The sequence below is a fragment of the Canis lupus genome, chromosome 10 (genome assembly GCF_011100685.1).
Source record: "Canis lupus familiaris isolate Mischka breed German Shepherd chromosome 10, alternate assembly UU_Cfam_GSD_1.0, whole genome shotgun sequence".
In the NCBI taxonomy this organism is placed as follows: Eukaryota; Metazoa; Chordata; class Mammalia; order Carnivora; family Canidae; genus Canis; species Canis lupus.
Window position 1 is genome coordinate 65,755,265 of NC_049231.1, and position 67,767 is coordinate 65,823,031.

The 67,767-nt window shown below is 46.7% G+C and overlaps 1 protein-coding gene and 1 pseudogene across 1 annotated transcript; one reads left to right on the top strand and one right to left on the bottom strand.

Annotated features, from left to right (window-relative positions):
- Positions 1-18,748: 18,748 nt before the first annotated feature.
- On the top strand, positions 18,749-43,910 carry SLC1A4 (solute carrier family 1 member 4). The gene is made up of 8 exons (XM_038551449.1): positions 18,749-19,281; positions 28,460-28,502; positions 30,504-30,566; positions 31,866-32,032; positions 36,357-36,590; positions 38,381-38,575; positions 39,059-39,193; positions 41,056-43,910. The coding sequence occupies exons 1-8, from the start codon at positions 18,764-18,766 to the stop codon at positions 41,288-41,290; spliced, it is 1,590 nt and encodes a 529-aa protein (XP_038407377.1). The 5' UTR covers positions 18,749-18,763; the 3' UTR covers positions 41,291-43,910.
- A 21,507-nt stretch (positions 43,911-65,417) lies between these two features.
- Positions 65,418-65,852, bottom strand: LOC100682874 (annotated as a pseudogene).
- Between the last annotated feature and the right edge of the window lie 1,915 nt (positions 65,853-67,767).

Here is a 67,767-nt window from a genome sequence, read left to right on the forward strand (position 1 = left end):
ATAAAATCTTTTTAAAAATTCAGGCAGCCCCAATGGCTCAGTGGTTTGACACCACCTTCGGCACAGGGCATGATCCTGGAGACCTGGGATCAAGTCCCACGTCGGGCTCCCTGCATGGAGCCTGCTTCTCCCTCTGCCTGTGTCTCTGCCTCTCTCTCTCTCTATCTCTCTCTGTGTGTCTTTCATGAATAAATGAATAAAATCTTTAAAATATAAAAATAAATAAAATTTTTTTAAAAATCAAGGGGCACCTGGCTGGCTCAGTCAGAAGAATGTGAGACTCTTGATCTCAGGGTCTTGGGTTCAAACCCCACAGCGGGTGTAGAGATTCTGAGAAAAAAAAAAAAATAAACTTTAAAAAAATTGTCCAAAAGTAAGAGTCGGTGTGGCCTAGGAAATCCAGGTTAACATTCATAAGGAGAACCTGCTAGTTATCACTTTTATTCAGCTTCGTATTGTGTTTCTTTATTCATAAAAAAATCAGATTATGAAAGTTGGTCATATTCATTGAGAGAAATTCCAGCAATGCCAAAGTATACACAGCCCTTCCCCGCAGGCCAAGCCTGTTCTTGCCTGTTTTGTCTACTTCAATCTCTCTAATCCCTAACCCTGCACATAAGAGGGCTTCAACATGGCAATATCCCCTTTGCAGGGCTAATTAGCTAAGATGTTCCATTGCAGACGTCTCCTATTGAGGATTTTAAAAATAAACCTTTAATTTTAGAGTAGTCTTAGATTCACAGAAAAGACTGTGAAGGTAATACAGAGTTCCCATAGACATACATCCGCTTTGCCCTATTTTTAACACCTTTCTTTAGAATGTACGTTTGTCACAATTAAGGAAATGATATTGGCACTATATTCAGATTTCCTTAGTTTTTACCCGAGGTCCTTTTCTGCTCAGGATCCCATCCAGGATGCCACTTTGCATTTAGTCCTTCTGTCTCCTTAATCTCCTCTTGGCTGGGACAATTTCTCAGGGTATCATTGGTTTTGATGACCCTGGCAGTTTTGAGGACTGGCCATGTGTTTTGTAGGATGCCCTTCTTTGGGGACTTGTCTGGTCTTCTTCACATGATTAGACAGGGGCTGTGGAGTTCAGGAAGGAGAACCCTAGAAGCAAAGTGCATTAAAGGTACATGTTGTCCATATGACTTACCACTGTTGGTGTTGACCCTGACTCCTGTACAAATCGAACCATTCCTCATACTACTAATTGGAACCTTCTGTCTTCCACATCAAAATGAACATCTGGTTCCAGTTTATAACAGTCAGTGCCCACAGTTCCTTGGACTTGGGCAACCTAAACACAGAGATGATTTAAAAGAGAGATGTGTGACTGTCACACTGTGGGAGGAGGTACAGGGTGGAGAGGAGTCAGGATGACCTGCTCACTTCTACAGCATGCCCAAGCCATGGGGGAGGCTTGCCAAGGGCCAAGGTCAGCTGCCAAGTGGGGCCAAATGCCCAGTCTACTTCCTGTTCACTGGTGATGACCTTTCATGGTATGGCTTAGCTTTTCAACCCCCTCTCTTTGGCCAGTGCCTTCCTTAGGGTAGTGACTCACCACCACCACCACCCCCGCCCGCCCCGGCCCCAGCACTGTCACAGGCAGTAAGAGTCCAGGGAAGCTAGGCCAGAATACAAGGGAAAGAGAAAAGAAAATAAGGGATTAGCTTTGACAAGCTCACCAGAAGATGTCTACTCTGCCCTTCGGTCGCAGTGCAAGGTTTTGTGGGATTCTTTCTTATAATAATCGGACAAGAATTCAGAATCATTTTCCTTGGAAGGAATTAGGGTTTGGAGTGTTGTTTTTCCCTTCCCTTTATTCTGATACATTAACTAGTTCAAGTAATAACTGAACGAGACCACACATAGTAATAAAAATATACTGTATAATTATTATTTTAGGCAACATTGATTAAGCATTTCACAACGTACCAGGAGCTGTGCTGAGTATTTTACGTATATACAGTTCATGCAATTCTCAGTAGCACATTGTGGTTGTTAGTTTCATTTTCTAGATGATTATACATGGTACAGGAAGGTTAAATAACTTGCCCAAGATCACATAGCTCATAAATAGCCAGGAAGGATAGAAACAGTCTGACTCCTCACTCCACATGCTATCCCATTTAACAAACCTAACCCCAAACTTCTATACAGTTTAACAAGCCACCACACCATACAGCTACTCACCGACAAGCCACTCCTCCATGCTGCTACACAACTCACCAAGTCTCCATACTGTATAGTAGTGTCTACAACACTCTCAGCAACTTGCAAGGTGCTGGGAAGAGGTGGATAGAGTCCGGGCCCAAAAGATCTCACTGTTGGTTCACTTTTTTTCCAGAAGTGCAGGGGATCCAGAAGTCCCCCACGCCCATGAGCAGATTCAGGAGTGCTGGGAGAGTTGGCCGTCTAGAGAAGACCTCAGGTCAGGATATAGAATTTTAGCCTGTGGTGACTTTGAGACGAAAGTAAATGGCATGGATTTGGACCATGACCCAAAATAACTAACAGTATTCAAAATGTTGACTAGTCAGACTCAACCCATTAGAAAAGACATACACCCATCAAGATAGAGGATAGACCAATCAGAACAGTGGCAGCTATGAACAAGTAGGGGGGACTGGACATTAGCCCTGAGACAGCCCTCAGAGATAGAGCAGTACGTGCCCAAGACGCCCCTGTACCACCGCAGGATCACTAGGTGCACTCCATGCCATCGCAAGGAGCATCGGAAGGAGGAGGAGGGCTGGTTGGGTTTTCAGCATCTGTGAGTGGTGGTGTGAGTCAAAAAGAACACTATTGGGCACCTGGGTGGCTCAGTCAGTTAAGTGTCTGCCTTTGGCTCTAGTCATGTCCCAGAGTCCCAGGATTGAGCCTAAGCTGGGCTCCCTGCTCAGTGAGGGGTCTGCTTCACTCTCTCCTTCTGCCCCTCTCCCCACTCGTGCTCTCTCTTTCTCAAATAAATAAAAATAAAATCTTTTTAAAAAGAACACTAGATGTTACTTGTGTTTTCATTAATATTGTATTAACTTATGAACCTATAAACCTATTATTTCCTAAAGCCTCTAAGTCTAACATACAGATTTTTTTATTTTATAAACTAGTAATTTTTGTGTTGAAACGAAAAACATCCTCTTTCACTTTCTCTTTGTTTCGTTCTCAGTGAGTTCATATATTTGAAAGATTAATTTTTCCCCAAGCGTTGAACACATTTACAAACTTGATTCCTTAAATTCCTTTAGAGATCTCAAACCACAGTCACAAATACAACGTACCTGATTCTCCCAAGAACTTCAAACGCCAAACAGCAGACTTATAAATCTAAAAAGTAAAATCTTGGGCAGCCTGGGCGGCTCAGCGGTTTAGGGCCGCCTTCAGCCTAGGGCATGATCCTGGAGTCCTGGGATCGAGTCCCACATCAGGCTCCCTGTGTGAAGCCTGCTTCTCCCTCTGCCTATGTCTCTGGCTCTCTTTCTCTCTGTCTCTAATGAATAAATAAAATCTTTTTTAAAAAAGTAAAATCTTCCTTAATTACTCAAGGGACTCATAAATTGAAGCAGATTTACAAATTTCATAAATCAATCAGATGAACTTTGACCACTTTGAAGCACCAAAACAAACCAACCATAGATAAGCAGCACCACAATTTAAAAACTTGGCGTTGTGCCTACTTAAGCACAATTTACACTAAGGTATCAAAGTTGTTGATTCATCACACCATCCTATGGTAACAAATTACCCCTGCAACCAAGGGAAACTGCCATCTAAGGCTTGGATGAAGTCAACGGGCTCTGGACATGGGTGGCCATCGGGGCTTAGCCCTGAGACTTCTCATTTGCTCTGTCTGCGCTCACTTCCCGGCTGTCTCATCCAGTCCTTTGGCTTCAAATGCCATGTGTGTGCCAATGACTATTGTGTACCTTCAGCTCTCGGAGGCATTCATGCTGCTCGGCCATACTTCAAGTGCTTCTTTTTCCAGGAACACAAGAGAATTGTACTTCCTCACCCCTTTCAGGTGAACTGCAGCTACAGGACTTAACGTTGGCCAAGGAAATGTGAGTGGGAGGTATGGGCCACGTCAAGGTGGAAGCATTTCATTGCTGGTGTGAGACTCTCCAGCTCTTTCTTTCCCTCTGGCCACAGCAACAGTCCAGGGAGTGAAGCCTCGATTAGTCTGGATTCCGGAGTGAAAAAGCCATGAAGCGGAGCCCTTCGTAAGAAATCCACTTCAGTTGTGTTACCCTAGTGAGAGTTCGCAGCTGTTTGTTACTGCTGCCAGGCCTTGCCCATCCTGACTGGTGTTTAGTATTTATCTGCCCACCCCACACCTCTCTCCTGAGCTTTAGATACTGACTCAGCAGCTCCACTGCAATGTCCAGAGAGGTACTTCAAACCTACCAGGTCCACAACTGAATTTCTTATCTTACACCCTACAAACCCTGCTGCTCTCAACCTTCCCCACCTGGTAGATGTCGATTCCACTTTTCCAATTGCTTAGGACAGAGTCGTCCCTGTGTCTTCCCTTTCTCTCACATCCTACATCGGATCCACTAGCAAATACCTTTGGCGCTACCTTCAAAACACATTCAGATTTCTACTTCTCACCCTGTGCCCGCCCCCCGCCCCGCCTGACACTGCCCTGCCCTAAGCTACCATCACCCCGCACTTGGACCATTACAACAGCCTGCCAGCAAGGCTCGCTGCTTCTATTCTAGATCCCCTGACAGTCTTATTCTTAACACAGCAGATAATTTTAAACCAGCTGAATCATGCCCCCACAGCCCGGCAGCAGCTCTCCATCTCACTCACAATAAAATCAAAGTCATGGCAGTGCCCTATGAGGCCCTGCCCGGGTGGCTCTCTGGACACCTCTCTGACCACAGCCTCTGTCACTTCTTCCCTTATTCATTTTACTCCAACCACACCTGCCTCCTTGCCATTCCTTGAACACACCAGGTACAATCCCACGTTAGGGAATGTGGTGGCTATTCTCCACACCTGGAATGTTCTTTCCAGATGCCCACTTGGTTAACGTCCTCATCTCCTCCAGTTTTTGCTCAGATCTCATGTTCACAATGAGGACGTCCAATTTCATACTGCAAACTGCTCACCTCTGGATCTCCTGATCCTTTTCACCTCACTCCACAGCGTTTACCACCCTCTATCTGACCTATTGTGAGTCTAATTTTTTAGGCTCATTGCACACCGACCTCTCTTAGCTAACATGTAAACTCCATGAAGACAGATGTTTTTGTGGGTTTTTTCTTCACTGTTGCATCCCAGATGCCTAGAATAATAGTACCCAATAAATATTCAATGAAATAATTGGCTGGATTGTCAAATACCTGGATTACGAACAAAACACAGGATCAAAGTTCTCTTTCCAGGGTGATTTGGTCCCAAGCAAGTATTTTTGGGGCTAAGCTTTATTGCTACTTCCTGGATTTTCCTAGCGGTGCTTAGCTGCTAACTAAATCTGATGTTGATGTGTGTGTGGTTTGCTTTAGCATAAAGAGCATTTTCTGCAAACACTATTTGAAACTCATAATTGCCTTTTCCTTGAATGTACTATATTTTAGTTGTTTGAGTATCATTACATACTCTTGTTTTGCACAGAATTTTTTTTTTTTCTTTTCAATGCTCAAGTTGTTACAGTCTGGCCAATAGGACTCTCTGAAATCTCTGCAAGCATTTTTTTGCTTTTTCACAATGAGATTTTCTAACCCATTTCTACTTTCTGCTCCAAGCAGAAAGTTATAGTCAGCCACTCTCCAAGAAGTTCTGATTCCTTTTAGTAGAAAATAATACTAGAGAGGTGTCTAGGTGGCTCAGTCAATTAAGCCTCCGACTCCTGGTTTTTGCTCAGGTCATGGTCTCGGGGTTGTGAGATTAAGCCCCATGTCAGGTTCTACCCTGAGTATGGAGCCTGCTTGGGATTGTCTCTCATTCTCCTTCTGCCCTTCCCCACTCGCTCTCTCTCTCTCAAAAACCCAACCTAACAAAAAGAATTTGAAAATAGTATTAGGAACCAAAATGTTGCTGCTATAGGGACCCAGAGGCAACTGTTCCCTAGGAACATGGGTGGAGGCAGCATCACTAATATCACTTTGATGACAGACAGATGTGGTCCATCTTCAAAGATTCCATCAGTGAGGATCCAGGTAGGAAAACAAGAATCACACTAGGGAATTTCCACTGGATGAAAGATAATACAGGCAGTTGACGACAAAGGTGCTTAGATAGCAGGCCTGAGGGGGTCCGGGTAGTGAAAGCAAAAAGGGATGCTGAGGTGAACCAGAGATTGATAACCTAGCAGCTACCGCTGGGCTGGGGGGCAAATGGCAAGAGGTTATAGATGGTTCTAGAAACCAAGGCTTTCTGGGAGAGCTCGGCAGGGCTGATGCCCAGACCCCTCTCTGCAGGGTCAGGCTGGTCCTCCAGGGGCAGGGGGGTGCAGGTCTGCAGGAGCCCAGGGGCTGAGGAGATGCAGGCGGTGGGTGCTGCCCCCTCCGAGGGCCTGGGCTAGGCTGGGGACCGCGGTGGGGACTGGGGACAGGAGCTAGAAGCTGGAGCTCCAGCTGTCTGCTGCTGCCCGTCATCCCCCAGTGGGAGGGAGGAGCAGGAAAGCAGCTGTCCTCCCCATTCCTTGGCCTTCCCAGCTCCCCCCACTGCCTCCCAGAACCCCAGGAAGCGAGCTGGCAAGGGAATGTGGGAAATGTGGGAGATGTGGGAGATGTAGCTTGGCCCTCACAACCCCGTGCAGGAGACGGGTGGGTCCTGGATGGGCGACGAGAGCAGGACACACAGCACAAAGTCATGAGGTCTCTGGGACTTTCCAACTAAACTCCAACTTCTTTCAGTCTTTTTTTTTTTTTTAATCTTATGCTGGTATAAAATATTTCCTGAGTTACCAGCTGTCCATGTGTCATATTTCTTATCAATTTTAATATGACACACTTTTACATGAAACTATGCATTTAGATATCAGCATAACATTAATGAACACTATTACATGTTAGCATCCATTTATATTTAACTGAGAGTCTGATCTGGGGACTGGAATTACACTCCCTTTCTCTTTCTTTTATTGTGATTAAATATGCACAAAATAAAATTTACTATCTTGTTAAGTGCAGTAGAGGTGAGTCTATTCATATTGTGCAACTGATCTCCAGCTCTCTTTTCATGTTGCAAAACTGAAATTCTGTACCCATCACAACCTCCCTCTCCCCAGTCAATGGCAGCCACCATTCTACTTCCGGTCTCTATGAATCTGCCCCCCCTAGGTAACTGGTTTTAATGGAATCATATAATATATGTCCTGTGACTGGCTTATTTCACTTAGCATATCTTCAAGGTTCATCTATGCTGTAGCAGGTGTCAGAATTTCCTTCTCTCTCTCTCTCTCTCTCTCTCTTTTTTTTCTAAAGATTTTCCTTTTAAGTAATCTCTACACCCAACATGGAGCTGGAATTCACAATCCAAAGATCGAGAGTTGCATGTTGTTCTGACTGAGCCACACAGGCGCCTCTCAAGGCCTTTTTTTTTTTTTAATTTTTTTTAAAATTTATTCATGATAGACATAGAGAGAGAGAGAGAGGCAGAGACACAGGAGGAGGGAGAAGCAGACTCCATGCAGGGAGCCCGACGTGGGACTCAATCCTGGGACTCCAGGATCGTGCCCTGGGCCAAAGGCAGGCACTAAACCGCTGAGCCACCCAGGGATCCCAGCCACCCAGGGATCCCTCAAGGCCTTTTAATATTCTGTTATGTATACACATATATACACCACATTTTATTTATCCATTCATCTGTCGATAGATATTTGGGTTGCTTCTACCTTTTCTGGCTATTGTGAATAATGCTGCTATGAACATGGGTACATTTCCCTTCACTTTGATAATGCTTATATAGCTTTTGGGTTGTTGTTTTTTTTTTAAGATTTTATTTATTTGTTCATGAGAGACACACAGAGAGAGAGAGAGACACAGGCAGAGGGAGAAGCAGGCTCCCCACAAGGAGCCAGATGCAGGACCCAATCCCAGGATGTCGGGATCCACACCGAGCCGAAGGTAGATGCTCACCCACCGAGCCACCCAGGCGTCCCCCTTGTATAGCTTTTTGATCCTATTCTACTGGAGTGGTTCTTAACCACGTCAGATCTAGCACTTTATTTCATCCAAAAATGAAATTTGAAAATAGGGGTGGCTCAGTTGGCCAAGCATCTGACTCTTGATTCCAGCTCAGGTCATGACCTCAGGATCTGCCCTGGACATGGAAGATTACTGGATGTGCTTGAGTTTTTCTCTCCTTCTCCCTCTTCCCCTCCCCCCGTTTCTTTCTCTCTCTCTCTAAAAATAAAGTTTACCTACCACATAGTTTTAGGAAAATCAATATAATGAAATGATATATATTTTCCTGTGAGTCCATACCTGGGAATGATCACACAGGGGATATAATGAAATAATCAAATGTTTGCATGTCGCACATGGTGGCTACAGCCATAAGTGTAGCTGGTCCAGGAGCATTGTACTGGTGATTCAAATACCACAAGTAATGTTGCTTGGTGGCATGATTTCCTAATACGGGTCACCGACACTTAGTAAAGTTTGAAACAGCAATCTTTCTTCAATATCCACAATAACTGTGATTATAGAAACACAGTTTCTATGCTGTATACAAATACAGTGCTTATTTGTATGGAACAAAAGATATTTGATGTTTCTGTCTAAAACAGAATCGGGTTCTTGGCTCAGATAATTTTAAACAGATTGTCCTCCCCTTGTGGATATCATAAAGGACACTGAAACTTCGTGAAGGACACGGGATGATTTGTTATACAGGATGCTCCAGGGAGGGCAGCCCCCGTGGTGCAGCAGTTTAGCGCCGCCTGCAACCTGGGGTGTGATCCTGGAGGCCCGGGATCAAGTCCCATGTCCCTGCATGGAGCCTGCTTCTCCCTCTGCCTGTCTCTGCCTCTCTCTCTCTCCCTCTGTGTCTCTATCAAAAAATAAATAAAATCTTTTTTTTAAAAAAAAAAAAAGGTATGGTCCAGGGATTTATAGGATATCAAACATCTTTGGCCCATGCCCACTAACTGCCAGTAGCATCCCCTCAACCATGATGACAGCCAAGAAATGACCCCCTTCATTTCCAAAACTCCCCCTAGCAGGCAGTACCACCCATGTTAAGAACTCCTCTTTTAGGAGTAAGTAGAGTCACCAGGCTTCTGTCTGTTAAGTCTTACCACAATAATGCTGTGAGATTTTGGCAGCCATGAGAAGAAAACATTACAAACTTGTTGGTCGGACTGGCCAGTTAGTGTGCCCTGAAACCCACTGCCAATTTTGTGCCAAGGCCATGCTTCCCACAGGTTTCTCCCAGCCAATGGATGGGTGTAGTGGGGATAGCAAGCCAGACCTGTGCCTCGGAGGCTTGAGACTCCTCTGACAGCTGACTTTGGCTGAGGTTCCCCAGAACCTCGTTGAACTTGCCTTAGACTGCAGGGCAGACATGTCTACCCAACTTTCTTTCCCTCCTTCCTTCATTTGGGTGAGACTTGCATTGCCTTTGGACCCTGTCCCAGCACACTGTTCCTTCTCTTTTGTTTCTCACGTTGATATTCCCTGAATAAAATCCTTGTACATTTTATTCCATCTCGGCATCTGCTTCTTAGCAGATCTGGACTAATGCTGTAACAAAGAACCACAAAACCTCCAGGGCACACAACAATAGTGTTTACTGCTCACGTTTCTTGGGAGTGGTGGGGGGTGGGTGACTAGACAGGTCAGCTGATTGGCTGGGCACACTTCCAGATCTGGAGTAGTCTGCTGGTAGTGCATCCAGGATGACCTCTGCTAGGACGACGGAGGCCTCAGCTGGGCTCCACATGTCTCGAATCCCCCAGCAGGCACGCTCTGGTGGCCATGGCTTGGGCACAGGAGAAAAGCCTAACGTGTAAGCCTATTTCAAACCTCTGCTTGCCTTGGGTCAGCTATACCCATTGACTAAAGGAAATCCTATGGTTGAACCCAGATTGAGTTGGAGGACCTTGAGAAGTAACATAGCAAAAAGTCAGGAGACAGGGAGAGATGCAGAACGGGGCTTTTTTCATAACCCATCACAATGTCCTTGCATTTTCCCTATTGGTGAAGCATCATTCTTTCCCAGTTTATATATATATATATATATATATATATATATATATATATATATATATATATATATATATATATAAAAACCCATAACATCTCTTAAAATTTTTTATAACCACATCATTGTAGAGTAACTTGGTAGAGAGGAAGTCTGAAATGCTGAGTATTTACTTAGAGACTCTGAGTTATCCACATGAAGCTATTTAACCTGGAGAAAAACTTCCATGACATTCACTGTCACATAAAGGCCATTTGCTACACCCTCCACCCTCACCCCCCCATGACCCAGTTCTGTGACTGCCCAGGACAAAGATTAGATCAACTACAGATAGCAAGTAATCTACATTTTCTTTGGGCATTTTAGTGATTGGTTGAATTTTCAAACCCCTCCCACACAAAAATAGAGAAGTTTGGGCATGGTTATTCTTTAAAAAATTTTGAATGAATTCAAAGTTATCCATATGATAACATCACTTCCTTGCAGCCCAACATTCTTTCTTAGTAGGAAGAAAATCTGCTGTGTTACAGGTCAGTAGCCAGGAATTACGTCTAAGCCTAGGTTCACCAGTCGCTGTGGGCACTGAGTAAAAGCATCATTTGTCACCTGTGCCCTAGAAGAAAATGAGTGGAGAACCTCAGTTGGAGCCCACAGTGACCTCTCTCTCACTGCCTCAAGCTTCTGTAACCCTCACTTTCTGGTAATGTTACTCAAATCTCTTGTGCAACAAAAACCGAGAATGGAGCCTTCCTATTCCCACACACCCCACCCCATTCCATCATTTATTCTCCCTTGTAAAAATAATTAATGTTTATAATTTTTGAAAATTGTTTAGCCTGAAGAAAAGTCTTAAGAACAAAAGAGTTAACATCCTCACCTAGTTTTATCAACCATTAACATCTTGCTTCCCCCAGTGCACTGGTCTCACATTTCCCCTTTGCCAAGCCATCCAAGAGTAGTGTGCATACACCATGACACTATCCCTAAATACTTCTCAGCACTCTCCCAAGAATGAGACCATTGTCCTATTCTCCAGAACACGGTTGCCACATCTAAGGAACTTGACATTGGGTTTAACATACATGGAATTTCCCTAATTGTCTCAAGATTATGTTTTGCTTTTCTTCTAATTCAGATTTCACTGGATTTGGTTGTTATGTCTGGTTAATCTGTTAACTGGAAGAATAAGAAAAAAAAATATGTAAGTGACTGGGCCCTACTCCAGAGCTACAAAAACCCAATTTCCAGGGTGGGAGCCTTGAAATCTATTCTTTCTAAACCCGTCTTCTGAAAAGATAACTAACCTTACAAGTAGAACTCAGTCGTCCCCAACTTGACTGAGTTCTACTTGTAAGGTTAGTTATCTTTTCAGAAGTTCACTACTGTTTTCCAAACAGACCTCAGAGAATTCTGGGCCAGGCTTAAATTAAATTAAATAATTAAATTAAATTAAATTAAATTCTTGGGAGAACCATAAGCCATTCTAATTGATGTCCATTTCTTTTTTACACTAACCAACCTCCTCCTCCTCTGATCCTACCTGCTTCTTTTTTTTTTAATATTTTATTTATTTATTCATGAGAGACACAGAGGGAGAGAGAGGCAGAGACACAGGCAGAGGGAGAAGCAGGCTCCATGCAGGGAGCCCGACGTGGGACTCGATCCTGGGTCTCCAGGATCAGGCCCTGGGCTGAAAGGCGGCACCAAACCGCTAAGCCACCCGGGCTGTCCCTACCTGCTTCTTTTCTTAGCATCATATGGGTGGTAGGGCTTATGATTTTTTGACTTTACCATGGTGTGACATTGATATGTACTTTGAATTTTTAAAATCTGGATGTTTTCCTGGCCTAGTGATATGCAGTAAGATCCTCTCTCACGATGCTGGGCAGTGGCAGCTGCTGCTCCCAGTCAACCACCCAATTAAGAGGGTCATCAACCAATACACTTACAACCAGTCTGTACCCATAAAATCATTCCCTTTTTTTTTTTTAACCTTCAGTACGGTATTCAATAAATGACATGGATACTCAATACTTTGTTACAAAATAGGCTTTGTGTTAGGGGATTTTGCCCAACTGTAGGTTAATGCAAATGTTCTGTATGCTTAAGGTAGGCTAAGCTATGCTATGATGCGCCACAGTTCACGTATATCTAATGCATCTTCAACTTATGATATTTTCAATTTTCTGTAGTTGAGGAAGATCCATCCATACTCGGGAAGAAGGATTTGATGGATAGGCTCTTCGAAGGCCTAGCCCTAGACCTTTTCTTGGATTTCTCTTTAATTCTAAACTCTGTTAACTCAGTGCCCTTGTAAATACTTTTTGATTGAATCTTTGGGTGGGGTAATGCAGGAGAGGAGGATTGGCTTGTCAAAATGCAGGTTCCTAGGCCATCCGCCAGGTTCAGGAACAGATGCACTTTGATCAGCTCCCCGGATAATCCATACTCCTTCCTTCTGTATTTCACTCAATGGACCTTGCAGAGTCATTCACATTCAGTAAGCAACTCAGTAAACATCTGGTTGTATCGATGAATTAAATCCCTACCCATAGGACCCTTGCCCACAAAACATAGACACCAAACTAACTTGTATTCCCACTCTGTACCTCATTTCCTCTGGTACTCCCATTTCACTGTTCTCTCTAAGAAGAACGTGTCAGCTAACATAGCTTTAGCTACTTCTACAACCATAGAAACAGACATCTTATTTCTATTTCATCCTGCCTTTTACTCCCACTCTGACCAAATTCCCTTTTTGGTGTTGACTCACAGTGTTTATCTGAGCCTGCACCTGACCTTTTAGTTCTAGGGGCATCTTTACGGCCCCCCTTTTTTTCTTTTTGGTGGGTAGAGATATACTGAGGGGAGACTTGAGGAAGGATTACAGATTACAAAGCCTCTGGTACTTTGATGCCACAATACCCCCATACCCTAAGTTGTCCACAATGGAAGAAAAATAGCGTATTTATTATTTTGGATTTTCACCTTGCTTGCTTTGTTTGCTAGGTAATCTGATCTATTTGAAAGGCAAATATTCTTTTTTAAGAAATCACATTACATTTTCTACAAAGCTGTTTTGCTGACATGGAAAGAATGAGACCAATGTTTAGCTTTTTAGTGTAACTGTTATTTATAATTGTGAAACTATCTGGTATCTCTCAGGAAAGGTGGAGAAGTACTCTGGAATCCAGACTGGCCTGCGTGGGACACCATTTTCTTTTTTCAGTCCATTCATGGCAGAAAATAATTCCTGCTATGTGGTTCTAGTGATGCCATTATCATTCTAGTGAAATAATGCAGAAAATACTGAACTGGCATCAGATGTGAAATCAGAACTGAGAACATCTCTTTACTAGCAGAAGCCTGCAAGTGCATACAATACAAAGTATTGGCCAATACGTACGTATGTCAGGAGTGATAAACGGTGACTTTTGACAATGTAGGAAAAGCACCATTGACACGAATTCTTAAATAAAAATTCCATAGTATTGCTTTAGTAAAGGAAACTAATTCTTCTTCATGATAGATGATGCAGTCATGGTTTTAAGAACATGATTAAATGATCCCAAAGGAACTTTCTGACAATTTGTCCAAAGAGACCCCAGAGCAAAGGCGCTTCTGGGAGTAGCGACATGTGTGCGCATGTCTAAGCTCTAAGGATGTTATTGTGGATCAAAGATGGCCGCAAACTTTTTGCTACTCACTTTTTTTAGAGGTGGAATCTAATTCTCCTCCCTCGAATCAGGGCTAGCCTTAGTGACTCTCTTGATCATCAGCATGTGAAAGAAGTGACACTCTGGAACTTCTTTTTTTTTTTTTTTTTAAGATTTTATTTATTTATTTATTTATTTATTTATTTATTTATTCATGAGAGACACAGAGAGAGAGGCAAAGACACAGGCAGAGGGAGAAGCAGGCTCCCTGTGGGGAGCCCGACGTGGGAGTCAGCCCCAGGACCCCGGGATCACGCCCTGAGCCAAAGGCAGACGCTCAACCACTGAACCACCCAGGTGCCCCAACACTCTGGAATGTCTGAGGCAAGGTCAGAAGTCTTGCAGCGTCTACCTAGATTTCTTAGAACACTCCCTCTGAGGGAGGTCAACCACCATAAGAAGTTTGACTATACTGAGATCACTATGCTGTGAGGAAGCCCACGCTAGTCACACTGAGAGACAGACAGACAAACAGAAGAGAGAGAGATACCCAGCCAGCCCCAGCTGTTCCGGCCACACTAGCCCAGGGACCAGTGGTGTGAATCTTGGACATTCCAACCTCAGTAGATGTATCATGGAAAAGAACCAAGGATCCCAGCAGATAGCCAGAACTGAGACCACAGGCATGTGGCTTTGGTTGAGCTGGCGCAGCCATGTCCAGTCCTGAAGCCACCCCAGCTAAGGCTCCAGTCTGAATTTCTGGCCTACAGAATCACGAGCATAAGAAAATGGTTGCAACTTTATGCCTCTATGTTTTGCAGTGGTTTGTTATGTAAAAATAGATAACTGGAACAGATGTTGAGAGGATTTAAATTACTCAGCTACTGCCACAAGGCAGCTGGGTTTGCAGCTGCAGGCTGGATTCAGACACGTTTCTCATCTTTGTCCTGATGCCAGGCTGAAGAGGCAACATCTACCTGGAGCGTGCTGAGTCACACGTAAGCAGGAGCCCAAGTGCAACTCGGCAAAACACTCAGATGCCTCTGCTTGCTTCATATCCACTTATTTCATTGGCCAAGTAGGTCATATGGTCAAGCTCAAAATGAAAAAGGAGAGTAAATATACTCCCATCCAAGTGGGAGAAAGAAGAAAGGAAATACTTGCTCAACAATACTCCAACCTATTGAGAGTTTTGAGCATCAGATGATGGTGGTGGTGGTGATGGCGAGTGGCTTCGGGTATTTTGTAATTTGCAATCTAAAATCCAGAGAAAACACATGTAAGTGTTGTAAGGGGAGGTGCCTAAATACAGGAATCAATGATTTTTCGTACTAAATCCTGACAAGGAGGAGGCATGTAAAATTATGAAAAGATACATAATGGAAGAACAGAAGGAGAGGAATTAAGGTGGGGGGAAGAAAGGAGAGAAAAAGAGAGCAGAAAGTTAAACCTTTCCTCAACTGTTGGGAGGCCAGGAGCCGCTAACCTATTTCTTGGTTTGCCTCACATGTAGGCAGAGCAGCTACAGGCAGCCAGTCCCTGAAAGAAGCCCCAAGACACCAGCTCCTACTTAAAGAGAGCTTTTGCTAGTTCAAACATCAGGCGCAGCATAAGGCCCCCTCAACACTGCTCTCCCACTCAGCATCACACTTATGTCCAACGAAAGTGCCAGCAGGGCAGGGAGCTCCTCACTCTCAACTGAAGGTTAACTATTAACACAGCTCCGTGGGCAGCAGGCACAGTTGGAGCAAGGGAGACTAGGAAAGGCTTTGGGAGAGAAGTGAACTGGGACTGCGTGGAGAGGCGAGAAAATGTGAAAGCAGCACACAGCCCCGGGTTCACAGCAGGCGTAGAGGGTCCAAGCCTGGAGAGGGAGCCGACGCCAGATCCTGGTGGGTCTTGAATGCCAGGATGAAGAGCGTATTCTTAATTCGGCGGGAGCCACTGAAAGCTTTGGAACAAGGAGTGGTATGAAGGAGTTATCCTCGAACACCATTCTTTCCTGCTTCTTTAGTAACAGAAGCACCGACCTTGTTTTAAAAAGTAATTTAATTAATTAATTAATTTATGTATTGAAGTATAGTGGACACCAAGAGTCACATTAGTTTTAAGTGTACAACATAGTGATTTGGCAAGTCTATATCTCACGCTGTCCTCACCACAGGTGTAGCTGCCATCTGTCACCATACGACGCTATTACAGGATCACTGACTATATTCCCTATGTCGTACCGTTCATACGCATGACTTATTCGTCAGAAGCACCAATTTTTAACTGGGAATATGCCTGTGCAAAATAAAGATGACATTTCCTAACCTCTCTTATAGCTAAGTAAGGTCATGTACTAAATTCTGGTTATTGAAATATATATTGAAATATAAAGCGCATAGTGTGATCAACTTTTAGGAAATGTTCTTAAGGAGAGAGGACATTGTTCCTTCTTTTTTTTCCTGCTGGGTGGAAGCTGAACCTAATCCTAACATGTATATTATTCATTAGGAAGATTGGCCTGGGGCAAGGCAAAATATAGGATGGCTGGAACAAGAAGAGCATTGGAGACGGGATGACTAATTAGGAGAACATTTTGATAGCCAAGATAAGAAGTGAGGAAATAAGACCTGAGCCAGGACGGTAGCAGTGGGAATGGATAGGAGGGGTAGATGTGATAAATATTGTGAAAGGAGTGTCTGTAGGACTTGGCAATTGATCAGATGAGAGAAGACACTAGAAAAGGAAGAACCAAAGGTCACTCTGAGGCTTCAAACAGAGGTGACTAACTGGTCAATAACGTTAGTCACAGAAGTAGGGGGTCCAGAAGGGTGTGCAGCCTTGAGGAATGCCACTCTGAGCTTGGTTTTGGACATACCATGTTGGTATGCCTGAAGGATATTCAGGTGGAGACATAAAGCAAGTAACTGAAAATTCATTTCTGGAGCATGATTTGAGAGTCCTTTGCGTAAAAGTGGTGGTCAAAACAAAGGGAGGGCCTGGTTGGCAAAATAGACTGTATCTGTAGAAAATCCTTTCTTCAGTGAACACAGAGAAATAAACTGCGTTCTGAAAATATAAAAATATGTTCAGCTCTTCACCTGACACTTACTCCCGTCCCTCCATCAAAAACACCTACAAGGGGATTCCTGGGTGGCTCAGCAGTTTGCCACCTGCCTTTGGCCCAGGACAGATCCTGGAGTCCTGGGATCAAGTCCCATGTCGGGCTTCCGACATGGAGCCTGCTTCTCCCTCCTCCTGTCTCTCTCTCTCTCTCATAAATAAATAAATACATCTTGAAAAAAAAAAACCTACAAATTTCAGCCAATGGCTGGCTGGTTGGCTGGTGTCAACCAAGGAAATCCTCACCAGTCTTAAAAATTTGGACAGCTCCTCAAAGGTCCTTAGGAAAGCATTTTCATTTGCACTTATCTGTCATGGCATGTTCTACCACGACTCCTTTTCCACGAAAGATCTAGAGTAACTGCCTTCCTCCTTAACTCAGGTCAGCCCCCTGTAAGAAGACTGCCTTCTCACAGAAGTCTGAAAAGACCAATTATTCCTTTCCAGAGCAGAATGAGAAAATATGAAAAAAAAAAACAACTAATAAATGCGACAGAGTAAAACGACTCTGCCGAGGTCTCTCCTATATCTTCCACGACCCGAGCAGATATTAAATAAAAGTTGAAATAAGGGGATCCCTGGGTGGTGCAGCGGTTTAGCGCCTGCCTTTGGCCCAGGGCGCGATTCTGGAGACCCGGGATCGAATCCCGCGTTGGGCTCCCGGTGCATGGAGCCCGCTTCTCCCTCTGCCTGTGTCTCTGCCTCTCTCTCTCTCTCTCTCTCTCTCTCTCTTTCTGTGTGACTATCATAAATAAATAAAAATTTTTTAAAAAAAAGGTTGAAATAAAAAGGAAACGAATCGAATGTGAACATCTTCGCAAGCTGGTGGCGAAACCACTCTGGGTAGTTGGCCTGCGACGTCTGGGGCCCGGAGGCCCAGGGGCTTGTGCACTACGTGGTGGCGATGCAGCAGCTGGAAGTCTTGGGGGGGGGGGGGCGAGGGGGGGAGAGAGCTGCAGATTCTAGAAGAGTTTTGCATGCTGAGCGCACAGACTGCAACCCAGGGCCTACCCAGGAGGCCTTGACCCGAGAGCGCTGCTGCCCACTGGCGGCCCCGCGCTGGGTTTGGGGCGCACCCCCCTCCCCAGGGACCCCGTTTCACGTACAGAAGCCCGGTTACAGCCCTTAATGAACGTGGGGTAGGTAAGGCTTCCCTAGCTCATCCCCCAGCATCCAGCGTGCTCTTCTGCACCGGGCGCCTGGAGGAGGCGCTTCTAGGCTGGAGGACGCGGCCGGGGCGCGCGCGGTCCTTTTGCACGAGAGGCGGCCGGGTGCACCCACCCCGGCGGCGCCCCAACCCCCAGGGCAGGGAACGCCGCTGCGTTCCACGTCCTCCCGGGCCCTCCGACCGCGCGAGCGGTCCCGGCAGGTGCAGACGAGCCGGGGCCGCCCCGCCGCGGCCACCCGGAGCCCCGCCCAGGCACAGCGGGGCGGGGGGCCGCGCCCCCAGGCCCCCGCGGCGCCCCGGCCCGGCGCCCCGCCCCCCGCGCGGGCGGCGGCGGCTCGCGGGCGCTGATTGGCCGGAGCCGCGCGGGGGGCGGGGCGGCGGCGTGAAGGGGCGGGGCGCGCGCGGCTCGCGGCTCGCGGCTCCCGCTCCCTCCCCTCGTCCCTCCGCGTCCCGCCTCGCGGCCCCCGCGTTGCATCATCTGCAGCCCGCGGCCGAGCGGGAGGCCGGGCGCGGCGCGATCGGCTCAGCCCGGGGCTCCAGCCCGCGCCTCCGCCGGCCCTCGCGCGCCTGCCTCTGCGCCCGCGCCCCGGCTCCCGCGGGGTGGGTTCACTGAGGCCCCCGGCGCATCCCCGAGCCGGGCCCCCGCCTCCTCCGGCTCGGCGCCATGGAGAAGAGCGGCGAGACCAACGGCTACCTGGACAGCGCCCCGGCGGGGGCGGCGGAGCGGGGGGCGCCCGGGTCGGGCGGCGCGCGGCGCTGCGCGGGCTTCCTGCGGCGGCACGCGCTGGTGCTGCTCACCGTGTCGGCGGTGCTGGCGGGCGCCGGGCTGGGCGCGGCGCTGCGCGGGCTCGGCCTCAGCCGCACGCAGGTGGCCTACCTGGCCTTCCCCGGCGAGATGCTGCTCCGCATGCTGCGCATGATCATCCTGCCGCTGGTGGTCTGCAGCCTGGTGTCAGGCGCCGCCTCCCTGGACGCCAGCTCCCTCGGGCGCCTGGGCGGCATCGCCGTCGCCTACTTCGGCCTCACCACGCTCGGCGCCTCGGCGCTCGCCGTCGCCTTGGCGTTCATCGTCAAGCCCGGGTCTGGCGCGCAGACCCTCCAGTCCAGCGACCTGGGGCTCGAGGACTCGGGGTCCCCTCCGGCCCCCAAGGAGACAGTGGACTCCTTCCTCGACCTGGCCAGGTAATGCCCACCCCCCCCCCCCCCCGCGCGCTCCCCCGCCCCGACCTCTCCAACCTCTCCAGGTGCGCAGCGAGGCGCGCACACGCACCCCGCCCCCGGCCCCTGCTGAGCGTTCATTCTTAATTGGCTGCTGGTGGTGGCCTTGAACGTTTTTTAAGACCTCCGGGTACCGATAGCATCTTTTAGCAAGAACAGGCCCTACCGTTAGGTGGGAGTGTGTGTTAGGGAAGAGCAGCTGTCTCACCTGTGCTGAACTCCTACTCCGGCCGCCCTCCCCGGTGAAAACGTTCCAACCACACCCCGGTATCTTCACCCTGTTTTCTCCGCATCAGGGAGCATTGGTTGAATTTTGCCTTTTGCCTGTGTCCTCCTCCTCTCTCTAATCTCTGGCCTCCCCTGTTAAAACCCTTTGGCTCAGAGGAAGGTGGCAATTTTCAAAGACTTGTCAGTGGACCCAAGGATAAGGAGGCTGGGGTTAGTTGTATGAGGCCCATTCATTGTCCAGAAACATGGCTCTCCCCCCCCCCCCCCCCCCCCCCCCAGCGCTTGGGACAGGTTGCTGTCCACCCCACAGTCAGGACCACTGCAGAGTATTGTGAGTTTCAAGGAACTTTATTCAGAAGGGTGAGTTCTAGAAGGGAGAGAGTTTTGCCTGCTTTTTGCAACTCTCAGAAGTTGCATTTAATCTCTTAAGAGGCAGTGTTGCTTCGGTGGATTTATCCAAAGCCTCAGCCTCCCTTGGGTTTCTCCATTAGCCCAGAGTTCACCGATGGGAAGACCGCAGCCTGGAGGCATGGCATGTAGGGTCCTGGCCAGGTTCAGCTAAGTGAGGAGCTCAGCTGGCTCCGTCTCCAAGTTTCCGATAATTCTGGGTTCGGAGCCTTGGAGGTATGTTTTGTCTGGAGTCACTGAGGCAAAACTCCTCGTAGCTGAGGCTGTGAAAAACAGCAAACCCTGGGCAAAGTGACTTGACTTCCTGCTATTTCCTTTCCTCACTCTGGAAAATGTGATGACTGTCTGCCACTTGAGAGTGTGTTCATTTGAAACTACAACAATAATGAAAAATCCAGAGCTTTTGTATTGAAAAAAAAAAAAAACCCTCTGATGAAGGGGACCAAAAAGTTTTTACCAAAAAGGCAGGTAGAGGTGCCTATTAGGACTTTGATGCGATCACAGTATCTTTGGTACCTGGCAGCTTGATATTTGGAATCTTTCCTTTCAAGATCCTTAAAGTTCTGGGACTTCTAGTGGGGTGCTGAGGGTGCTTTTGGCTTATTACATTCAGCATATATTCAAATTTCTCTAGGACAGAAGGTGGTTATGGGGTTAAAAGGTTCTTTTTTGCTGAGATACGTGGCCCAGGGAAGGAAGTAAGGATGCCCAGCTCTGACCTGCTAGTGGTCCCCAGAGGGAGGCTCAGTAGCATTCTTTTACCTCCAAAAGAAGGACAGTAGCCCCAAAATAGAGCAAGGTAAGAGGTTAGTTTATTACCACCTGTCCAGGAAGGGACATCTTGTTTCCTTTTTTTTTTTTTTTTTTTTTAATCTTGTTTCCTGATCGCAGTTTTCTAGTTTTATTTTTTTTTAAGATTTTATTTATTTATTCATGAGAGATACAAAGGGAGAGGCAGAGACATTGGTGGAGGGAGAAGCAGGCTTCCTGCAGGGAGCCTGATGGGGTAGTCGATCCCAGGACCCCGGGATCACAACCTGAGCCAAAGGCAGATGCTCAACCACTGAGCCACCCAGGTGCCCCGAGATTTTCTAGTTTTAGATCCTAACCCCTACAGCTGCCACTTCTGAAGAGAATGGTGACCCAGCATCATGGCTTAGTGGTCAGTGTGGGTGCAGACTTTTCAGTGACTTGGGAAGAGACCAAGAGAGCCTTTGTCGTGGCTTGTTGGGAACGGGCAGCATTTCATCCGCTTCCACAGCCAACCTCCAGCAGCTCACCGATAAAGGTAGGACAGGTGGTATGTTCCTATTTTACGACTGAGGAAACTGAGACAGAGAGATTAAGTGATTTGCTCACGGTCACAGAGTGGTTTATCAAAAGAGGGATTAGAGAAACTGTGGCCCAGGGTTCAGGGCTCTCTTTCTCCCACTCTTCCCTCCCCCAAGTCAGCGTGCCCTCTTAATGGTGCCATGCTGCGTTCTAGTCTGACTGTCTCAGAAATGCATGCTCTGGGCCAAAAGGGAATCGGGTAAGAATATGATGTGGGTCAGGGCAGATGCCCACTTCCTCTAAACAGGACCGGAGCCCCGTCAGTGAGGGAAAGCCTGCGTACCGCTGCTCAGATTTGGCTTTCATGTTGAGCAGCTTGTGAGAAGGAACTGAATTCTGAGCCACATCTGCATGCTTCCTGGGTCTCTGGGTAAAAGTTTTAGGTTTGCTTTCTTCAAAGAAACCCCACGGATGCTAATTTTATGTGACTCTGGGCACGTTCCTTGGCAGAGGCAGGGTGCAGTCCTTCCTGCCTGTGGGCCCTGAATGAAATAAAATAGCTGGCAAACACCTCAGGTATCCAGCAGGCCCTCACGGGGGAACTGCCCAGAACTTAAACACCCAGAGGGAGAGGGAGAAGTCTCTGATGACTTCGTGCAGCTGCTGCCGAGTTTGGCCGGTGGGGGCATGCCTCCGGGCTGCTCTGCTACAATTTTGAATTTTTTGCAAGATGGCACTATGAGTCAGGAAGAAATGAAGTTAATAGATACTCATTATAACTTTTAGAAGATTTTCAAAATGCCATTGCTGAGTAGTTTGATTTCCCAACAGCCAACAGATTAGAAATAACAAAGACTGGGGAGTGTATTTGAGACACTGGTGCTAGAAGCAGGCCCTTTGGGAGCTGAGAAGGGATGATGGATAGTACCTGGCAGGTTGGGAGAGTCCCAGTGTTCTCCTGAGCAGTGCTGAGCTTTATGCCTGGGGATCCAGAACAGCACAGGACTCTCAGAACTGGGTACGACCCATGTGATTGAGCCATGGCTTTTCATCCAAAATGAAATTGTTTGGGCACCAAAGAGACAGAAAGGGGTTATAAGGAACCCAGTCATTATGGAAATTCTAGGTCCCTAATGAGTCTTACAGACTGTGAGTCCTAGAACATGTCCCTAATTTCCGTGTCTTGGCTTCCTCGTCTTTGTGCTAGGCATCATGAAAGCACCTACCTCAGAAGATTGTTCTGAGGGTTACATGAATCAACGTCTGTAAAGCTCTGAGGCCAGGACTGGCCCACTGCATGCTTGCTCTGGTTACAAGTGGAGCAGTGTTACAGAGTTATTTGGGATCTTGGGTGTCTGTTTCACATGGACTTACGGGGATGGCCCTCTTTTCAGTCTGAAAGAAGAAGAAGAAATGCGTGTGGAGAAAATGTCTGGGGTTGCTCAGGATGACTTGAAGCTAATGTTTTTAGGTGTGTTGGGAACTATATGGAGCTTGGAGAAAAAGAAGTAAATGGCTACTGACTATGTTTGGACAAGTAGAATCAACACTGCGGGGAATTTGGAAAATGTAGAAGTCAGAACTGAACATCGAAGAGCCTTCCGTTCTAAAAGGGAGCAGAAATCCTGACATATCCTCTCTGACATTCCAGTTTCTCCCTCCCCCTCATTACATGTTTGTGGTCTCCAAAAATGACCTCAGTTTTCTTCAGCTCTAAGCGGAAAGGATTGAGACAACTGGCTTCTTACATTCCCTTGGATGTTAAAGGTTGTAGTTTTCAAATGGAAAACCAGAGGCTTATCTGCAAAGATGGCAGGTAGTGACAGCTCCCTGGCCCATGGCTCTGTCTGCACTGGCTGCCAGGAGAATGGCCCTGGGCCACTGTGTCATGCAGAAGCATAGCAGGGTGCAGCCACGGGCCTGGTAGACACAAGTGAGATTTTGCCCGTTGCCCAGCCTTCTCAATAGCGGACAGTGCTTTGAGCCTTTCCCTTCACAGAGGGAGGCATGAGGGACTTAACTTTCCTTCTCAAGGACTTGTGTGAATGTGATGCCTCTCCACCTGCAAAGAAGAACATTTCTTTAAGAGCTGCGAAGAAACCTATCGGAGACTGAGCTCTAATATAAGCCCCCAGATTGCAGTCCAGGGAGTGAATAGTAAGTCATTTCTTCGAACTGCTGGCCAAGGCAGCAGCATTTTTGGCCAATGCCTATGGCTCTCTTCTATAGGCAAGATGCAGACTCTTAGCAAATCTTTTTTTTTTAAGATTTTATTTATTTGTTCATGAGAGACACACAGAGGCAGAGACACAGGCAGAGGGAGAAGCAGGCTCCATGCAGGGAGCCTGATGTGGGACTCGATCCCAGGACCCCAGGGTCACGCCCTGAGCTGAAGGCAGATGCTCTACCAGTGAGCCACCCAGGCGTCCCAACTCTTAGCAGATATAACAAGGGTCCAAATGAATGGAGGTTTCCCTGCCTAATTAGTCACTAAAGAGAAAAAGTGTCAGCTTGTTATTTAAAAATAATAATAATATAAGATTTTAACCCGACTCCTTTCCTTCTGCCACCCAGAAGGCTACCTGGATAGTTAAGACACTGAAAAGAACATGCACCCAAAGAGGTGGCATGGATGGTGATTAAAAGCAGACACTGAGGGGGCACCTGGGTGGCTCAGTGGTTGAGCATCTGCCTTTGGCTCAGGTTGTGATCTCAGGGTCCTGGGATCGAGTTCCACATGGGGCTCCCTGCAGGGAGCCTACTTCTTCCTCACCCCACCCCCCACCATGTTTCTCATGAATAAAATAAAATCTAAAAAAAAAAGAAAAAGGCAGACACTGCAGTCAACTACCTGAGTTTGAATCTACTCTCCCGCTCACTAGCTGAATGGACAAGTCATTAAGCCTCCCTATCCCTCAGTTTTCTTATCTGTGAAATGAGGCCTATAATAGTATCTACTACCTACATTTGTTATGAGGATGAAGTGAGTTAATAGTGGAGTGTCTTGCTAATATTCTCAAGTGTCCCAGCCCCTCAGGGACAGCCCTCAGGCCACTTGTTACAGAGAATTCATATTGTTTGTAGCCTTATTTCCCCAAAAGCCCCTCACCCCAGGGGCCTGGCATTAACCTTTCCAGCTAGAATCTAAAACTGGATATAGGTCTTAAAAAGAGGGTAGATTACTCCCCTGTCCCCCACTGTCACCATAATGTGAGCCCTCCATCGCTAGCCCTTCCTCTGCTCTCAGCCTTGTGGGGGGTCAAGATCTGAAGGGGCATGCCCTGTTAACGGACTCTGTAACAATAAGCACGGAGGATAATAAATATTTAGCAGGTGTACATACCATGCTGTATCCTGTTCTGAACAGTCTTTGAAATTTTCATAAATACCGTAAAGAATTTTTGAACTTAAATAAGAGGAAGTATTTCTGGAACAAAAAAATATACCTAAGCAAAAGTAAATTGTTTTCCATTCTTCTCATATAGGACAGGGAAATGCATACCACCCCTTGACGAATAGGATCAGAAGAGCACACAGTCCCAGATGTATAAAGAAGGAACGGTTTTGAAGTTTTTCATTGTGTGAGCCGCATGAGTGTACACTACCCCGCTAACAGAAGTTCTGCTCTGGCCCTTTCAGCCTCATCTCATACTGGTTTTCTGTTTAAGTAATGTACCCAAAGATCCCTCTAGCACCAAAAAGCCTTGTCCGTTCATTCTTTCCTCATTCGGTCTGACTTGGGTCTCTGAATTTAGTTCAGACATGACATTTTTGCAAATGTTTTTGACTCAGACCTACTCTAAGAAATACACTTTAAATGATGGCATCAGTACCTATATGCCCCCACCTCCACCTGCACATACATACACAACATGAAACAAGTGCCACAAAACCTCATTTTAAATGTGCTACATTCTGGTATTTTCAATTCTGTCTGATGTATCGCATATTTTATAAAATGTTGGCTATAACTACTAAATTGTTTTCATAGCCTACTGATGTTAGAGAAACTTGGGTCCAATGTACATCTGGTGTTAGATAATTTAAGTAAATGTCTAAGGATCAGATAACAGAAAAAGGAAATATCTGAGAATTTGAATAAGATTCAGAGCTCAGTGGTTAGAAGCATCCTAACACCCAATGAAATAGAGACTGTAGAGGTAAAGCATGGAAAGACCATTTGGTCCTTTTTCCTCCCAGACTCTGGATCTCAAAACTCTAAATTTGCAATGTCCAGTATGATAGGCACTGGCCACAAGTGTTTAACTAGTTTAAATGTAAAGAAAATTTAGGGATGCCTTGGTGGCTCAGTGGTTGAGCATCAGCCTTCGGCTCAGGGCATGATCCCGGAGTCCAGGGATCCAGTCCCACATCGGGCTCCCTGCATGGAGCCTGCTTTTCCCTCTGCCTGTGTCTCTGCCTCTCTCTGTGTGTCTCGCATGAATAAATAGGTAAATAAAATATTTTTTTAAAAAATTTAAATATCCAGATTCTCCATAGGACCGGCCATATTTCATATGTCCAACAACCACGCAACTACTGTATTGGACAGTGTTAGTCTAGGTAGAGCCTGAATGGGAGATGTACCAGCTAATGCCTCTGGGTTCTTGGTGGCCCCTCGTGCTAAGTGAGGAGGTTGATCTTGACCACCTCTAAAATCTCTTCCAGCTCAAATGTTTCTTATTTTGAAAGCACACGGAGTTACTGTGTGAATGTGAGGAGTTAGGAAAAGTGCCCGAAGACAGAGCTCTGAGGAGCAAAGCTACTTGCATGACAAACAGCTGATCCCTTGGTGCAGGAGAGCTCAGGAATAAGGAAGCCAGAGCTCATTCACAGCAGCCTCTGTAAGAAGCTTGCAGAAAGATCAAAGTGAGAGCCCTGACCCTACCTGACTATGTAAGACTTACCATAAAGCAACAGCAATCAAGGCAGTGTGGTGTTGGTGAAAGAATAGTCAAATAGATCGATGGAAAAGAATAGAGAACCCAAGTAGATATAGTCAACTGATCTTTGACAAAGAAGTAGAGGAGATACAATGGCGCAGAGGTAAGCTTTTCAACAAATTGTGCTGGAACAGCTGGACAGCCGACACCTAGACATAGACCTTGCACCATTCACAAAAGTTGACTCAAAATGGGTCACAGACCTAAGTGTAAGACAACACAGAAAACCTAAATGACCTTTAGAAAGGCAATGACTTTTTAAATACAACATCAAAGGCACAATCTGTGAAGAGTGCAGAGAAGTGTTTTGCTTTACTCCTAGAGCCTCAGCACCTTGCCCTCTGTGTGGGCAGGAGGGACTGTCCCTGGTCTGTGGCAACTAGAGGGGCAAACGGAAGAGAGGGTGATTTTGTGGATGCAGGAGCTATATCTTCCTGCCCCCAGGGGGGTGCCTTCCCGGGGACTAGTATCTGAGAGATGACCTATAGAAAGTCCAGTCATCCCCTTGAATGTATGTATTTTTTTGGTCATGAACCCTTTGCAGTTAGCACTGTATCTTATTTTTTAACCTTTCAAGCAATTTTGAGATATGATTTAAATACAACAGAATGCCCCCATTTTAGGTGTATAGTTCAATGAGTTTTAATAAAGAATGAGTTGCAACAAAGAAAGTCTAATAGCGAGAAGGAAGCCCCGAATTTTATGTAACCTAATCATGAAAATGATATCCCATCACCTTGGCTGTATTCTGTTGGCTAAACGCAAATCATAGGACCCACCCACACTCAAGGGGAGGGTATTGTACAAGGTGTGACTACCAGGAGTCTGTCTTACGTTGCTTGTCAAGCTGGGTTGCCATCAGACCTGCCTACCTCTGAAACCAAATGCACTGCAAGTGGTTGCCTAGAGATTCTAGTGCTAGGTAAACAACTCAACCACGGAACTATTAATGGGTAAGTTTGGCACAAATTATAACGGATGACTCAGCCTTTTATAAATGGACCGTCACTGGGATTTTGTTGTATATCAGTACCAACATCCTGCATAGAGCCTACCCCAAAGGAGGCCCTCAATAAAAACTGTTTGCTTTGGGGCCCCTGGGTGGCTCAGTCAGTTAAGCATCTGCCTTCAGCCCAGGTCATGACCCTAGGGTCCTGAGATCGAGCCCCACATGGGCTCCCTGCTCAGAGGGGAGCCTACAACTCCCTCTCCCCTGCTCATGCTCTCTTTTGCTCTGCTCTCTCTCTCAAATAAATAAATACAATCTTTAAAAAAAAAAAACTATTTGCATTAATAAATTTTGGTTTCAAGCTCTAGCTTAACTTGATCAGTTCTATTGCCCTTCTTTTATAACAGATATTTTATAAAATCCTTCATTCTGAAATAAAATCCATAAATAGCATTACATACACACGTAATTTTGAGACATCAATATGACTCAGCACTAATATAAAAGATAAAAGGAGAGTAATTTGTAATAAAAATAATGTGTTTCAATATGCAAATATCCTAATACAAAGTGGTTAGGTGCTTTCTTCTGAATTTACATTCACCATTAATGAGACAGCCGTGAATGCAGGCTGGTACTTGATACTGGTGTGTGTAATTAAGGACCCAGATCCTACAATTTGCCATTGGTGATGTGATTTTCCAGAAAGATGAACAATTTCTAGGAATATTCCGAACAAAACAAAAAATTATTTCACGTTTCGCACTATAATTGTATTCCTAGAAAATTCAGTGTATGTTCCAATTGTGCAAAAAGAAAAAATACCTTGTTTTGTAATTAGTTTAGTCCAAAGTAATTATAAATAAGGTTCCCATCTACAGGTGTATCATATAGGACATTTGGAAAGTGTGAGGGCCACACTCACTAGGATGAATGGCCAGGACCTGGCACTCCCCCCAATACACGCTCCCCCAACTGCAAGAACGCCCCCCCAATTATTTCAACAATGAAAACATTCCATTGGATTTCACCAGTGGGCAGTACCAGTCCCATTAAAAACCACTGCAATGGGGCTTAACTTCTAGGGGAAAGGAAAGTGATGCAATTTTCCAGAGGACCACGATGGAGATAAGGGTAAAAATCAGCACGCCCAGAGTTATCTATGGTGGCCCAGCAGCCGAGGCATAGTTGGGTGCTTGGATCAAGCAGGGCCCACACTAACTGCTGGGGGGAGAGGGACAGGGAACACGGTGTGTTGAGCTGTCGGGAATGTGCATCTTAAAAGTGGATACTTTGAACGCTGAATTTTAAGAACACTGACAAGTGCTTTCTTTTCCAACAGAAACCTGTTTCCCTCAAATCTTGTGGTTGCCACTTTCCGTACGGTAAGGCCTGATGCTTTGCTAAAAGTAGGAGATTTTTATGGGGGTGGTGTATAAATGATGCTCTAGAGGGTGGGTCCAAGATGGGTAGTGTTGTTGACAAAATTGGTAACTCTGGCCTAAACTCTAATAGAAGGGACCCTGCAGTAAAAACAAACAAAACAGAACAACAAAAACCAAAAAGGTTTTCTAAAATATCCCATTGGTTCCACCATCTTTTCATATCACCTGATAAATACCTTTAAACCACATTTTGGGGATCTCTTAAATGTTTTAGAATTTATATATATATATATATATACTTTTCTGATTATAAAGGTAATATATGCTCATGCAAAAAAATAAAGTGCAAAAATATGGAAGAAAGTAAAAATCACTCATAATCACTACCTAGAGATACCCATTAACGTTTTGGTATACATCCTTCAGATATATGTGTGCTCTCCATGTGCACACACACACGTTTTAAAAATAAAAATAGTTGTGCTGCACATCTCGTTAGTATGTACACATACCACACATACTGTTTTTAACCTCTTTTTGAAGGTGGCATATTATAAACATTTTTTTCACGTCAGTAAATACCCTCCTGCATAACGTTAATGGCCCTATTCCATTGTGTGAGCATATCATAATTTTATTGTCAGTCCCTTATTGATAGACATTCAGATTGTTTCTAATTTTCCCTAATTTTAGCAAGACTGCAAGTAATGTCCCTGTAGCCATGCTTTATGAGGAGAAAGAATGTAAAGATCTAGGTTAGATGGACGAATCTCATTGCCTTTTCCAAGCAAAGACTTTTCTGTTTCTATTTACATCTTCTCCCTCCCCCTCTCTCTCTCAAAAAAAGAAAAAAAATCTGTATCTAACACAGCTGTGGCTTATATATATAATGTGAGGTGGGAAAGAAAGAAAAGGTTTATGAGGTTTTCAGTGCCGCTCACAGAAGGCGTGGGGTGGGTTTTGTTTCCGCTGTCATCCTTTATCACAGGACAGCTGAACACCTCTGCTTGTCTGAAAGCTTGACAAATCAGAGCTGAGAGAGACCAGACCTCATCAGAGGCAGGCACCAAGCAGTACCCCGTAATGGGCTCCTCTTGACAGTTCAGAGCCGAGTGTCCTTAGAAAGGGTCAGAAAAGGCATTTTATAACAGACTCCATTCAATGGTGTGCTCTGCTGCAGGGAGAGACACCTGTGTGCATTGTGCAGCAGTATGTGAAGTCAGTTGTAGGTCCCAGTTTAGAGAGTCATTTCACTTCTGGTAAGTGAGTCTCCCACAAGACTTAGCCAGAAAAGGCCATCTTGCCTCACACCCTTTGCTTTGGAGAGCAGACGCCAAGGCAGATTAGAAGTAAATGTGGAGGGGCGCCTGGGTGGATCAGGAGGTTAAGCATCTGCCTTCAGCTCAGATCATGATCTCAGGGTCCTGGGACGGAGCCCCGCATCCAGCTCCCTGCTCAGCAGGGAGTCTGCTTCTCCTTCTCCCTCTGCCCCACCCCCCCACCTGCCCAGCCCTGGCTCATGCTCTCATCCTCTCTCAAATAAATAAATAAAATATTTTTAAAAAGGAGTAGATGCTGAAAAGCAGTCAAGCTCAAATAAGTGTTGGAGCAAAGCAGGGTATAAACATATGAATGAATATAAAAGGACACATTGAAAAATGAACTTCAACATTATGAAATTAATACCGAAGCTCAAATAGTATAACTTGTCAGCTGTTTGAAATATCAAACTGCCAGCATAAAATTGCACAGACTTTCTCCTCCAAACCATTGTCCCTAATGGTGTGGGTCCCTAAATAACTCAGAGGCCTCTTGGGGTGTGTGCCACTTTGGTCTTAAGTAACTTTTGTGCAGTTCTCAGAGGCCCTCATCAGGCCAAGTGAGGAATTCCCAGAACACTCAGAGCGAATTAGAAGAGTAAAGAGGTCCAGCAGACCTCAGTTCCTCTGGTTGGCCTCCACCTGTGAACTGACAGCAGGTTCCTTTTTCTCTTGTTCCCAGTATGCAACTGATTACAGAGAGGTGATCCACAACACGAGCTCCGGAAACGTAACCCATGAAAAGGTAAAGCTCTTTAGAAGATCACTCGTGGCAAATCATTTATAAAGCAAACAATACTTTTTAATTGAAGAAGCATACATGATGCAGCTTCTCAGCAGGGCTGACAACTCTGGGCTTTGAAGGAACTATCTGGAAAACATAGATTAGGTTTGCTCCTTAGGTTATTTACCAACGTGGCCAAAGGCCAGCGTCTGTAGCCCTGGAATCTTCAGCAGATGCATTTCAGCAAATTGGAACTAATGTCCCTTTCTTCAAAAAATATTTTGTAACACTCTTCTATGCATAAAACTTGTCTTAGGGGCTTAAACTCATGATAGCCATCATTCATTCACACATATTTTTTGAGTAACGATTACTGGGGAGGTCCCAGCCTTCATGATAGAGCTGGAAGGGACCAGAGACCTCGAGGACTGATTATTCAGTGCTGCTCCAGAGCTGTCGTGGGAAGAAAGGGGCCCTTTCCAACCACACATACAGCTTCTCAGGGCTGAGGGCTCTGAGCTCTACCAGCCTTTCTTGAGGAAAAGTGCTACTTAAAAAAAAAAAAAAGTCAAAAGCTAGTAGTTAGTCCAATGCACTTCATCCTGCAGGTGAAGAACCTTGAGGTCAGAGAAGCTATTTAATATCAGAGCTGGGACTAGAACTCAGATCTATGGTAAAAATGCTCTTTCTCTTTTTACCATGCTGACCTACGTCTCCTGTTTAGAATATCATAATGTGTTTTGATGGAATAAAACATTTGTCCAATATATGCTTGTAGTAGTGAGATTAAGTATTATGTGAAAAAATAAGGAATACAGTATATCTGTTTAAATCAGTGACCTGGGAAAGAATATCCTGAAAATATCCATGTCGATCCTGAAAATCTTTTGTGAAATGTGTCAGCTAGGAGGCCACTGCAACAGTCTAGCAACAAAGGATTTGTTGACATTTGGGAGGCACAATTAAAATCATTGACTCTCGACCTGAAGGAACTTCTCACCAAACAACTCTTCTTTTATTTTTTTTAATTAATTTTTTTATATTTATCATTGCAGTGTAGTTGACATACAATGTTATATGAACCAGCTCTTCTTTTAAAAACAACCCTTTGGGGGCACGTGGGTGGTTTAGTCGGTTAAGCATCCAACTCTTGATCTCAACTCAGGTCTTGAGCTCAGGGTGGTGAATTCAAGCCCTGCATTGAAAATGTTACTTGATAAAATAAAATAAAAGCAACCCTTTGAAGTGATGGTCCAACCTCTACTCGAAGTCTCACTCACCTGTTGTAAACTAGACCCTTTGTCTCCTCTGACCCCACAGATCCCCATTGGCACTGAGATCGAAGGGATGAACATTTTAGGATTGGTCCTCTTTGCCCTGGTGTTAGGAGTGGCCCTAAAGAAACTCGGCTCTGAAGGAGAAGAGCTCATCCGTTTCTTTAATGCCTTCAATGAGGCGACGATGGTGCTGGTGTCATGGATTATGTGGTAAGTGTGGCCTGCCTGGTACTCTCCCTCTCATTTCTCCTGCCACCTAGAAAAGAACCCAAGTCTTCTGTCCGAGGTCACCCCTGTGGGGCCACCTGGCTAGGTGCTCAGCCTGTGGTTGATGCACCATAGGCCAGACTTGATACAGGGGGTGGTGGAGGTGGAGACAGTTTCTCCTCTTGTCCAGAACCTCAGAGAATCGGGCACGTGCCATCATTACCAGTCTCTTCTTCAGCACCCGCAGTGACCCCTTATGATTCTATCACTGGTGATTTATTTATGACTTTCCACCATCATCTATATCATATGGGATGCCCGTATCATCTTTTGGGGCCATGAACTCCATAAATGTGCTACCTGCTGCATAAAATAAGGCTTAAAACAATAGACCTCAAGCTTCAAAGGGGCCCCTTCCTATAATATTTCACAGCATGGAAAACAAATCCATTTCCACCGCATGCATATATAAACTTGGAATGGTCTCTTTTTACATAAATGTTTCTTTATGTAGCATCAATAAAAGCACAGTTGTTTAATAAAAACCATTGGATTGATTTCTGGCTAACAAGGACAAATTTGACCGGAGGTCTCAAGGTGACTTCTCAGAAATCATACCAATTTCAGTGCCTATCCCTTCAAGCTCCCAAATTTTGGATTAAAGGAAATTATGCGAGAAAGTGATGTTCCCCGTGTAAGACATTTGTTTTCAACCTGGAAACCAATTTATAGTCATTCCTTCAATTCAGTGTACTAGTTACATAAGCAGGTCTTCAGTAAGGCAGACCCTGCCATGTGTCTGACTGCAGTGGGAGGTCTGTTGCCCAGCAAATGCACCTCACGCAGAATTAGGGTTTAAAATGCCTTAACCGGCTGAAGGATCTCAACCAGGTTTGAGAGGGATCTCCAGTAGCAGCTCTTTCTATTTCTTTCCTTTGCTAATTACCTACTGTAATGTCAAAGCACCTGCCTACCCTGCACCATATAACACCTCAACGGATTAAATACAGGCTCAGCAACCTTTGTAGACCATATGGTCTCTGTCACAACTACCAACTCTGCCATTTTATGATGAAAGCAACCATGGATTATTTATAAATGAATGAACATGGTTGTTCCCATAATCAGGGTACCAACCCAGGCATTAAACTATCCAAGGAGGAAGGAAAGAAAGAAGGAGAGGAGTCCCCTAAAAATATTGAAAGAAAACATAGGGGTATGGAAATTCTTCATAAATAAAATATGAGAAGTAAAAGCCATTAAAAGCTGTTAAATTTGACTACATCAAAGTATAAAATGTTTGCATACAAAATATACCTTGAATAAAGAAAGGCACTTCATGAAAAAAATTTATATATAATGTGTACATGTACACACACACACACACACATACACAAATCTCAAAGCATTAGTATCCAAAGAACTGGTACCAGTTCACAAACTGTTTATCTGTCTGCAGTGAGATTTTTTTTAAGATTTTATTTATTTATTTGACAGAAAACACAAGCAGAGGGAATAGCAGAGGGAGAGGGAGAAGCAGAAGCAGGTTCCCTGCTGAGCAGGGAGCCTGATGCAGGGCTGGATCCCAGAACCCTGGGATCATGTCCTGAGCCAAAGGTAGACACTTAACTGACTGAGCCACCCAGGTACCCCTGCAATGAGATTTATGGGGAAATTGAGAATAAGTGCTTAGAAACTTTTATAGCAGTTTCATATTGCTGCAACATCTAACCACGTGATCACTTTTCTAATATTTTCATTGTCTTTTATAAGAATATTGGTCCATGACTAGATAGAAATACACCAAAGGCAATTTGACAGGCACTAATGTAAAGAATTCTGGTTGTTGAAAAAGAAAAAAGACTGAGTATATTATTAGAAAGTGGACACCTGGGTGGCTCAGTCAGTTAAGCATCTGCCTTCAGCCTGAGTCATGATGCCAGGGTCCTGAGATCGAGCCCCACATTGGGTTCTCTGCTCCATAGGGAGTCTGCTTCTCCCTCTCCCTCGGCCTGCCACTCCACCTGCTTGTGCTCTCTCTCTCTCTGTCAAATAAATTAATTAATTAAAATCCTTAAAAAGAAAAAAAGAAAGAAAGAAAGTGGACAAAGTATGTGAGCAGGCAATTCATGGAAGAGGAGACCTGGATGACCAATCAACATTTTAAGGGATGCCCAACTCATTAGAAATCGGAAAATGAGAAGTTTGGTTTTATCAGGCATTGATAAGGGTGAAGATAGTTTCCAGCATAGGGTGGGATGTTTAGCAGTATCCCTGGCCTGCACCCTTGAGATGCCAGTAGCAACCCCTTCCCAAAGCTGTGACAACCAAAAACATCTCCCGGTGTTGCCAGATGTTCCACAGCAACAGGGAGCCAGTGGTGCGGGGAAAAGATTCTCCTGGACAGCTGGTGGGAATGTGAGTTGAAACAGCCACTTGAGAGAGCAATTTGTGGATATCCACTAAAATGGAAACTATATACACCCTACCACTCAGCAGTTCGATTTCTTGGTGTCTCTACCCTAGAAAACACAGGCATGTAGGCCAAAGAGGCTGCCTGGGGCATTGTTGGCAAAGACAGAAACCTGGGAACAGTCTGGAGGTCCATCAGCAGAACGATGGCAAAATTGTCTGTAGGATTTCAGTTCTGAGGATAATATTTTTGAAAAATGAGGTGAAGGTGGAAATAACCCAGATGTCCATTGATAAATGAACGTGATGCAAAACGTGATGCAGACATATGATGAACTATGATTCAGTCTTGAGAAGGGATGAGATCCTGACATGAAGAAACCTCAAAGACATGATGCTAGGTGAAATAAGCCAGTCGCCAAAGGACAGATGTTGTATGATTCCATTTACAAGAGGTACCTGGAACAGTCAAAATCACAGACACAGAAAATAGAGCAGTGGTTCCCAGGACAGGAGGTTATTGTTTAATGAACACATAGTTTCAGCACAGGATACGGAGGGTACAGGAGATGGAGAGTGGTGATGGTTGCACAATGTGAATGTACCCGAAACCACTAAAGTGTACACTTCAAAAAGCTTAAAATGGTAAATGTTTTGTCATGCATATTTCCCCACAATTTAAAAAGACAAAATGAGGTAGATTTCCATGTATTGACATGAAAAGATCTCAAAGACATAATGTGGGGTTCAAAATAAACACACAGACTTAAATACATACCTATATATCCAAATGGATAGCAAGTAGGAATAGTTACATGACGAGGGGTCGGGCGTGATGATGGTGCCCCAGAAGAGGATTTTGACCTAACCCGTGTTTTAATTTTTTGAAAGGAGAATGCATTCATGAGTTGCTATGGAATTTAACATTAATAACACTGCTTAGGATATCTCCGTAAGGAAAATTCAAGAAACCAGTGACAGTGGCCATCTCCAGGGAAGGAAACGGAGTACTTGGAAGGGGGCAGACGTGGGAGGGAGACTATTCATCCCTTTGAACCCTTTCAAATTTGAACTATGTGATAGTATTTATCTGTGTAATTGAAACTTGCAAATAAAGTCAATGGTTACAAAATTCTCCCTAAATTTATATTCAATTCAAAACAGCCGACTTTGGGGGTTTGTAACTCCCAGAGTTCATTCCTTCCCTTTTTTCTTCCCGTCTTGCCATTAAAAAAATCTTCACGTCCGAGGAGTGTTTCCCGAGCGAGGGTCATTGTTAATGACTTTTTCCCACGGAATCATGTTCTCCAAACCACAGAGAATTTAAAACTTAACAAAAGTCCCGGCTTTGGCTCAATTCTGTATCACAGCAATTCTGCAAAATAGGCGTTGGTCTTTTGTGTTACTCAGTTCTCAGAATAAGCCTGACCAAGGCTGAAAGTCAAGTTCCCAGTCCCAGAGGCTTTGATCTTAAGGAGTTCCTTGGCTTTCCACCTGGGAGCCCAGGTGGTTGATAGCATCCCTCTGTTAAGAACATAATGTATCAGAGGGGAGAGATATCTGGGTTCTGGTCCCGACTCTGTTATCCATGGTGGTTTATCATGTTCATTTCACTCAGTTTCACGGCCTGTAAAATGGGCCCATTCTTTTCAGTTCTTCAGGATCATTCAAGGGAGAGCTTCCTTTTTTTTTTTAAAGTAGGCTCCACGCCCAATGTGGGGCTTGAATGCACCACCCTGAGATCAGGAGTTGCATGCTTTACAGACTGAGCCAGCCAGCCACCCTTAGGACCATCCTAGGGAGAAATGAAGACCACTTAGTTGAAAGTCCCTGTGTTGTGTATCACAAGGGCCTGCATCTCTGAGGCCTGTCATCACATCACTCTCACTGACAAGTACCTGTGCTCATGTCCTAGGTATGTACCTGTGGGCATCATGTTCCTGGTTGGAAGCAAGATTTTGGAAATGAAGGACATCATTGTGCTGGTGACCAGCCTTGGAAAATACATCTTCACATCCATATTGGGCCACTTTATTCATGGCGGAATTGTTCTGCCACTTATCTATTTTGTTTTCACAAGAAAAAACCCATTCAAGTTCCTCCTGGGCCTCGTCACACCATTTGCCACAGCATTTGCCACCTGCTCCAGGTGAGTCCGTTTCCGGTGCTCTTGGCTGCCCTGCACCATATTAATATGGAACCAGGTGAGGCCAGTCGTAGGTGCACAGCCAGCATCGTGACATATTTTAATTTCTTGAAAACTCTAAATTGGTCTCGTCCGGTTTTTTGAATTGCCAGCCCCACACTTTTATGGAAGTGGGTTTCTGGGATCACCAGAATGAGGAACTGCCTCATTGCCTTCTCCTCCTTGCTCCTTAGGGGTCAGATCATTATTTAACCCAGTTGTGGGTCCTCACCCTAATTAGTAAGACCTTTGCCTGAGTAAAGAAAGGGAACCGCTTAACTGAAAAACCTATTGCAGGGGAGTTTCTAGAATGATGCCTCCCCAATTCTCACTCTAGATACATGAATTAGAAAATAAGACCAAGGCATCATGGTGAGGAATGGCTGCTTAGCTCTCTGGGAGTCCACAGGGTTGTGGGATTATCTAATTTAGTGCAAAAGATGTCACTATTGGAAATCCTTCCCCAAAATTGGGCTTTCCAAGTATGTTAAAGAAAACTTTCAAAGGATGGCAGCAGATTGCATTCAGACATGTGGCTTTTGCCTCTCCACTGCATGTTCCCCATCGCCCCCCATCCTGAATGGCTATATAATAAGGTGGTGGTGGTGGTGGTAAAAAAAAAAAAAAAAAAAAAGAATTAGGGAGGGAAGTTTCTGTGGCTTAGGAACAAACCAGCTTCTCGGCGGTGCCAGCCGCCGTCTGTGGAGCCCACAGAGCTAGCTGGAGAGAGCAGGGCTTGTTCCTCATCTAGGAACATAGTCGCTCACCAGCCTCTCACAACCATTGCTCCTTCTTGGCCTACAAGGGAAAAAAGTCATAGTTCGCCTTTTCTAGTGGGAGAGCAGGGAACAGTTCAAGAGAGGAGACTCGCATATCACATAAACTGTCCTTTGTGGTCTTTTTTATTTATTTATTTTTTATTGGTGTTCAAATCCCATTTACAATTGCACCCAAAAGCATAAGATACCTAGGAATAAACCTAACCAAAGAGGTAAAGGATCTATACCCTAAAAACTACAGAACACTTCTGAAAGAAATTGAGGAAGACACAAAGAGATGAAAAATATTCCATGCTCATGGATTGGCAGAATTAATATTGTGAAAATGTCAATGTTACCCAGGGCAATTTACACAATTTAATGCAATCCCTATCAAAATACCATGGCCTTTCTTCAGAGAGTTGGAACAAATTATTTTAAGATTTGTGTGGAATCAGAAAAGACCCCGAATAGCCAGGGGAATTTTAAAAAAGAAAACCATAGCTGGGGGCATCACAATGCCAGATTTCAGGTTGTACTACAAAGCTGTGGTCATCAAGACAGTGTGGTACTGGCACAAAAACAGACACATAGATCAGTGGAACAGAATAGAGAATCCAGAAGTGGACCCTCAACTTTATGGTCAACTAATATTCGACAAAGCAGGAAAGACTATCCACTGGAAAACAGATAGTCTCTTCAATAAATGGTCCTTTGTGGTCTTGAGAACGTTTCGCACTATGAGGTAACGTGGGGTTTCTTGAAGTTGTTGGAACAGATGTATCCAGGTAAGTAATGTAACAGGTAAATCTAGGGAGTCAGGTTTGGAATATTGGGGAATTGACATCCCCCACAATTGTGACAGAAATGTTGAAACAACTCCCAATTTTTCTCTTTCTTCAAGGGGAGAAACCCAGACATCGGATGATGCTAATTGCTCTGTTCCTGGGTCTGAGCTGGGAAGGGCTATTGTCATGGCTGTTTTTCCCTTTCCAGCTCAGCGACCCTTCCCTCCATGATGAAGTGCATTGAGGAGAACAACGGCGTGGACAAGAGGATCAGCAGGTTCATCCTCCCCATCGGGGCCACCGTGAACATGGACGGGGCAGCCATCTTCCAGTGCGTGGCCGCGGTGTTCATTGCCCAGCTCAACAACGTCGAGCTGAAGGCAGGGCAGATTTTCACAATTCTGTAAGTTCATTATTCTCCATCTTTAGGCCTGGGTCAAAACTTGAGCGTTGGTTTGTTCTTTGTTTTTGTCGTGTGTGTGATTTCCTTTGAAACCCCTCATGAATACCATTCTCACCATGACTTGGTGACATCTCATTTAGAAGATGACAGCGTGAATTCATTACTTGAGGAGAGGGAATCACCTCTGAAGGGCTCAGCAGGCAGGAGGATCTAGGGCTGTGTGGTTTTGGTTTCTTTTTTAAGATTTTATTTATTTATTCATGGGAGACACAGAGAGAGAGAGGAGGACATAGGCAGAGGGAGATCGATATAGGACTCGATCCCAGGACCCCTGGATCATGACCTGAGCTGAAGGCAGATGCTCATCCACTGAGCCACCCAGGCGCCCCATGGTTTTGGTTTCTAATAGCTGCCATATTTTGCATTTCCCTGCGCCCACACCATGCCCTGTGTTAACGGCTAGTCTTCTGTGCCATCCCCTAGAGTGACAGCCACAGCGTCCAGTGTTGGAGCAGCAGGCGTGCCAGCTGGAGGGGTGCTCACCATCGCCATTATCCTGGAGGCCATCGGGCTGCCCACTCATGACCTTTCTCTGATCCTGGCTGTGGACTGGATTGTGTAAGTAGCAAGTCTTAAGGGCACCAAATGAAAGAAAGTCTCTGTTGACTCCCCTTGGAGCTTGGCACCCTGCTGGGTCTGAGGCATGCAGAGAAACTTCAAATATGCCTTATTGGAGGAGCCTACAGTTGAGCTGGTAAGACAAAATATAGAGCTAGGAAAAATTAAACAGTATGAGAGTCATGGATGACCATGAAATGTCATTACTGAGAACTTGGTTAGTGCATCCAGGAAAACAGGGGTCCGAGACCCGGGCTGGGCCTCCAGTGCAGGACCACAAGACACGAAGGTCCAGTGGAGATCAGGAGCTACGTAAGAGTCATAGCCATCGGAGCAGTGAGCCTCTGGGAATAGTTGACCTGGAACATCCAAGGATTTCTGGCAGGGAGTGAAGATGAACCCAGCTGATGTGAGTGGGTGGGACTCAGCGGAGGAGGAGTTAGGAAGGAGGTGTGATTCAGGCCACCATCACCAGGGCTCCTGTAAAAGGCACAGAACTGTGACTGCTGATTCTGAGTGTGGTGTCCTTGAGTCATGTGATACCCTCTTTAGGTATGAGCAATACTTGTGTTATAGGGAAGGTCACCTGAGGTACTAATGCTGGACAGTAGAGCACACGGGTAAGGAAGCGAGCCCTGGAGCCCAGGTCCAGCTTTACCGCTTACTAGTGGTGTGATGGGAGCTGTGCCGTGCTTCGATCTTGCTCACTGTCAACTGGGAATAGCTGTAGAACCTCCCCAGAGCCGTGTGGGAGAGTAAGTCAGCTACGTACCCACAGTGCATAGGAGAGCTCCAGGCCTGCGGTAAAGCATTCAGGAAACGTTAGTGAGGAAAGACGCTCCTGGCCAGGCTGGCCAGAGCCAGCAGGGCTCCCCTAAACCCTGGAGTCTGGCACTGGGCTCGTGGCTCTGCCCACTGGGGGTTGGTGGGTTCCAGCCTTTGGTGTGAGCCCTGGAAACTTGAAGGGGCTTCTCAGAATCCTTCCGGCTCCTCAGAACAAGGGAGGTGAAATGTGCAGCAGAGACACGCGTTGTCCAGACGGCTCATCAGAGGGGACTCGGCCCCTGAGCTGGTGAGTTGGACGGGACCAGAGCGGAGTGTCAGAGGCCCCGTCTGCTTCCTCCTCCAGCTGCCGCTGCGTGGGGCAGGCAGGCCCCGTAGAGGCAGGTAGGAACAGGGACGGGGCACCGGGCAGACTGCCCAGTGGAAACCCGAAGTCCCAGGAGCCGACCACCACCCCGTGGCCTCTGCTTCCACAGCCCTCAGCTTCTCAAGTTCACACTTTGCCCCCTCTCTCCAAAGTGGGAGCTGTACTTGCTCTGAGCCCCGGGAGAGAGGGTGTTACTGGGCTAATCTGGGGGAAGACAAGCCCCCGGAAAGGCCGGTGCTACGGGATGGTGCTTGCCAGCCACAGGGAGCCCAAGAGGGTTAACACCCAGCGCAGAGTGTTGAGGGGGGAACAAAGGGGCGTTCCCACAGCGTACCGGTGAGCAGGAGGGAAGCTGGATCCGAACCCCTGTCTACACCATCGCCCCAGCTGCGTGGCTTTCATAGGATGGTGGCTGCCACACGTAAATACGCACATGGAAGGTAACGGATCAGGTGTTACTAGATGCACTCAGTTGTGAAGTGTGGATGGGCGACTTTTGTTTTCTTTATACTTCTCCTCTTTCCAGGTTTTCCACAGTCAGGGTCTGTTCCTTTCATGAGAATGAGGAATATTGAAAGGAACTCGGTCTACAGTAAAGTGAGGCCCATGCCTGAGTGGCCTGGCGCCCAGGGGACCGCAGGGCAGGCCCGCAGGTGCGGTGGCGCCGGCCCTCTCGGCAGCATCGCCTGCACGGCCTTCTCTTCTCCCGCAGGGACCGCACCACCACCGTGGTGAACGTGGAAGGGGATGCGCTGGGCGCCGGCATCCTCCACCACCTCAACCAGAAGGCGATGAAGAAAGGGGAGCAGGAGCTGACCGAGGTGAAAGTGGAGGCCGTCCCCAACTGCAAATCGGAGGAGGAGACGTCGCCCCTGGTGACCCACCAGAACCCCGCCGGCCCCGCAGCCAGCGCCCCCGAACTGGAATCCAAGGAGTCGGTTCTGTGAGGGGCCGGCCTGGGGCCTGCCTGGCAGCAGGGGTGGCCCGCCCCGTGGGCACCGTGCTCCCGACCTGAGCCCCAAGCAGGGCTGTGGCCCCGTCACCCGTTTGAGGATCACTTCTTGGGGCAGGCCATGGGCTTCCTAGTGGGGCCCAGTTCCCGAAGACCAGGACACTCTGACATTTGGCTTGATCGGCATACAGGTGCCACTGCGTGTGCTTCGGAAACACGTCCTGGGGCTGCTGGGCTGGGGGCAGGACAGGCCCCCTGGGGACCCGGTAGTTAAAGCTCAGAACAACGCACCTGTGCTCTTCACTGCGCCTGGCCAGCTGTGTCTTGGGGGCCTTCCGGGGAACCTGGGGGGTTTACTGTCCTCTGACACACGGCCTCGTGAGCCAGAGTCATTAGAGAAATTCCCAAATTCTTACCCTTGGCTGGAATTCACTGAGCTGGGACGCGAGGTGTCAGGATCTCTCGCTACTATGACGTGTGGCTGGTTCCGATGCACTGGTTGCTGGGGGGGGGGGGGGGGGGGGCGCACGTCGTCCAGCTGGAAACACTGCAGACTGTGTTAGCACTGTGGGGGCTCTGGTCAGTGGCATTGCGTAAATAGCTTAAATTCTGAGCTCAGAGGAAAGGGGGTGCAGCTGGCAAGGGGAGGGGAAGCAGCCAACCAGGACAGACGGACACGCACACTCAGGCAGACACACACAGTTGTCCTCGTTCTCGTCCCAGCCCCAAGGACGTTTCCTGCTTTCCGTGAGCTGGCCTCCGACAGCACTGTGGCTTTATCCTCATCCACGGCGCTCTGGGAACAGGCCAGAGAGGGCCCGCCCCCTCCACGAACTTCCCACTTAGGACACGCTGGCTTATCAATCTAGTCCTATAATTCAACTAGGCCCCTAAAATCCTGCACCGTGCAAAACAAACACAAAAACGAGAAAACACAAACCCGCTCACCAATTAGGGTGGGGTGGGGCACCCCCATCCCCAGGTCCCCAGGCCCCCCTGGCTTTGGCTGATTGCCACGGGCTTGGTTTCTTACCCTACCAGCCCATCGAAGTTTAGAACTGTAAACCAGGTGTCCCTGTTCCTCCAGATACCTGCTCTGACCCGGTTTGAACCTAGGTGAGGGGGCTTTGTAGAGACGACGGTGTGGCCAGGCACAGGAAATGCTGGGGCTGGCGGTGTGTCTCCATGGTGTGACCTGCAGCGAAGTCCTAGGCCTCACTTTACCCCATTCATAAAATGGGGCTGACATCACCTGCCTCTTACCTACCTCAGAGGGATTTGGTGAGGCAAACTGATGGAGTCCGTGCAAACACCCATCGCACTTCTTGGATATCAAGTGCTTACACCCCTATGCTTTTTTTTTTTTTTTTTAACCCATGGAATGCCTTTGTCCACGGAGGCTTCGTTCTCCCAGTGAACACGCCGTGTAGGACAGAACTTTGTCCTCCGCGTGCGATGGCAACTTGTCGTGACACTTGTTCCCTGTGTAGGTATTTGCCAGCATCAAGTGCAAACTCTTCCTACCGATTCAGGTGTTCCTGAAGGAAACACCCCATCTTCCAGCACATTTCCAAGTTCCCTTCCTCGTGACTCCCGGGCCCCAGGCACCTGCCACCTCACAACAGGCCATCTAACAGCTCCCGGGCTTTCTTATTCTCCCCACTGCTGTGGCCTTGCTGTCACCCAGGCCCCGCGGATGGCACAGGCTGTTAAGACATGTGACCTGGGTGTTGAGAACGGGTTGGGGGGGGTCAGAGACGGCAGACTGGGGGGTGTGCCTCAGTGGGACAGGCCGGGAAGAGCCTTGGAGCACAGAGCGTCCGGTGGGGGGGGGGGGGGGAGAAGGCCCAGCTCCCTCCAACTCTTTAAACCAGCCCGGCCGCTCCCAACCCCGTGAGGCCGAGGGACAGGAACGAGCCCAGAGGTGCCTGGAAACCTCCACCCTCTGGCTCCCTGCTGATCCCTTCTTTTCTTCAAAGGACAAACAGTCACATTGTTTGATCCCAAATTGCAAATGAACATTCACTATTTTTCGGCCTCCCGTAGATCCTTCTCTCTCCTTCTTTCACGTGGATACATGGCTGCAGATGCACACAGACGCATTTACGTGTGCGTGCATCTACACATTGTTTTAGCTCCAATCCAAGCAGGTTTGAATTTGGACAGAGGTGACCTTGCCACGTTTATGGCTTCTGCAGACTGATTTTCCTCTTTCTCAAAGTAAACTTCACAAAACGTAAAAATTGGAGCCGCATATCCCAGGGTCCACCGTCGTCTGTCCCGAGCCGGGCAGTGCAGTAGGGAGAGCGCCGCGGCCTGGAGCTGGGGCTTCTGTACCAACACCCCCCACACACACCCATGAGGTGAAGGCACCCTCTTCCCTGGGAGCAGGAAGGTGCCGTGTTTCAGTCTGTAAGAGGGATCTGACCAGGAGGGACCCGGCTGGGGAAAATCCCACTTTCTCACTCTCTGACGCTGTCTCCCCGCCACTCTTCTAACATGTCGTCGTGTCGTAAATACTGTCGAATACTGTTCACCCATGACTGTTTTGGTGTGCGTGACATTTGCCTTAAAACATAGCAGTCCTCCAAATGAATACAGTATTTCTACTAGGATCTGCGCGTTCCTTTATTGCTCTCTTGTGTGTCCAAGTGGCGTTTACCGATGGAGCTCTTCTAGATGGGGCTCTTCTAGTTGGAGCTCTTCTAGTTGGGGATCTTCTAGTTGGAGCTCTTCTAGTTGGAGCTCTTCTAGATGGGGCTCTTCTAGTTGGAGCTCTTCTAGTTGGGGCTCTTCTAGTTGGAGCTTTTCTAGATGGGGATCTTCTAGTTGGAGCTCTTCTAGTTGGAGCTCTTCTAGATGGGGCTCTTCTAGTTGGAGCTTTTCTAGATGGGGATCTTCTAGTTGGAGCTCTTCTAGATGGGGATCTTCTAGTTGGAGCTCTTCTAGTTGGAGCTCTTCTAGATGGGGCTCTTCTAGTTGGAGCTCTTCTAGTTGGGGCTCTTCTAGTTGGAGCTTTTCTAGATGGGGATCTTCTAGTTGGAGCTCTTCTAGTTGGGGATCTTCTAGTTGGGGATCTTCTAGTTGGAGCTCTTCTAGTTGGAGCTCTTCTAGATGGGGCTCTTCTAGTTGGAGCTTTTCTAGATGGGGATCTTCTAGTTGGAGCTCTTCTAGATGGGGATCTTCTAGTTGGAGCTCTTCTAGTTGGAGCTCTTCTAGAGGAGCTGCCTGAGGGGGACTGAATTGATTTTTGTTCTCCCAGCTTGTAGCTAGCCTGAGCCCCTGAGGCACCGGAGGCGCTCAGATGGGCTGGGCCAGGCTGCTGCAGGGCGCTCGCTGATGGGCCTGCACAAGGCCAGCATCCAGCTCTTTCTGGGCACCTCAGCTCTTCACCACTGGCAGGGCTTATGAAAAATTGAGTGGTTTTGCTACATACCTCCATAAAATTAAGTCTTGTCAGAACTAGATCACCAGGCCCTCACTGAGCATCCTTAAGCCAAGAGCCACGCTGGAAGAATGCCCCAGTCCATAGAACTGCTGAGAAAGTCCCTGCTTGAGGCCCTTGTCCACACCTCGACCATTGTCCATACCACACCCAGCCCATTCCTTGTATAATCTCGTTTTCCGTGACACCACATTCCAGCACAATCGGAATTTAGAAGCCTCTTATAAAAGATTATCGTACAAGCTCATACTGGAAGCCTCAGTTTCCAGGCCCTGGGGCCTCTGAAGAAACAGGTCCCATTCTGGTCTGGACATTTCCAGCTATTCATATTGTACAGACACTGGTTTTAATTTCTGAGTGAGGCCCAAAGGGATGAGGGCAGAGTTTACACAGACCAAGGGCCTAATGGAATCTCCCACCAATGACCAGATCCCCCCCTTGGAGTACAGCTGTCTTGCTCCTCAGTTTTGAAGAGTGTTTGGGGTTGAGATGGGTACTCGGTGCTTGGGCTTTTGTATATAGCCAAACCAAGAGGAGCGATTCCATGAGCTGCCTCTTCCCAGGTGAGCAGAAAGTGTGCCGATCTGCGGGGTCACCTGAGTCTGCCAAGGGGAACTTCCATCAACGTCCACGAAGGACATGAGTAGTGAGGAGGAGTGTGCATCGTCAGGGTTCCATCCCAGCTCTGCTTTCAGCCTTCTCTGCAACCCAACACGCGATAACCCCTCTGTACCTCAGTCTCTTTAGCTTTTTTTTTTTTTTTAAAGATAAGCAGGGGCACAGAGAGAGGGAGAAGCAGGCTCTCCACGGAGCAGGGAGCCCAGTGCAGGGCTCGATCCCAGGACCCTGGATCATGACCTGAGCCCAAGGCAGACACTTAACTGACTGAGCCACTTAGTCACCCCAGCCTCCTTATCTTTGAAACGAGGATCATAATCTTACCCATGGCATAGGCTATTGGGAAGGGTAGAGGGGCTAATATATGTAAAGTGCCCAGAAAGGTGCCTGGCATATGGATCGTGCCCTGGCAGTGCTGGCTCTGAAATCAGACACACAATGACAGGAAAAGTCCCCAACCAGCCTGTGTCCCCCGATGTGCAGGCCCAGCAAGCGGCATGCTCCTGTTTGATCTCTTGTTCTCTTGAGGAGATAGAGAGGAAGATCTCTTTCAGCTGGTGGGTCTGTGGCTGCGGAGTAGAGGAATGTGCCTGTTTTCAAATATGTGTACTAAAAATATTTAGAGAACTGCTGAAAAAGAACCAAGCCTACAGACAATTGTCAGGATGCACTCAAATGTCTCTTATTCACAAAAGAAGCCCTCTACTCACGCTTCTCTCTTTGGCTACATCCTCCCACGTTGGCACTCCGGGTGCTGCAGCTCCCGGCAACACCCTGTCATCTAGACTGAAATTTGCTCTCCTGGTCAAGCTCAACCCCTCGTCGTCCTGCTCGGGGAAGGCGAAGGCAAGGCGTGGGTGTGGGGGTTCTGGTATGCCCCCCAAGCTCAGGGCCTCTGGCCTGCAGTCCCCTGTACTTGGGGCTGCCAGCGAGTGAGTCCATAGCAAGAGGGAGAATCTTAAGTCACATGAAAGAAAACGTCCCCCCTCTCCAAGGAAGACAATCCTGAGCCCTCGCTGACATTCCGTCTTTTCAGAGATGGCACTAACTATCCTAAAATTTCTCAAATCAGAATCTCAAACCTGAATTAATTTGTCTTAGGAATAATATGTAAAAGAGTATCAAGCTGAATTTTTTAGCAGATGTGGGATTATTTTTTTTAAGATTTTATTTATTTATTCATGAGACACAGAGAGAGAGAGAAGGCAGAGACACAGGCAGAGGGAGAAGCAGGCTTCGTGCAGGGAGCCTGACCTGGGACTCGATCCCAGGTCTCCAGGATCAGGCCCTGGACCCAAGGTGGCGCTAAACCACTGAGCCACCCGGACTGCCCAGATGTAGGATTATGTAGAGCAAGACACACACCAAGATGATACCCTTGGGATCCCTCGGGTGGTTCATAACAGATGAACTTGCCCCAGGTTCTAGGGCACAACTCCCTAAGCTCTGCCTTTAGGGGGAAAAAGAAAATCATGCATAAGGCTCAAAAGTGTTCCTTCTTTGAAAAAACAGTTTCAGGGTGTCCTGAGCTCAGTAAAGATTCAGTGACTCTTCACTTTTTATAGAATTTCTATTTTATTTTATTTTATTTTATTTTATTTTATTTTATTTTATTTATTTTATTTTTATTTATTTGAGAGAGAGAGAGAGAAAGAGAGAGCATAAACAGGGGAAAGAGCAGAGGAAGAGGGACAGGCAGACTCCATGCTGAGCTTGGAGCCTGACACGAGGCTAGATCTCAGGATCCTGAGGTCATGACCTGAGCTGAAATCAAGAGACCGACACTTCACTGACTGAGTCACCCAGGCGCCCCTCTTCCCTTTTTAAAAAATATAATAGTTTTATCGAAATACAGTCCACATATCATAAAATTCACCCTTTTCCAGTATATGATTCAGCAACTTAGTATATTCACAGAGTTGTGCAACCATCACCACGTTCTAATTCCAGAACATTCCTGTCACCCCAAAGAGAAACCTACAACCTCTGACTGATATCCACTAATCTGCTTTCTATCTCTATGGATTTGCCTATTCTAGACATTTTGTATGTATAGATAGAGATGTTTCCTTTCATAGATACATTCCATACAAAGAAAATTGATGTTCAAAATGTAATCACTGTCCACATTCCCACTATACTCCACTCTTCCGACACACACCCAAAGGAGATCCTGTAAGATTTTCTTAATCATTAAATACAGACTCACTTATTTTAGCATGTTAGACCAAAAAAAAAACCAAAACAAAAAAAAAAAAAAGGAAGAAAAAGAAAAAAAGAATTTCTGGTTAATGGGAACACCTAACTGATTTGAAGCACCTCTCCCCAAACATGTATAACTGATGAAGGCCTATGCATCTAGACCACAGGCTGAGTGAAAATGGGGTCTGGATTCAGGCAACCAATTCTGCTAACATTTTGCTAACTGCACGGTGTGGTTCCATCCTATTCCATGTAAACGCTGCTCCCTGGAGCTGGTCAGTGCTCAGGCTTCACAGTCCTACATGGCAGCCATGAACCTGGAGCTGAGTTGCTGTTAAACAATTTGACTCACACTCAAAACACGTTGAATGCCCTGCAAAAGAAATTCTGGGGGCGCCTGGATGGCTCAGTTGGTTAAGCATCCAACTCTTGGTTTCAGCTCAGGTCATGATCTCAGGGTCATGGATTCAAGCCCCGCATTTGGCTCTGGGCTCCGCAGAGAGTCTGCTTGAGATTCTCGCTCCCTCTCTCCCTGCCCTCTCTCATTAGTGCTCTTTCTCTCTCTCTCAAATAAGTAAATCTTTTAAAAAATAATTTTTAATAGTGGAGGCTAATGAAGCTCAGAGGCAATAGGGTTGAGGTCAAGAGGAACCTGCTTCATGAACTTTGCCAATCAGGTTGGTTTTCCCAATTGCTAGCATGCCTGTCCCGAGGCATCTGGGTCTGTTGCTAAGCATTTTGCAGCTTCAATGTATCTTTTGTCTCTCTAGTCTGCAGAGCACCCTAGGTGGGCTGTCTTGATTATTCATAGGCCTCCTGCTCCCCACTTACCTCCAACCAAGCCCCTCTAAGAGAACCAATCTCATGACAAAAGGGTGGCTCCAGAAGCTCATGAGTGGTGATCCTTCCAGAAACACAAGAGTGACAATGGCCAGGGCTGAAAAAGGACAGACACCAGAAGTGAAATGCCATATATGGTATTACTACATTTATACCAACAAAACTGATATTAGGGTTAGAAGTCAGTTTGGTAGCCTCCTGCAGGTGGAGAGAAGGGGTGGCAATGGGAGGGGGAGAAAGAGGGGCCGCTAACGGTGCTGGCAATGTTCTATGTCTTGACTGGATGGGTGTCTGCTTTTCAATAACTCATTCAGTTGTACACATAGGTTTCATGCACATTTCTATAAGTGAGTAATAATTCAATTAGGAAAAAAAAATAGGAGTAGGGGGCAGGACCTAGTAGAGGACCTAACCCTGCAGGGGCTGCCAGTTGCTTTGGATGAGTGTGTCTTTTCTTAGGCGTCCTCCAGCCCGTTGGAAATTCTCTCAGCCAGTTGCATCTTGGCCTCTAGAGCAAAGGTCAGCTAACCATGACCCACAAGTTAAATCCAGCGCATTGCTTGTTTTTGCTGAGCCCTCAGCCACTGCTCCAGCAGACTAGCACTGGGAGCCTTGGAGAGCACACTTGGGTGGCTCCCTCCACCAGTATCAGGCCTAACTTAGCCATTAGACCCAGCACAAATGGGGCCTATGCCCATGATATTTTGGGGGCCTATTTTTAATTTATTTTAAAATCAGAAAGAAATAACCTAATCTAGTCTGCATTGTGTCTTTTTTATACCATATAAAATATGATCTTTACTATGTTGTTGTGGAGGGAGGGCCTGTGAAAGGCATATGCAGTCCTGGCCCCTGTTCCCCACTCTGCTCTCAGCACCAGCCTCCCTGGTTGGGGGCCACACCTGCCTCTGCCCAGAGCCCACCCTGGTCACCACTTACATGTCAGGGACCAAGGGATGGAATCCCAGTCCAGGAACTGGCAACTTGGCACATTGCCTCCCTTCTGACCAGTAGCCCAAGTTGAGGTGGCCAAACTTGTACACCAGGGTCTAGATGATAGTGGCAGATACTGACTAGCAGCCCCCATTGTCCACCAAGTCCCTCCCCATCAGGCCAGTGGCTTTTTGTCCTGAGAATGTCTCCAGCTGATGGCACTTGGGCATCAAGCAAGTCCACCCCCCCAGGGATCGCCCATTCCAGGCAAATGGGATGGGGCAGGGCAGGAGGTTTCTCTTCTGCTATATAGGCACCTACATGATATTCTCTATTTTGCCTCTGGTCCCAGAAAGCCTAAATAACTTACTATCCGGTCCTTTATGGAAAAAGTTGGCTAATTCCTGCTCTAAAGAAAATATTTCCTGCTTTTCTAACCCATTCGCTTCAGTATCATTTCTTGGAAACTGGAAAGTCATGTAAACTGGGCTGTAATGTTCAGCCTAGGAAAGAGGGCTCAGTCATCCCAATTCTAAGCTGAAAGTGTGGGTTGGCTGGTTGCAATTTTTACTAACTGGAAGACAAGCCAAGATGCATCTTTAAGGGAGACTCTAAGCTGGCCCCCAATGGCTCCTGCCTGCTGGACTGCCCTTATCTAGGTCCCATCCACACCAAGAAGGCCTGATGTGCGTAAGACAAGCCATCTTTGAATGGGAAGCTGGTCCCTAGTCAAAAATATCACTTATTAGAAAAACCTATGTGATTACTTTGTCTGAAAATCCTCAGACACCTGCAGAGAGAGGAGAAAAAGCCAGGTTCACAAGGATAAATGTGGCAAAGTAGCAAGCCCTACCCAGTGGTTCTCAATCTTGAGGGCTTATTTTAATCCCCTGAGCTTTTAAAAAAATGCCTCACTCCCACCCACAGGATTCTGACTCAATTGGTCTAGGTTTGGGTCTGATCATTTACTTTTTTTTTTTTTTTAAATAGGTGATTCTAATGTGCAGCCAAGACTGCAAACCATTGGGTTAGGGCAATATTGTGATTCATAAGAGATATATATTTGGTCTTTGTCCACAGTTCCTGGCTCATAGTTCCCCCATAACCTTGGAATTTCCTGAGCGGTAAGAGCAATGGGAACATCTATTATCATAATATTTGGTCTCTTGACCTCAACTCCTGAAATAACTTCAAAGCCATAGAGGCAAAACTGGCATCTTGTTATTCATAACAAGCCCCTTTCCAACTCAACTAAGTTCATGTGGGTGAGGGGACTTTTGGAAAGTGCCTAAGGATGAGGGCTGGTTGCCAGGGAGAAGCAATCATAAATAAAATGCTGGAGCAACATTCAGGTCCACTCCCCGATTTTGGGGGGAGGAGAGGGGGCTGGAGGTTGAATCGATCGCCAATGGACAGAGATTTAATCAATCATGCCTGGGTAATGAAGCCCATACAAACTCCCAGAAGAACAAGTTTCAGAGAGCTGAGAGTTTTCAGGTCAGTGAATGTGGGGAGGTGCTGGGAACTGCCCACACACACACACACACACACACACACACACACACTGGAGTTTGGTATTAGAATCAGAGCCAGCCACTGTATTTCTTTTCTGAGCCCATGTGCCTTCTTTCACTATCTAGTTCATGCTATTGACATGAAGCCTCTCTAGGTGGTTTTTAGTACCTCTATTCAACCCTCCCGCCATCTGCCTTTTTGTACAATAAAAGTACACTACACTGAGAATTATTGTTCCATGCAAACCTGATAGTGCCATTCACATGAGGAATTACAGTACTGAAGAAGAATAATATAGATTTTCTTTTCTTTTTCCTTTTCTTTTTTAATAACACCTGTTAGCCAGTATTTGGAGAATTAGACTGTGTCCTCCGCCAGTGAGAGCTCTCGTGGCATACCCTATTGTAAGCTCTGGATCAATGAGCACTTGTGTTTTTTTTTTTTCATTTCGAGTCATGTAAGTGGAAGTGTTTATTTCCCTCATGGTGTTTGTGTTCTTATGGCAATAGCAATCAAGAGGCATCCAAGTGGGCAGCCCCAGTGGCCTAGTGGTTTAGCACTGCCTTCAGCCTGGGGTGTGATCCTGGAGACCTGGGATCAAGTCCCACGTTGGGATCCCTGCATGGAGCCTGCTTCTCCTTCTGCCTGTGTCTCTGCCTCTGTGTGCATGTGTGTGTGTGTGTGTGTGTGTGTGTGTCTGTCATGAATAAATAAATTTAAAATCTTAAAAAAAAAAAAGGCATCCAAGTGACGGGGTGGGAGGTAGCACGAAAGTGCCAAGGAAGAGTGTCCAGCTGGATGTCCAGATGGGGGAAGAAACAAGAAAAGATGGGCAGTCAGGTATGCAGCGCTGGAACCCCTCTAAGCAACATCAGAGCCCCTGAGAGGAAGAGATGGAAACTGTGACCAGTAACTAAAAGAAAGGGTAATGGGTGACTTGTTACAACTTCAGGGATTTGAGAGAAGGGTATCCCAACACATCTCCTTGAGCCCAGCTGATCTGGGCAGAGTCCTCTATTAGTAAGGATTCCAGGTTGCAGACAACAGAGTCCACTGTGTGACGAAGAGCAAAAAATTACTGATTACATGGTCCTAGTGAGGAGTGTACAGAGTTTCTGAGGACAGGGAAACTGGTGGATTGCTAGTAGCCAGGAAGAATGCAGCTGAGAGTTCTGAGTTCTGTAAGAACTATTCTAACAGAAGTTGCATCGCTACCGCTGCCCACCACCCCACACAGGGGACATTAGGAACCAGGCAGGGAGACCCCCATCCCAGCCCGCCCACCCGCATCAGCAACTGCAACCTCCAGGGTAGCTCCACCCATGTTCCTCACTCCCACCTTCCCAGGCTCACCTTCCGAGTTTCATACAGGGGCCTCTTCCCGGTAGAGCTTCGGGGAAATCCAGGGAAGTTGTTTTCTAGTTTCTTAATGCTGACAACGCAGGAAGCTACACCTGAGGGAGGTTAGAATGGGCCTTGAGCCAACGGGCAGGGTCGGCCACAGCTCCCACTGCGCCCCTGTCCAGACAAGGTTGGGAGTTCCCTAAGTGCCTGTTAGGACGAACACAGACATTCATATGGTTGAATGAACACTTCAGACCTTCTCATGGTGCTGCTGCCCACCAGCCACTTGTTTCTGTGGTGTCACCATCTTTGTTTAGCAACATTCATTTTACAGCTACATGAACTCTCACTTGCCCTTGTTCTTTTTCATCCCTCAAATGAGTAGAAAAACAGAATTGAGTGATAATATTTGTGCTATTAAGCATAGGTCTTATAAGTTTAATAAAACTGAAAAATTGCCAGTAGTACCCCAAGCAGTTAACCTATGACCTCAATTCCTCATTGAGGAAAAGAGATCAGTTACATGTAAACTTGTAACACGATATAGACATGTATTTTTTAAGATTTTATTTTTAAGTAATCTTTTCACCCAACATAGGGCTCACACAGCCCCAAGATCAACAGTCACATGCTCCACGGACTGGGCCAGCCAGGTGCCCCTGCTAAATATCATTGAAAAATACATCTGACAGACCAACTGTCATTAGATAAGCCGCTTATCTGGCTGAGAGTGAAGTGTAGACATGGGGAAATGGCAGCGGAGCGGAAGATGCCCTCCTCACCACAGCAGCAAGGGGACTGAAGGGGTGTCAGGCGCTGAGGAGTACCACACTGTGTTGATCACGGGTAGGGTGCCATGGGCTATGCAGAGCTTAAGGTTTGTCCTGTGTAGGCTGCTTCCCTGTTGGCTGCAGTGAAATCTCCTTCACCTTCCGACTAATGTCTTCTCCCACTCACAAACATACTCCCCCCCACCCCCATCCCTGCCTCATGGCCTTTCCACCTGAGGGATGCTGGTGTCTTCCAACAGCGCCCAGTATTGCTCGTTACTGAGGAAGCTGCCAGCCTGCTCCTGAGGCATTCTTTTGCGAACAGCAAACTACTGGTCCTACAGCTAAATCCTCTTCTTTCCCTTCTTTTTTTTTTTTTTTTTTTTTTTTCCCTTCTTTTCCTTTTTCTCTTTTAAAAAGAAACAGTTTGGAACTTCACCAAATAACCAAAACCATCTTAATTGGGAACCAGTGGAGTCATTGCTGGAGCTAGGGGGCCACCCTGTGGCTAAGTATCAAAAAATGAGGTTCCCCCCTACATTTCTGCAATTATCTTTTCACCCAAAGAGTAGATAGGAACACCAGGACAACATTTCCTCAGTTTCTGCTCAGAAAGTTCTGGCCATCCAAGCTAGAATATTTAGGCCACATATGTACCTAGACCAGCATCATCAACACCACTTAGGAACTTGTTAGAAATGCAGATTTTTAAGTCTACCCCAAAGCCATTGGAATCAGGAAGTATGGATGGGGGATCCCTGGGTGGCGCAGCGGTTTGGCGCCTGCCTTTGGCCCAGGGCGCGATCCTGGAGACCCGGGATCGAATCCCACGTCGGGCTCCCGGTGCATGGAGCCTGCTTCTCCCTCTGCCTATGTCTCTGCCCCTCTCTCTCTCTGACTATCATAAATAAATAAAAAAATTAAAAAAAAAAAAAAAAGGAAGTATGGATGGGGTTGGCCATCAGGGTTTTAATAATCACCCCCAGGTGATTCTGATACCAGGTAAAGTCTGAGAACCACCAGTTTAGACCCCCTGGGTAAAAGAGCATCTCCCTGAGCTGGGCTAGCATAGCAGCTGTACTAATTGTTGCTGTTTATAATTATTGTATCACTCATTCATTCAGCAACCGTTGTGTTTCATTCATTCAACAAACATCTAGAGAAAGCAAGAAAGCCTATATGATTGGAGCAGAGTGGCTGAGGGGGATGGAGGAAAGGAGTTTTGAGAGGCAGGCAGGGGCCAGGCCGTGTAGACAAGTAGACCACAGTAAGGACTGATGTGTCATCGGAGATACGAGACTCTTATAAATAATCGCTGTGGCTATGGATGGAGAGCAGACCATCGTTGGAAGCAGAACAGATAAGAAGCTGGAACAAAGCTCAGGAGAGGAGGAGTGGTGACTTGGATTGGGGTGTGGCAGTTAGACGTGTTGCGATGGCTGGTTCTGGATGGATTCTGAAGGTAAAGCCAGTAGGACTTACGGATGGATTGGATGTGAGATGAGGCTGAGGGGAATCTAGGTGGGCCCCAGGGTTTTATGCCTGAGCAAAACATATTTAGTGAGAAATGATTAAGTGCGTACTAAAGATATACTTACGATGTATTGCATAAAGATAAAATATTTTAGTAGGCAAGACCAATTAAATGAAGATTATGGGTGGTTTTCCTTTCCATATAACTTACCTAATTCTCTGTTTCGTTAATGTACTTCATCTTTTATAAAAATGTTGTCATTTCCATAAGTACCTTGGTGAAATTTCACAGACAGTACTTTCATACACTGGTATCTACAATGAACGTAGAGGTTGTGCTTAAGGTAATCAAGGGCTATTCTTCATATTAGAAGTGGAGATAGAACTCCTTTACCAATCTGCTACTTTTGTTCTTCCCGGCGGTACAAATTAGCAGCAATTATGCACGGCTGCAAACATACATTTTAATATCTAATAGAGCCATGCCCTCCCACTATTTAACTTAGCAGCCAGATACCTGGCAACCTCAACCATCTGGAACTCAGGTATGAATTCCCAAACTACACTCAGCAGCGTAAACTGATGTGGCTAAAATTAAGGTTAATGGTTTAATAAGCTTAATTATTTGATTTCCTCTGGCAACCCTCCATTCTTGCCAGGTTTAATCCAATCCAATAAATGGTTGTTGAGTGCCTACTGTGAACAGGGCACCCTGTTAGGCTGCCATGAGGAGTTAAAAGGGAAGCAGAGAGCAGATTGCAATCACATGGGGAAGAGGGGAGCCGACCAGCTGGCTGCCGCAAACAGGAGGGAAAAGACAGGAAGACCACCACCTAGGAAAGAAGTCTCAAAGCTTTTCAATCAGCACTAATAACACCCGATAATTAAATAGTTCCCTAGGCTAGATTACAGCGAGCTCAGTGCCGGGGCTTTCCTTAACGGCGACCATGAGCAGTAAAATTAAAAAGACAAACAATGGTTAGTAACTTAATTTCTTATTGGGAAATAATACAGACATTTGAGAAAACATTTAACCAAAATAATTAGCATTTAATTTAAAGGAGTCTTCTCTAGTTGTCATGAATGATAAATTAAATTTGGAATATCTTGTTTCCATTAGAATGAAGGGATGTGAATTAAGTGTAAATGTATCCGAAAAATTCTATTAAGAGGAATTTGATGAATCTTGACTGGTCAAATGGACTGCATGGACTGCACATTTGGATCTTTTCACAATCATGGGCTACAGGCTCGCTGGACTGGGACTTAGGAATACTCGCTCACTTGCTATTACCTTGGGTTCTTTCCTTTCTTTAAAATTTCCCATAATAAAATTTTTTTTAATACACACAAGAGTAATAGAATAGCATAAAGAATCTCTCTATATTCATCATCCATTGATCAATCTCATTTCATCCATATCCACTGTCATCCCCTTCCTGTATTATTTTGAAGCAAATCACAGACATCATATAATTTTATCCGTAAATATTTAGGTATATATCTTTAGCAGGTAAGGACTCTTTTTTTTTTTAAGATTTTTATTTATTTATTTGAGGTGAGGGTAGCCTGCCGCAGCGGCTCATTCCCAGGATCCTGAGATCATGACCTGAATCAAAGGCAGACACTTAACCGACTGAGCCACCCAGGTGCCCTCAGGTAAGCACTCTTTAAAGAAATCCCCCAAATTCCATTATCATACCTAAAAAAAATTAACAGTAATTAATAAAACCAAACTCTGATCAATCTGAATTTTCATTTGCTCTGTAAAGTTACAATGTGTATTAGTTTGATGTGATTTCAAATGCACTTGTTTATACTTGTGAAGTTGTCTTAATCCACTTGCTTATGACAAAGACCCCAAAAAAGGTTTTTAGAAGTAAAGCTGTTTCGATACAAGAATGAGGTAAGTTGTGTCAGGATGGCATCATCTCTTCTCATTGAGAAGAGCTCAGGAGCTCCATGCAAGGGGGCCCTGCTGGGCCTTATCAATAAAGACCTAAGAAGCAGCAAGTAGGGCTCGGGGACAGCTAGACTGTAAAGACGGAGAGTTTGTGAGGACTCCCAGAGAGCGTTTGTCTGAGTGCAACCTTCACTTCACTGATCTAGAGATCTCTCTGAAAATCCTGAGGCAATTAGCTTCTGCCTGGGCAAAGGCTGCACCTGGGCTACAGGTGCCTCTCTCCTCCGGTCGTGAAAGCTGAGCAGCAGCCACAAAGGAGATCCTTGGCCCACCTGCGGCCCCAGCAACGTGCCTGAGCAACAGGGGATTTTCACTTTTGCACGGGCAGCTGGACGTCAGCCCAGATGGTCAAACCATCTCTCCTGAGTGCCAGCTGACTATAATCCCATACCTTACATTTAGACTTTTCTCCTTTCGTCTTTCCTTGCCCGGAACACATATGTGATTAATCCATCGTGGGTTTGGAGTGTGTTATTTACTGGCTTGAGACATTGTCCTGTAGGCTGTTGGCCTGTGAAGTTCCCACAGTGAGCCTGCGTTAAACCCTGCTGACCCTCAAACAACAGGAGTTTGAACCACCTGGGTCCACTTCTATGCGAGTTTTTTCTATTACAGTACTGTAAATATATTTTCTTTTCCTTAATAACATTTTCTTGAGCTTATTATAAGAATACAGTACATAGTATATATAACATACCAAATACATAGTAATCGACTGTTATCAGGAAGGCTTCTAGTCGACAGTAGGCTTTTAGTAGTTGAGTTTGGGGGATTGAAGTTATACATGAATTTTTGACTGGTGAAACTGAGGAGTTGATGCCTCTAACCCCCATGTTCATGAGTCAACTGTAAATTGTGCCAAAGTCATACTCAGTCTCTGATCATTAACTTGCCCCCCAAACAAGTTATAACTTTTAAAAGGTTTATTTGAATCAGAATTGATATCAGGTCCACGCTGCAATTGACTGGTATGTCTTAGTCTATGTGTTTCCCCCCCCCGTCCTTTAAAACTTTTAAGCCACTAACCAAGATCTTCTCTCTTCCCTTGAGCAGTGTGGTGTGAACGTGTATGATTTGGGATGACTACAAACCATGTTGCTACTGTGCAAGGGGAAAGCCTGTCAAGGTCCCAAAAGGAAACAGGTGACCCAGCCAAAATGGGAAAATTAAGGAACCATCTATGGCAGTTATGACAAGGTGTAGGGAAAACTCATGAATAGTAAAGTAGGGGATCCCTGGGTGGCTCAGCAGTTTGGCGCCTGCCTTTGGCCCAGGGCGCGATCCTGGAGTCCCGGGATTGAGTCCCACGTCGGGCTCCCGGCATGGAGCCTGCTTCTCCCTCTGGCTGTGTCTCGCCTCTCTCTCTCTCTGTCATAAATAAATTAAAAATTAAAAAAAAAAAAAGAGTAAAGTAGTTTGGTAGCCATTGCCACTCTAGACCTCCAGGAAGGGTGATGAATGGAATGCAGAGACAGCAAGAGCTGAACGGAGAGGGTCATCTCACAGGTGAGGGCTGAAAGCAATCCGTTGTGTGCCCCAACAGAGACAGAAGTTTAATAAATATCCCAACCATCCTCCGAGCTCTCCTGGTGCTCCACACTGGCCAAACCCAAGCGGAAGGCTGAGGGTGAGGGAGTGTACCAGTGTGATACAGGTTAGCCTCAAGGTCACTGAACAGCACACAAAAGAACAGAAAGACATGAGGAGGCCAAAAGAAGATATGGAAAAAAGGATGCCTCGGGTTCTCCTTTTGGCTCCATCACCTACAAGTTGTATGGCCTTAAGAAGTTCATCTCTATGCACCTCAGTTTCCTCATCTATAAAATGGGGATTTTAAAAAAAATACAAAAAATCCAATAACAGTATTTGATAATAAAACTCTTGGTGAGATTAAATGAGAATTATCGTTATTTCTTGGCACTGCCTGGTACGTATGTAGTAAATGCCCATGAAATGTTAGCTATTATTACTGCAACGGGATATTACCTTAGAAGTTTCAGTGGAGACACCAACATACAATAGGTTGGAATACTAAGGCAAGTTGTGAGTTAGACTAATTCGTAGGATTTTCGAAACTGAGAACTGAGATGGACTGTATAACCAGTCCAATAACCCAGACTGAGACTGTCAAAGAGCACTGGTGTTTGGAAGTGAGAAGAATTTCTGGAGCATTCCCTTAGAGTTAATCAAGAGGGGGTTTGGCAGGCATGGAGCTATGGTCCCTCAGCCTCAAACCCGCCCCCTGCACCAAGCTTCAGGACTCTGGGTGAGGTCTCTCCCTGGCCAGCTGCTCCCTCCGCCAGTAGGGGACAGCAGAGGAGACCAGAAGGCTGGACCAGGCAGGGCTGTCTCCACCTGCCCGAGCAATGCTGCATCACCTTGGCCGCCACAGTTCACACCAGTGGCGTCGGGTGATGGAGAGCAGAGTCTGAGTTTCTGCTCTGCAGGTGCCTCAACCAGCTTCTCCGTTGAATAACTCTGACTGCCTGTCTTTGTGCTCCCAGCCCTCGGGGTGGTAGTGTCTCCCCGCACATGCTGTCCCCATGAGGCCTCACCGTTCTCTCCCTTTTCAGTGAACAAGTCTCATTAACTTTTCTCATTAACTTTCCTCATTCAAAATAACTGATATGGTTTGTGTCTCCTGAGTGGCCCTGACCAGGTGCTTGGCTTCACCCAGGCTAAGTGAGGGGGGCGTCAACCAGAGCTCTCGGAGACCTGGATGTACACCCCGGCAGCTTTGGGGGCACGTGGAGGGGTGTCTCCCCCTCACAGGCGAAAGTGGGGCTGGGAGCAGCTCTGGGAGGAGGATGGATGGGCCTGCACGCCCAGTTTCTCCGAGCGCAGAACACAAGAGTCTGTCTCGTGGACAGGCTGGTAGCTGAACAGAGAGAGGGATGGAGCCAGTGGGGTTGTCTTAGACGACCATCCCGGGGCCCACTACGGAGAAACGGAGGAGCACAGGAGGTCAGCGTAGATTTTGAGAGACTGCGTGGAGGGAGCAAGGGAGCTGCTGCATTTCCAGGGCTGAACCCGAGTGAAGCCAGTGGCGTTAGGGTTCTTGAAAGAGAACCTCCTGAGAAAATCAGTGTTAAGCACCTTCAGGCCTGGCGAGCGTGGAGCATCCTACTACAGTAGCAGCTGAAAACATACGTGGCCCCCTCTAACTCCGACACCTGTAATCTGCAGGGGCCCAAAAGCCGAGTCAGGACCCTAGGGTGGGGGTGGCTGGGACTGGAGCCGGCAGCAGGTGGAGGCCGGCTACCTCTCCCCCTCCTCACACATAGGCTGGCTACCTCTCCCCCTCAAGCACGTCCTTGTGGGGAGAAGGGAGAAGACATAAATCAGATCTGGAGTTCTGATTACCTAGGACGGGCACCTTACTGGCTGAACTGAGACTGCTTATGAGGTTAAAGGGATGACCTCCGTTTACTCAAAATGAGTAGAAAAATAATGAGGCTCGCAGGGTTTGATGCAGGTGAGAGGGAAGGATTACGAACCTTCCCCTCCCCTCAAAAGGGATGATGGGATTTAAAACTGAAGTTGCAAAAAAAAAAAAAAAAAAACTGAAGTTTCAGGGGCACCTGGGTGGCTCAGTCGGTTAAGCATCTGCCTTTGGCTCAGGTCATGATCCCAGGGTCCGATGATCGAGTCCCACATCGGGCTCCCTGCTCAGTGGGGAGTCTGCTTCTTCCACTCCTCTCCCCCCACTCATGCCTCTTCTCTCTCTCTCAAACAAATAAATAAAATCTTTAAAAAATAATAATAAAATAAAAAAATATTAAATAAAACAGAAGTTGCTGTTAGGATTATAAGTCATACATCCAACTCTTTCCACATCCAGTTAGATCGATAATGCCAATCACCGTGTAATTCCTATTAATATGGCATCTCATTTTCTCTAGATGGCAGAGGTTTGCTGTCCTGCAGCACTGTGTGCGGGAGAGATGGGGGCTTTCAGTCAGATTTGCTCTGTTCAAATGTGTCCATGTCCTCATTTTTTTTTTTTTTTTTTTTTGGTGAAAAAGGAGAGTGGGGATGAGTTTTAGTAAAAAGCCCCCCAGGAAATCCCTTGGGTTCTGTTTAATGTTCCCTTCTTACTAAGTGCATTTCCAGAAATAGAAAAATCCTTCTAGCTCTTAGGGAACTAAGTGTTGCAGTTGACTCTGAACCTGGTCGGACACAGCAAGCAGCCATCCTGGAGGGAAAGCTTTCCTGATCAGGTCAGGGGTACAAACAGGAACTGCCTGCCTCCCGCCGAGCTGCAGCCCTCGCCGTGCATGTCAGGGAGCTTCTGGAAGGCCGACTCCAGCACAAAGTAGACGCTCTGCGGATGTTTTGCTGACTTGTACCCCGTGTCAGTCCACAGTCTGTGAAAATCTCTGTGACAAAAGGGCCAAACCTGAGAACTGCACCACCACCTTCCCATCTCCCCCCAAGGGTAATAGGATCACCATCCCCTCTTCCCTAGTTCTTTTCATGCCTCCAGGTCTCTTGAAAAAGAAAAGTATACCAAAGTAAAGTTTACTGTGGGAAATCTCATGCAGACGCCTTTTTTTTTTAAAGACCTTATTTATTTATTCATGAGAGACACACAGAGAGAGGAAGAGACATAGGCAGAGGGAGAAGCAGGGCCCCTGCCTGAGGCAGGACTCGATCCCAGGACCCCAGGATCACAACCTGAGCCGAAGGCAGCTAGATGCTCAACCGCTGAGCCCCCCCAGGCTGCTCATGCAGATGTCTTAAACGCAATCTGTGGGGTCGTTGAGCATGACAGGCAAAAAAGAATTCTTGAGATGCTGTCCATGCGACTTAGCGCGTTAGGAGATGCATTAGAGGAAGCTCGGAGCTGGGCCTGTGGCACCAAGCGGGTGCTTAGGTGCTCAGTGCTCTTGGGGGAGGGACGTGCACGGAGTGCTGATCCCAGACGTCTTCCTCAGATGTCTATGTATGAACTACTTTCGCAAGATTTCTCTGGTGCTTATTGTTCAGCTTGATATTAACTTTCGGTCAGATGTACAGGCGGTCACGAGACCCTTTCAGAACATAGCGACCAGGACGGACTCGATCCTTGTCGGGACTACGTGGGCTCTGGGCCAACCTTCTGGGCTAAAGGCGAACATTTTTCTGCTTTTATCCCTCATCAAAACCACCTATATTCTTTATTTTCCAAGTCTCTACAACCTTTCTACCAGTATTATCTGCTTTCTTTGGTTTCTTCGGAGCCGCAGCAGGCTAGGGGCTGTAAAAACACTTTCAGATTTGAGCCCACAGTAACCTGAGAGACGGACAAGTGTTCCTGTGGCCATCTCACAGATGCAGAAGTCCTGGCAAATGGGCTCAGAGGTCTGATAACTCACCCAAGGCTACACAACTAAGCAGTGGGGGAGTGGGATTGGAACTGGGTCAACTAAACTGGCAACTCGGGCTCTTTCCACCAAGCCACACTGACTCTTGCTTGACAGGATTTCCATCTACTCAGGTTCTGAAGCTGGCAGTCGGCGCCCTGTTGTTGAATACTCACTCGCTCTCCTTCATCCGCATGTGGAGGTGGCTTACGCTGGAACCTGTCACTCCCTCTTTCCCACTGTCATAACCCTCTTTTGGCCCTTCCCTGTATCTCGTCTGAAATACTGCAACGGCCTCCTAACAGAGTCCCGTCTATCCTGCACGCTCCCCCATGGGAGAGAGGTCCTAGTTTTAAAAATCTACCTCTGGGGATGCCTGGGTGGCTCAGTGGTTGAGTGCTTGCCTTTGGCCCAGGGCCTGATCCTGGAGACCCAGGATTGAGTCCCACATCAGGCTCCCCATATGGAGGCTGTTTCTCCCTCTTCCTGTGTCTCTGCCTCTCTCACTATCTCTCTCATGAATAAATAAATAAAATCTTTTTTTAAAAAATCTACCTCTGAAAAGGCACAACCCATCCAGAGGACACTTAGGCCACGTGCATCAAGAACCTGAACAATGTCCCTACCCTTTCGCTCAGCAATTCTATTTCTGTGAATCTACTTACAATCCTGCATGTATGGAGAACACTAAATGCACAAAGCCAGTGGGGGGCAGAGTATCCTCTACAACTTTCTAAAAACCCTATTATTGGGGGATGCCTGGGTGGCTCAGTGGTTGAGCATCTGCCTTTGGCTCAGGTCATGATCCTGGGCTTCCTGGATCGAGTCCCACATTGGGCTCCCTGCATGGAGCCCGCTTCTCCCTCTGCCTGTGTCTCTGCCTCCTTCTCTGTGTCTCTCATGAATAAGTAAATAAAATGAAAAAAAAAAAAAAACATAATGGGATAAATTATCTAAATGCGTTCGTTTCAACTACAAGCCAACAGGAAGCTGTGGCCCAGGCCATCCTGGGAAGGTCCTGGGAAGACCTGCAGTGGAGGCCTCCACCTTCTGCAGGGCTTCCCGCAGTTCTGGCAGCTCTAACAGCTCCGCAGGGTGCCACCCGGATGCCTGGGGGGGCCGGTCCTCTCTGAGGTCTGGCCACCTCCCTGGCACCCGGACCCAGGGCCCCTCCCCCAGCAGCCTGGGGGCCTCTTGCCTGGGGAAGATTCACAGCAGCTTGGCCTCCCCTCCGAGCCATTTCCTGTCTCCCAGGCCTATGGCCCGGTCACTAAATCACCTCAGGGGGTTTCAGGCTTGGAAAACAAAGGCAGGAAGGAAAGGGTTCTGTCCATAGCTTTCCAGCCGGCCGCAGACCTCCTGGGGGAAGGACCGCACAGAGCCCGGCTGCCCAGCGCTGGCTGCGGAAGGGAGAGACGGGGGAAGTGCCACCCGGTGTCCCAGGGGACCGTCCTGCCTTGAGAAGCGTGAGCAGGCAATGTCACCATGTGAACGTTATGCGCACAGCCTGCGGGCCGCACGGAGAGGCCGACACAGCCCGCCGGCACACGGTGTGCACGACCCATTCACCCCATTCACCCCCCTCGTTTATTCCAAATTTCTGAGGTTCCGGTGAAGACAGTTGAGCAGATGGTGGTACAGCAAAGGCTTTTCCAGCTTTAGGGTCTTTCCGGGCCCGGGGAAGCCCCTCTCCCCCTGTGCCCGGACCCCCTTGGCCGCATGGCCAGCTACCCGGACTCGGGGGCTTCGGCTCCAGCCCCAGCTGACTGGACAGCGCTGCCCGGACACCGCCTTTCGCTTCTTGTCCCAAACCGACCTTGCTGTCTGTCCCCTGCACATGGCTTATGTCTGTCGCAGTGTAGAAGCCAGGCGTCGTTCCTGTCTACACTCCTTCCAGAAGCCTCGATGTGCCCGCCAGAGGCCCCAAGGTAGGGGCTCCTTTGCAGAAGGCAAATGAACGGAAGAGAAGGGGCCCCAGTGACGAGGGCACCCGAGCTGGCGGCCAATCTAGCCCCTCCAAAGCCCTGGCCAGCCAGGACAGCCTCTATGACACTGTGGCCAGACTCTCAGATCATTTCTCTGCGGCTTTAAAGAGACGCAGACGAGGACGCCTGGGTGGCTCAGCCGTTGAGCGTGTGCCTTTGGCCCAGGTCATGATCCTGGAGGCCTCAGGATCGAGTCCGGTCATCTCCTCCTCGGCACCTGTGGGGCAGCTCGCCGCGGCCGCCAGCGCCCATCTGAGCCGGCGAGGCAGGCGGGACGTCCCAGAACGAAGCCACTGAAGCCACATCCCACCTTCTCTGCCGCGTGGCAGGTGCTGGAAGCCGAAGACGGAAATCGGTCTCGCTGACACTCTGGGGAAACGGCTGACACAAGGGTGGGGGTCATAGGAGGGAGGGGCGGGCGGCGTGGACTGCTGTGTCAGAGGCTGCAAGCTGCAGACTCATTGCTTGCTGACGTTTGGCCACATTTGCTCCTCTTCCCCTGTATGTAGCCAAAGCTACAGGTACAGAAACACAGCGAACCTTCGAATAAGGTAGGGGCCTAGGGATGCCAACCCTAGCCCTACCCCCATGCTGCCATCAAAACTCCGGAACTATTTTTTTCTTAAGATTTTAAGTAATCTTGAGGCACTTGGGTGGCTCAGTGGTTGAGCGTCTGCCTTTGGCTCAGGTTGTGACCCCGGGGTCCTGGGATCCAGTCCCACATTGGGCTCCCTGCATGGAGCCTGCTTCTCCCTCTGCCTGTGTCTCTCCCTCTCTCTGTATGTCTCTCATGAATAAATAAATAAAATCTTTAAAAAAAAAGATTTTAAATAATCTCTACACCCAATGTGGGGCTCAAACTTACAACCCTGAAGTCAAGAGTTTTATGCTCTACTGACTGAGCCAGCCATGGGCCCCTCCATGTAAGCCTTTGACTCCCCCAAAACTTAATAGCCTGCTATTGATTAGAAGTCTTAAAGATAATATAAACAGTCGATGAACATATATTTTGTATATGCATTATATATGGTATTTTTATAATAAACTAAAGAAAAGAAAGTGTTATTTAAGAAAATCATAAGGAAGAGAAAATACATTTATGGTACTGTACTGTACCAAGAAAAGTCTGCACAGATAAACTGATGCACGCAGTTCAAACCTGTTGTTTGGGGACACCTGGATGGCTCAGTGGTTGAGGGTCTGCCTTTGGCTCAAGGCATGATCCTGGGTCCGGGGATCGAGTCCCACATCGGGCTCCCTGTGAGGAGCCTACTTCTCCTTCTGTCTCTGTCTCTCTCTGTCTCTCTGTCTCTCATAAATAAATAGAATCTTAAAAAAATTTTTTTAAAAACCCTGTTGTTCAAAGATACAATTGTAGATATAGATATATCTCTGTAGATGCACTTGTATACATAACACACGTGTATATGTACACACATACATACTTTTTCTTTTAACTAAAAGTTTACAATTTTATTTTCACATTTCACAATACAAATGAACATTGCCTTTTTTTTTTTTTTTTTGGTCTCACTACTCCCCTGCAAAAACTATTCTCTCGCTGATAGGAAGGGGGAGCAAGTCTTCCTTGTCACGCTGTTAGAAAATGCCCAGAATCACAGCACCATGATCTCCTGGTGAAGTAGAACAAGTAATACAAAGTGAGTATAAAGAGGTTCCTGTCTCTCCTTATCTGTCTGGTTGAGTCATTCCTGGCAAGTGGGCACCATCATGGGACGGGCAGGAGGTCTCATCACTGGGGGCCCAGACATCATTGGCATGTGGCCTCATCCCAGGAGGAGGAGGCCCCATTGGCATCATAGGAGGGCCCCCCCATATGGGGCACTGGCACATACCAGGGGGAGGAGGACCCTGGAGACTGGGGGGAGGTGGGATCATTGCCCCTGCAGGAGGAGGAGCAGAGAATGGAGTAGGAGGTATCTTTTCTTGTTGAAATGCAGCGGTTGTTTCATCCATCAGGCTCTGAGCCTGCTCTTCCATCCATTTCTGATAGTAGTCTTTCACATTCTCTTTATGTTTCCTTCCACTGCAGTGTGTCTTTCTCACAGATGGAGAGTCATGGGTGAGGTATGTGCCGCAGTAGTCACAATAAAACTTAGGCATGTTGCTCTGCAGGCCGTTGGCTACTCCCTCACACACTCTTTTTTGATTAAACAATCAAAAATAAGTTACAGGTGTGAAGACATTTCGCCTCTACTGCAGCATTCATCTACTAAGAATAAGGACATTTTCCTACATAATCATTGTCACACTATTTAACAGTAGTGCTGTAATACCATCTAGTACCAACCCAAACTCACCTCACCCCAACTTTCCCCGGAGTATTTTTTTTATAGCTTTTTTATTTTCTGCCCTGGTGTCTAGTCAAGGTCCCAATATTGTTTTTGATCATTTGATCTATGTGGTCCCTTTTCATCTAAAAACGGTTCCCCCCAATACGACCTCTTTCTGGCTTTTCATACTGCTGACATTTTTGTAGGGTCCAGGCCAATTGTTTTGTAGGACGCCCCATATTGTGGAAGTGATTATTCTCTGATGGTGATGTTTAACTTCTCCTATCCACTGTTTTATTTTGTAAGCAGGAAGTTAGGTTAAACAATTTTGGAGAGAATACCTAGGAGGCACAGGTCTGGTGGAGCCGTTGTTAGTGATGTGCAATGTTTGGGAGCTGCTTGATTTCTTCTTTACAAACATGTAACTTCCCTCTTGTTATTAGTTATCCAGGGGGTGATACTGGGAGTCCGTGTGAATATCCTGCTCCCCAACACCATTCCTCCCAGTAGTTTAGCATTCAGGATTGATCTTGGACTTGCTTCTTAATGATTACACTTGGGGTTGCAAATGCTGACTGTCTAATCTATCATCCCTTCTACATTTATTACTCTGCAACAATGAACTTTTCTTTTTCTCCCTATTTTTCTTATGTTCTGCTTCTTTGTTTTAGAATTATGATGAATTTATGTTTTAAAAAAATATTGCATTATAATCAATTAGCTTTATTCTTTTGATGTGCAAATCATCCCAAATTTGGCCAGTGAGAAACTCTTTCAAGCTGACTCCTGTATCCTTTTTTTTTTTTTTCTAAAGCTTTATTGGCATATAACTCACTTTCTATACAGTTCACTTACTTAGAGGGTACAGTTCCATGGTTTTTAGTTTATTCGCGGGGTTATGTGATCAACCAACAAAGTCCATTTTAGGACATTTCATCACCCCCCCCCCCAAAAAAAAACCCATTACTCATTTAGTGTTTCCTTTCCATTCCCCCAACTCCCTCGGCCTAGGCAGCTATTCATCTACTCTCTGTTCCTACAGAGTTGCCTGTTCTGGACACGTATAAGTGGAGTCACATAGTATGTGGTCTTCCGTGAATGGCTTCTTTCACCTGGTGTGAGATTTTCAAGGCTCGTCTATGTTGTGCTGGCTCCCATCAGCACTTCATTCCGTTCTAATGCCAGATAACATTCCATTTTATGGATATGCCACATTTCGTTTATCTTTCCTTCTGTTGATGGGCATTAGAGTTGTTTCCACTTTTTAGCTATTATAAACAATGCTGCTATGAACATTCATGTACAGGTATGAGTGGGAACACGAGTTTTAATCTCTCTTGGGATATAACCAGGAGTAGAATTGCTGGGTTATATGGTAAGTCTATGATTAACCTTTTGAGCAGCTGCCAGTCTTTTCCAAAGGGGCTGCAACATGTTACATTCCTAGTAGCAATGCATGAATGAGGGTTCCAGTTTCTCCATATCCTCACTGACACCTGTTTTTTTTTTTTTTAAGATTTTATTTACTTATTTGACAGAGAGACAAAGAGTGAGTGAGCACAAGTGGGGCGGGGGGGCAGAGGGAGAGGGAGAAGCAGGCCGATGCAGGGCTCAATCCCAGGACCCTGGGATCCTGACTGAGCCGAAGGCAGACGCTTACTGGACTGAGCCACCCAGGCGCCCCATCTGTCTTTTTGATTATAGCCATCCTAGTGGATGTGAAATGATATTTCCTTTTGGTTTTG

Excerpts from the sequence above, each read along its gene's own strand:
- SLC1A4 (XM_038551449.1), top strand. The coding sequence starts at position 18,764 with ATGGAGAAGAGCGGCGAGACCAACGGCTACCTGGACAGCGCCCCGGCG. Across the intron at positions 19,282-28,459 it reads TCCTTCCTCGACCTGGCCAG|AAACCTGTTTCCCTCAAATC; the intron begins GTAATGCCCACC and ends CTTTTCCAACAG. Across the intron at positions 39,194-41,055 it reads CTGGCTGTGGACTGGATTGT|GGACCGCACCACCACCGTGG; the intron begins GTAAGTAGCAAG and ends CTTCTCCCGCAG.